The sequence below is a fragment of the Ranitomeya variabilis genome, chromosome 4 (genome assembly GCF_051348905.1).
Source record: "Ranitomeya variabilis isolate aRanVar5 chromosome 4, aRanVar5.hap1, whole genome shotgun sequence".
Taxonomy (NCBI): domain Eukaryota; kingdom Metazoa; phylum Chordata; class Amphibia; order Anura; family Dendrobatidae; genus Ranitomeya; species Ranitomeya variabilis.
In genome coordinates, this window is record NC_135235.1 from 172,456,994 (window position 1) to 172,517,941 (window position 60,948).

General features: G+C 46.3%; 1 protein-coding gene across 1 annotated transcript; it reads left to right on the forward strand.

Annotated features, from left to right (window-relative positions):
- Positions 1-38,420: 38,420 nt before the first annotated feature.
- TMEM254 (transmembrane protein 254) lies at positions 38,421-53,548 on the forward strand. The gene is made up of 4 exons (XM_077259380.1): positions 38,421-38,576; positions 42,503-42,606; positions 48,157-48,216; positions 53,094-53,548. The coding sequence occupies exons 1-4, from the start codon at positions 38,490-38,492 to the stop codon at positions 53,209-53,211; spliced, it is 369 nt and encodes a 122-aa protein (XP_077115495.1). The 5' UTR covers positions 38,421-38,489; the 3' UTR covers positions 53,212-53,548.
- The last annotated feature ends 7,400 nt before the right edge of the window (positions 53,549-60,948 follow it).

The following is a 60,948-nucleotide window of genomic DNA, read 5'->3' on the forward strand; positions in this document are numbered from 1 at the left end:
GTGTGTATATAGAGGGGGATCTGTGAGCGGATTTGTATAGTGTATATAGTGGGGGGATCTGTGAGGGGATTTGCAGTGCGTATATAGTGGGGGATCTGTGAGGGGATTTGCAGTGTATATAACGGGGGATCTGTGAGGGGATTAGTACAGTGTATATAGTGGGGGATCTGTGAGGGGATTTGCAGTGTGTATATAGTGGGGGGGATCTCTGAGGGGATTTGCAGTGTGTATATAGTGGGGGATCTGTGAGGGGATTTGCAGTGTATATAACGGGGGATCTGTGAGGGGATTAGTACAGTGTATATAGTGGGGGATCTGTGAGGGGATTTGCAGTGTGTATATAGTGGGGGGGATCTGAGGGGATTTGCAGTGTGTATATAGTGGGGGATCTGTGAGGGGATTTGCAGTGTATATAACGGGGGATCTGTGAGGGGATTAGTACAGTGTATATAGTGGGGGATCTGTGAAGGGATTTGCAGTGTGTATATAGTGGGGGATGTCATGGTTCCCAATGGCAAGGGAACGTCAGAGAACTTAAATAACAGACTAGCTCTTGGGTGATGGAATCTCGAGCTGACAGTGAGCTAAACCTACCACACAACTAACAGTGGCCGGGTGACGTACCTACGTATTATCCCTAGACGCCCAGCGCCAGCCGAAGAACTAACTAACCCTAATAGAGGAAAAAACAGACCTGGCTTACCTCTAGGGAAATTCCCCCAAAAAGGAGACAGAAGCCCCCCACATATATTGACGGTGAGTTCAGAGGAAAAGACATACGCAGTATGAAGGTAGGTTCAGCAAAGCGAGGTCCGCTTACTAGATAGTAAGAAGATACAATAGGGAACTTCACGGTCAGCTGAAAACCCTATTAAAATACCATCCAGAAATTACTTTAAGACTCATGTGTCAACTCATGACACCGGAGTGGTAATTTCGGCCCACAAGAGCTTCCAGCTACAGAAACATAACATAACTGTGAACTGGAACAAAAATGCAAACAAACTTAGGACTAAGAGTCCAACTTAGCTGATAGTAGTCTAGAAGCAGGAACATGCAACAGAAAGGCTCTGGTTACATTGATGGCCGGCACTAGAATAACTGAGCAGCAAGGCTAAATAGGATACTCCCATATCCTGATGGAAACAGGTGAACAGAGAAAGTGAAGCACACAAGTCCAGTACCACCAGTGACCACCGGGGGAGCCCAAAAACCAAATTCACAACAGTACCCCCCCCTCAAGGAGGGGGCACCGAACCCTCACAAGAACCACCAGGGCGATCAGGATGAGCCCTATGAAAGGCACGGACCAAATCAGAGGCATGAACATCAGAGGCTGTCACCCAAGAATTATCCTCCTGACCGTAGCCCTTCCACTTGACCAGATACTGAAGTTTCCGTCTGGAAACACGGGAGTCCAAGATCTTCTCCACAACGTACTCCAATTCACCCTCAACCAACACCGGAGCGGGAGGCTCAACGGAAGGCACAACCGGTACCTCATACCTGCGCAATAATGACCGATGGAAGACATTATGGATAGAAAAAGATGCCGGGAGGTCCAATCGAAAGGACACAGGGTTAAGAATCTCCAAAATCTTATACGGGCCGATGAACCGAGGCTTAAACTTAGGAGAAGAAACCCTCATAGGGACAAAACGAGAAGACAACCACACCAAGTCCCCAACACGAAGACGAGGACCAACACGACGACGGCGGTTAGCAAAATGCCAAGTCTTCTCCTGGGACAACTCCAAATTGTCCACCACCTGTCCCCAAATCCGATGCAACCTATCCACCACAGTATCCACTCCAGGACAATCCGAAGACTCCACCTGACCAGAAGAAAAGCGAGGATGAAACCCCGAATTGCAAAAGAAAGGAGAAACCAAAGTGGCAGAACTAGCCCGATTATTGAGGGCAAACTCCGCCAACGGCAAAAAGGCAACCCAGTCATCCTGATCCGCAGACACAAAACACCTCAAATAAGTCTCCAAGGTCTGATTAGTTCGCTCAGTCTGGCCATTAGTCTGAGGATGGAACGCAGACGAAAAAGACAAATCAATGCCTTGATTCCGAGCTTTCATTCACCCCCCCACATCCGATCACTGGCTCGCTCTTCTTATCTGCATCTCAAAAACATTTCCAGAATTCGCCCTTTTCTTACTTTCGACTCTGCAAAAACTCTTACTGTCTCACTTATTCATTCTCGTCTGGACTATTGTAACTCTCTACTAATTGGCCTACCTTTTACCAGACTCTCCCCGCTCCAATCTGTCCTGAATGCTGCTGCCAGGATCATATTCCTCGCCAACCGTTACACCGATGCCTCTACCTTGTGCCAGTCATTACACTGGCTACCCATCCAATCCAGAATCCAGTACAAAACTACTACCCTCATCCACAAAGCACTCCATGGCTCAGCACCACCCTACATCTCCTCTCTGGTCTCAGTCTACCAACCTACCCGTGCCCTCCGCTCTGCTAATGACCTCAGGTTAGCATCCTCAATAATCAGAACCTCCCACTCCCGTCTCCAAGACTTTACACGTGCGGCGCCGATTCTTTGGAATGCACTACCTAGGTTAATACAATTAATCCCCAATCCCCACAGTTTTAAGCGTGCACTAAAAACTCATTTGTTCAGATTGGCCTACCGCCTCAACGCATTAACCTAATTATCCCTGTGTGGCCTATTAATAAAAAACAACAACATAATCACGTTCCTCCATCATGTTCTCATACACTTTATGCAGTTAATAGCCTCTGTGTCTGTACTGTTACATACTTAGGCAGTTAACTGGTTCATGCAGCTTTACATGAACACCCGAGCCTTACACTATGGCTGGTCCAAATAACTAAAGCAATTGTTACCATCCACCTCTTGTGTCTCCCCTTTTCCTCATAGATTGTAAGCTTGCGAGCAGCAGGGCCCTCATTCCTCCTGGTATCTGTTTTGAACTGTGATTTCTGTTATGCTGTAATGTCTGTTGTCTGTATAAGTCCCCTCTATAAGTTGTAAAGCGCTGCGGAATATGTTGGCGCTATATAAATAAAATTATTATTATTATTAATGCCCATCCTAGCACAGAACGCCCGCCAAAATCTAGACACGAACTGGGTCCCCCTGTCAGAAACGATATTCTCCGGAATACCATGCAAGCGAACCACATTTTGAAAAAACAGAGGAACCAACTCGGAAGAGGACGGCAACTTAGGCAAGGGCACCAAATGAACCATCTTTGAAAAACGGTCACACACCACCCAGATGACAGACATTTTCTGAGAAACAGGGAGATCAGAAATAAAATCCATCGATATGTGAGTCCAAGGCCTCTTTGGAATAGGCAAAGATAACAACAATCCGCTAGCCCGAGAACAACAAGGTTTGGCCCGAGCACAAACATCACAAGACTGCACAAAAACTCGTACATCTCGAGACAGAGAAGGCCACCAGAAGGACCTAGCCACCAAATCCCTGGTACCAAAGATCCCGGGATGACCTGCCAACGCAGAAGAATGAACCTCCGAGATGACTCTACTGGTCCAATCATCAGGAACAAACAGTCTACCAGGCGGGCAACGATCAGGTCTATCCACCTGAAACTCCTGCAAAGCCCGTCGCAGGTCTGGGGAAACAGCAGATAATATCACCCCATCCTTAAGGATACCTGTAGGTTCAGAATCACCAGGGAAATCAGGCTCTAAACTCCTAGAAAGGGCATCCGCCTTCACATTTTTAGAACCTGGTAAGTATGAGACCACAAAATTAAACCGAGAGAAAAACAACGACCAGCGCTCCTGTCTAGGATTCAGGCGCCTGGCAGACTCAAGATAAATCAAATTCTTGTGATCGGTCAATACCACCACCTGATGTCTAGCCCCCTCAAGCCAATGACGCCACTCCTCAAAAGCCCACTTCATAGCCAAAAGCTCCCGATTACCAATATCATAATTTCGCTCGGCGGGCGAAAATTTTCGAGAAAAGAACGCACAAGGTCTCATCACGGAGCAATCGGAACTTTTCTGCGACAAGACCGCCCCAGCTCCGATCTCGGAAGCATCGACCTCAACCTGAAAAGGAAGAGTAACATCAGGCTGACGCAACACAGGGGCGGAAGAAAAGCGGCGCTTAAGCTCCCGAAAGGCCTCCACAGCAGCAGGGGACCAATCAGCAACATCAGCACCCTTTTTGGTCAAATCAGTCAAAGGTTTAGCAACATCAGAAAAACCAGTTATAAATCGACGATAAAAATTAGCAAAGCCCAAAAATTTCTGAAGGCTCTTAAGCGAAGAAGGTTGCGTCCAATCACAAATAGCCCGAACCTTGACAGGATCCATCTCAATGGAAGAGGGGGAAAAAATGTACCCCAAAAAAGAAATCTTTTGAACCCCAAAAATACACTTAGAACCCTTCACACACAAGGAATTAGCCCGCAAAACCTGAAAAACCCTCCTGACCTGTTGGACATGAGAATCCCAGTCATCCGAAAAAATCAAAATATCATCCAGATACACGATCATGAATTTATCCAAATATTCCCGGAAAATGTCATGCATAAAGGACTGAAAGACTGAAGGGGCATTTGAAAGACCAAAAGGCATTACTAAATACTCAAAATGGCCCTCGGGCGTATTAAATGCGGTTTTCCACTCATCCCCCTGCTTAATTCGCACCAAATTATACGCCCCACGGAGATCAATCTTAGAGAACCACTTAGCCCCTTTTATTCGAGCAAACAAATCAGTCAGCAGTGGCAGAGGATACTGATATCTGACTGTAATTTTATTCAAGAGTCGATAATCAATACACGGCCTCAAAGAGCCATCTTTTTTAGATACAAAGAAAAAAACGGCTCCTAAGGGAGATGAAGAAGGACGAATATGTCCCTTTTCCAGGGACTCCTTAATATATTCTCGCATAGCAGCATGTTCAGGTACAGATAGATTAAATAAACGACCCTTTGGAAATTTACTGCCCGGAATCAGATCTATGGTACAATCGCAATCTCTGTGAGGAGGTAGTGAACCAAGCTTAGGCTCCTCAAAAACATCACGATAATCAGATAAAAATTCCGGAATCTCAGAGGGAATAGATGACGAAATGGAAACCAAAGGTACGTCCCCATGAGCCCCCTGACATCCCCAGCTTAACACAGACATTGCTTTCCAGTCAAGAACTGGGTTATGAGATTGTAACCATGGCAATCCGAGCACCAAAACATCATGTAGATTGTACAACACAAGGAAGCGAATCGTCTCCTGATGGTCTGGATTCATACGCATAGTCACTTGTGTCCAGTATTGTGGTTTATTACTAGCCAATGGTGTAGAGTCAATACCCTTCAGAGGTATAGGAACTTCCAGAGGCTCTAGATCAAACCCACAGCGCCTGGCAAAGGACCAATCCATAAGACTCAAAGCGGCGCCAGAGTCGACATAGGCATCCGCGGTAATTGACGATAATGAACAAATCAAGGTCACAGACAGAATAAACTTAGACTGTAAAGTGCCAATTGAAATAGACTTATCAACCTTTTTTGTACGTTTAGAGCATGCTGATATAACATGAGTTGAATCACCACAATAGAAGCACAACCCATTTTTTCGCCTAAAATTCTGCCGTTCGCTTCTGGACAGAATTCTATCACATTGCATATTTTCTGGAGCCTTCTCAGAAGACACCGCCAAATGGTGCACAGGTTTGCGCTCCCGCAAACGCCGATCAATCTGAATAGCCATTGTCATGGACTCATTCAGACCTGTAGGTGCAGGGAACCCCACCATAACATCTTTAATGGCATCAGAGAGACCCTCTCTGAAATTCGCCGCCAGGGCGCACTCATTCCACTGAGTAAGCACAGACCATTTACGAAATTTTTGGCAGTATATTTCAGCTTCATCTTGCCCTTGAGATAGGGCCATCAAGGTTTTTTCAGCCTGAATCTCTAAATTAGGTTCCTCATAAAGCAACCCCAAAGCCAGAAAAAACGCATCCACATTGAGCAATGCAGGATCCCCGGGTACCAACGCAAATGCCCAATCCTGAGGGTCACCCCGCAGCAAGGAAATTACTATCCTAACCTGCTGTGCGGGATCTCCAGCGGAGCGAGATCTCAGGGAAAGAAATAATTTACAATTATATTTGAAATTCAGGAAACGAGATCTATCCCCGGAGAAAAATTCTGGTATAGGAATTCTAGGTTCAGATATAGGAGCATGAATAACAAAATCCTGTAAATTTTGAACCTTCGTAGCAAGATTATTCAAACCTGTAGCCAAACTCTGAGGATCCATTTTAATCAGGTGAGATCAGAGCCATTCAAGGATTAGAAGGAGAGAGAGAGGCAAAGGCTGCAATTAGAGCAGAAATGCAACAGAGTCAACTATAGAGCAAGCTCAGAAGAAGAAAAAAAAAAAAATCTGCAGACTTCTTTTTCTCTCCTTTCTTCTGCCAACGGTTTTAACCCTTGGCCGGCCATACTGTCATGGTTCCCAATGGCAAGGGAACGTCAGAGAACTTAAATAACAGACTAGCTCTTGGGTGATGGAATCTCGAGCTGACCGTGAGCTAAACCTACCACACAACTAACAGTGGCCGGGTGACTTACCTACGTATTATCCCTAGACGCCCAGCGCCAGCCGGAGAACTAACTAACCCTAATAGAGGAAAAAACAGACCTGGCTTACCTCTAGGGAAATTCCCCCAAAAAGGAGACAGAAGCCCCCCACATATATTGACGGTGAGTTCAGAGGAAAAGACATACGCAGTATGAAGGTAGGTTCAGCAAAGCGAGGTCCGCTTACTAGATAGTAAGAAGATACAATAGGGAACTTCACGGTCAGCTGAAAACCCTATTAAAATACCATCCAGAAATTACTTTAAGACTCATGTGTCAACTCATGACACCGGAGTGGTAATTTCGGCCCACAAGACCTTCCAGCTACAGAAACATAACATAACTGTGAACTGGAACAAAAATGCAAACAAACTTAGGACTAAGAGTCCAACTTAGCTGATAGTAGTCTAGAAGCAGGAACATGCAACAGAAAGGCTCTGGTTACATTGATGGCCGGCACTAGAATAACTGAGCAGCAAGGCTAAATAGGATACTCCCATATCCTGATGGAAACAGGTGAACAGAGAAAGTGAAGCACAAGTCCAGTACCACCAGTGACCACCGGGGGAGCCCAAAAACCAAATTCACAACAGGGGGATCTGTGAGGGGATTTGCAGTGTGTATATAGTGGGGGGATCTGAGGGAATTTGCAGTGTATATATAGTGGGGGATCTGTGAGGGGATTTGCAGTGTGTATATAATGGGGGATCTGTTAGGGGATTAGTACAGTGTATATAGTGGGGGGATTTGCAGTGTATATATATAGTGGGGGATCTGTGAGGGGATTTGCAGTGTATATAACGGGGGATCTGTGAGGGGATTAGTACAGTGTATATATAGTGGGGGATCTGTGAGGGGATTTGCAGTGTGTATATAGTGGGGGATCTGTGAGGGGATTTGCAGTGTATATAACGGGGGATCTGTGAGGGGATTAGTACAGTGTATATAGTGGGGGGATTTGCAGTGTATATATAGTGGGGGAGCTGTGAGGGGATTTGCAGTGTGTATATAACGGGGGATCTGTGAGGGGATTAGTACAGTGTATATAGTGGGGGGATCTGTGAGGGGATTTGCAGTGTGTATATAGTGGGGGATCTGTGAGGGGATTTGCAGTGTATACAGTACAGACCAAAAGTTTGAACACACCACATTTAAAGATTTTTCTGTATTTTCATGACTATGAAAATTGTACATTCACACTGAAGGCATCAAAACTATGAATTAACACATGTGGAATTATATACTTAACAAAAAAGTGTGAAACAACTGAAAATATTTATTATATTCTAGGTTCTTCAAAGTAGACACCTTTTGCTTTGATGACTGCTTTGCACACTCTTAGCATTCTCTTGATGAGCGTCAACAGGTAGTCCCCGGGAATGGTTTTCACTTTACAGGTGTGCCCTGTCAGGTTTAATAAGTGGGATTTCTTGCCTTAGAAATGGGGTTTGGACCATCAGTTGTGTTGTGCAGAAGTCTGGTGGATACACAGCTGATAGTCCTACTGAATAGACTGTTAGAATTTGTATTATGGCAAGAAAAAAGCAGCTAAGTAAAGAAAAACGAGTGGCCATCATTACTTTGAGAAATGAAGGTCAGGCAGTCCGAAAAATTGGGAAAACTTTGAAAGTGTCCCCAAGTGCAGTGGCAAAAACCATCAAGCGCTATAAAGAAACTGGCTCACATGAGGACCGCCCCAGGAGAGGAAGACCAAGAGTCGCCTCTGCTTCTGAGGATAAGTTTATCCGAGTCACCAGCCTCAGAAATCGCAGGTTAACAGCAGATCAGATTAGAGACCAGGTCAATGCCACACAGAGTTCTAGCAGCAGACACATCTCTACAACAACTGTTAAGAGGAGACTTTGTGCAGCAGGCCTTCATGGTAAAATAGCTGCTAGGAAACCACTGCTAAGGACAGGCAACAAGCAGAAGAGACTTGTTTGGGCTAAAGAACACAAGGAATGGACATTAGACCAGTGGAAATCTGTGCTTTGGTCTGGCGAGTCCAAATTTGAGATCTGTGGATCCAACCACCGTGTCTTTGTGAGACGCAGAAAAGGTGAACGGATGGACTCTACATGCCTGGTTCCCACCATGAAGCATGGAGGAGGAGGTGTGATGCTGTGGGGGTGCTTTGCTGGTGACACTCTTGGGGATTTATTCAAAATTGAAGGCATACTGAACCAGCATGGCTACCACAGCATCTTGTAGCGGCATGCTATTCCATCCGGTTTGCATTTAGTTGGACCATCATTTATTTTTCAACAGGACAATGACCTCAAACACACCTCCAGGCTGTGTAAGGGCTATTTGACCAAGAAGGAGAGTGATGGGGTGCTACGCCAGATGACCTGGCCTCCATAGTCACCAGACCTGAACCCAATCGAGATGGTTTGGGGTGAGCTGGACCGCAGAGTGAAGGCAAAAGGGCCACAAGTGCTAAGCATCTCTGAGAACTCCTTCAAGATTGTTGGAAGACCATTCCCAGTGATTACCTCTTGAAGCTCATCATGAGAATGCCAAGAGTGTGCAAAGCAGTCATCAAAGCAAAAGGTGGCTACTTTGAAGAACCTAGAATATAAGACATAATTTCAGTTGTTTCACACTTTTTTGTTAAGTATATAATTCCACATGTGTTAATTCATAGTTTTGATGCCTTCAGTATGAATATACAATTTTCATAGTTATGAAAATACTGAAAAATCTTTAAATGAGAAGGTGTGTCCAAACTTTTGGTCTGCACTGTTTATAGTGGGGGATCTGTGAGGGGATTTGCAGTGTGTATATAGTGGGGGGATCTGTGAGGGGATTAGTAGAGTGTATATAGTGGGGGATCTGTGAGGGGATTTGTACAGTGTGTATAGTGGGGGGATCTGCAGTGTGTATATAGAGGGGGATCTGTGAGCGGATTTGTACAGTGTATATAGTGGGGGGATCTGCAATGTGTATATAGAGGGGGATTTGTAGAGTGTATATAGTGGGGGACCTGTGAGGGGATTTGCAGTGTATATAGAGGGGGATCTGTGAGCGGATTTGTACAGTGTATATAGTGGGGGGATCTGCAATGTGTATATAGAGGGGGATTTGTAGAGTGTATATAGTGGGGGACCTGTGAGGGGATTTGCAGTGTATGTAGAGGGGGATCTGTGAGGGAATTTGCAGTGTGTATATAGCGGGGGGATCTGTGAGGGGATTTGTACAGTGTATATAGTGGGGGGATTTGCAGTGTGTATATAGTGGGGGGATCTGTGAGGGGATTTGCAGTGTGTATATAGTGGGGGGATCTGTGAGGGGATTTGCAGTGTATATAGAGGGGCATCTGTGAGGGGATTTGCATATTGTATATAGTGGGAGTCTGCAGTGTAAATAGTGGGTGTTCTGTGGTGGGCATCACTGGAGTTTAGGAGTTTATATAGTAGGAGGTCCATGTCACGATTTGCAGATTGTTTCTAGTGGAGAAGCCACTGGGATGATTTTTCTACTATAAAATGGCGCCTGACACCCCCACAGATGTGAACTGGCAGCCCAGTGCTCTCCTAATATCCTTTCACATGCATGAGAGTAGTTTCAAGCTCTGTTCAATTCCAGGAGTCATTTTTTTTATCTGATGAAGGGAATCCCCTAAGCGTGTAATCGTTTTTAGACAATAAAATATTTTGCTTTTATACATAAAGCGCTGGATTCTGTTTTTTATTCTATTTTTTTATCTACCGTATTTTTCGGACTATAAGACGCACCGGACTATAAGACGCACCCAGGTTTTAGAGGTGGAAAATAATATTTGAAGCAAAAAAATGTGGTAAAATATTTAATAACATAAATAACATACTATTATATGTGGTGTTATTATATATAATAGTATGTTATTATGTTGGAAGCTGCTTGACCAGTGTGGTGTCTGTGAAGTACTATATGAAGATGCTGGAGGGTGAGTATAAGAATGGGGGCACAGGGCTTATATTGAAAGCACCACTCCAGCACTGCAAAATAACACTGGAGTGCTGCTTTAAAATCCCATGGAAGAACTATAACTCCCAGCCTGTCCTGCAGATCCTATGACATGCTGGGAGTTATAGTTCACCAAAGGAGTGGCAGAGTGCTTTATTGTGTTTTGTAAAGACTAACCTCCTAAAGGGACTCTGTCACCTGAATTTGGAGGGAACAATTTTCAGCCATAGGGGCGGGGTTTTCGGGTGTTTGATTCACCCTTTCCTTTCCCGCTGGCTGCATGCTGGCTGCAATATTGGATTGAAGTTCATTCTCTGTCCTCCGTAGTACATGCCTGCACAAGGCAATCTTGCCTTATGCAGGCGTGTACTATGGAGGACAGAGAATGAACTTCAATCCAATATTGCAGCCAGCGGGTAAGGAAAGGGTGAATCAAACACCCGAAAACCCCGCCCCTATGGCTGAAAATTGTTCCCTCCAAATTCAGGTGACAGAATCCCTTTAATTGTGGCAGCCAGCCAGCCACTGTGATGAGGTGAAAAGCATCCCATGACTGCACACAGAGCCCTCTTGTTGCCTTTCCACAGCACAGGTTATAAGAGGAAGCTGCAGATTCTAGTGGGGAGTCTGAAGGACCTGTGATGATGTCAAGAAGAGGGAGGGCTCTGAGCTGCCATGTGATGCTCCAGCCCGCCCACTTCTGACATCACACAGGTCCTCCTTGTGCACAGCACTCAGCGTCCAGCCCAGGCAGGTATGCAGCGATCTCCTCTCCCCTGGCCCCTGCTGCCTCCTCCTCCCCCGGACACACAGATCTCCCCAGCTGCTGCAGGAATCCAGCGCTGAGGAAACCATGTGTGTCCCTGCTTAAGTGGAGTATTCATTTGCTGCTCCCAGCTCACTGCTCAGCTGATAGGTGGGTGGGGAAGCAGCTAATGAATATTCACTGCACTTAATCATCGGGACCATGTGGTTTCCCCAGCCCTGATTCAGGCAGCAGGGACATTTTTCTGCCTCCTGAAGTGGGATAACAGTGCGATCCCACTCGCTGCTGCCCCCCTCTCCACATGCTACATCCCTACCATAAGACGCACCCACACTTTCCTCCCAAATTTGGAGGAAAAAAAGTGCGTCTTATGGTCGGAAAAATACAGTATATGATTAACACTATTCGCTCACTACAGTCCAGACAACTGGTATGTAAATGTCAAAAATGTTTGCACAAAACGCACGTAGTTGCACAAAAATTATTTCTATATTTTGTCATTTCACTCAAACCTTGTCACTTTTCTGAAAAGAGAAGCCATGGCCTAGCACATGTCGACAGATTAATAATAATTTATGCATTGAAAGGGCAGAAATCTCCAGGTCATGACTCTCGCACACAGCCAAAATGATGCGCCAATTCATTAAGACTTGTGCTTCGTAATAAATTTGGTGCATCTTACTCTGGTGGATGTTTTATCTTGGATGGTGTATAAAATCCAAGTCTTCATGAATTCCTCCAGTCAACAATAAAGGATGTTCTTTTAGGGTTTCCAAAATATGAAGTTATCACCGATTTATACCCCAAACTATTATGAGAACCCGTGTCTTGGAAGGATTGCCAATGCGCATGCTCAACTTCCTCTCCATTCACTGTCATTAGGATTGCCAGACAAACAGTGCAGAACGCAGCTACTGATAACCTGGTGCCCCTGTGCAAGAAATGTGTCTAGGACACCCTCTATTTATATTAATATAGCCACACACATATATATTCAGTCTTTTTGGATCCTACTTCGGCACCTGTTTCCCCAGAAGTGCTGTGTTTATTAGCAAATGTGAGAATGCGGCCTAAGGCTACTTTCACACTAGCGTCGGGCCGACGTTCCCGACGCTAGCGTTGTCTCCGCCGCACAACGGGGGCAGCGGATGCATTTTTCCAGCGCATCCGCTGCCCCATTGTGAAGTGCGGGGAGGTGGGGGCGGAGTTCCGGCCGCGCATGCGCGGTCGGAAAAAGCGGACCATCGTGAGCAAAAAACATTACATGTAGCGTTTTTTGCTCCCGACGGTCCGCCACTGCACGACGCATCCGTCGCACGACGGGTGTGACGTGTGGCAATCCGTCACAATGCGTCGCTTCATGTTAATCAATGGTGAAAAAACGCATCCTGCAAACACTTTTGCAGGATGCGTTTTTTCGGCAAAACGACGCATTGTGACGGAATGCAGTTAACGCAAGTGTGAAAATAACCTAAGGGATTTTGCAAATAACATTATCACTCCAAATTACAGTAAAGATGCAGAAATAATATTTACATCCAGGTACTTATCGCTGACGTCTCGTCAGAGTCGTTTTCTGCTGTTTCTTCTCCATCTGGTCAAACCTTTATGTCAACATCTCCCAGCCACGACTCGTCACGATGATCACCGCAGTCCTAAAAATAACAAGTTTACGTATATTGTATACATACATCTCTCCAGCACAGCGCCCCTGAACACAGAGACGTACCCCACCATTAATATGTTATTAGCCACGCACCAATCAAAATATACAGTGATAAGTAGTGTTGAGCGATACCTTCCGATATCGGGAAATATCGGATTGAATTGGATCGGACCGATACCCAAAAAATATCGGGTATCGCCGATACCGGAAACCAATGCAAGTCAATGGGACACAAATATCGGAATGAAAATAAGCCCTTTCTTTCCTTTGCACATCCAGTTCCGGAGGGGGGGAAGAGTGGGCGGTGCGTGGGTGGAGACTGCGTGTCTGTGTGTGCGGGCAGGGTCTGTGCGGGCCTGCCGGGAGTCTGTGCGGGCCTGCCGGGAGTCTGCGGGCTGCCGGGGGTCTGTGCGGGCTGCCAGGGGTTGTGTGAGTGTGCAGGCATCGTCCGATGGGTCTACAAGTCCCATCGGGCTATGCCTGCTACAATGACAGTGATTGACACATTAGCCAATGATGGGACAGTAGTAGTCCCATCATCCGGCTAATGTGTTGAATGTAAAAAAACACAAACATACATACTACATACAAACATACATACATACAAACAACATACTACATACATACAACATGCATACTACATGCATACTACATACATACTACATACATACAGACATACAGTACATATAACATAGAGTACATACTCACCATCACTTGTCACTTTGTTCCCCGAAGCCAGTGTCATCTGTAAAAAAAATATGAAAATAACAAACAATATACTCTCTGATCCGCAGAAATCCACGAGTGTCCCACGACGATCTCCCGTGGAGAACGGCAGCATCAGCTGATGTGACCGCTCTCTAGGGGCTCCAGGAATACAATGACGGGAGGAAGATATCCTTCCGCACTGTATTCCTCCGCCGCTGTAAACAAAATAGTCCCTAGTCTCACTTTTGGCATTGCTGTGTGAGAAATTTCCCACGCAGCAAATGCCATAAAGTGAGACTCTGAACTATAGTAACCTCTCAGTGATGCACTGCAGGAGCCATTGTCTCCTGTCAGTGTGTCACTGAAGGTCCTATAGAGCAGTGACATCACCCGATGTCACTGTTCTATAGGGGAGATCGTCGTGGGACACTCGTTATTAATTGGACTACGGTGGACAGGTAGTATACGGTTTATTATTTTACGTTTTTTGCAGGCGCTGAAGTATGGTAAGTATGGTTAAATGAAGAATATTAAAATCCTTTTTTCTGGCTGTGTCTTTTTTTTTGTTTTTTAAACTCCCTACACTAGGATTAATAATGGATAGGCATCTTATTGACGCCTCTCCATTATTAACCCGGCTTAATGTCACCTTACAATAGCAAGGTGACATTAACCCCTTATTACCCCATATCCCACCGGTTTTTTTTTGTTTGTTTTTTTTTTAATTAAACGCTCATTAAGGCCTCTTTCACACTTGCGTCAGTACGGGTCAGTCGCTATACGTCCTTCAAGAGGCACCACAGACATATCCAGGAAAAGGGCTACAAGTGCCGCATTCCTTGTGTCAAGCCACTCATGACCAATAGACAACGCCAGAAGCGCCTTACCTGGGCCAAGGAGAAAAAGAACTGGACTGTTGCTCAATGGTCCGAGGTGTTGTTTTCAGATGAAAGTAAGTTTTGCATTTTATTTGGAAATCAAGGTCTCAGAGTCTGGAGGAAGAGTGGAGAGGCACAAAATCCAAGCTGCTTGAGGTCTAGTGTGACGTTTCCTGTTGTGAATTAGACTTTTTTGGCTCCCTCTTGTGGTCACTGGTGATATGACTCTGGGATATTCTTTCTCAGTTTGGCACCCACCTGGGTCGTTAGTCCAGGGGTGTTGCTATATAAGCTTCCTGGATTCTCAGTCCAGTGCCTGGCATCGTTGTAATCAGATCCTTTCTGTTTGCTCCTGTCTGCTGGTCCTGGTTCTTGCAAAACTAAGCTAAGTCGTGCTTCCTTGTTTTTTGGTTATTTGTATGGCTCTTATTTTCTGTCCAGCTTGTACTAAATGTGATTCCTGATTTTGCTGGAAGCTCTAGGGGGCTGGTATTCTCCCCCCGGGCCGTTAGACGGTTCGGGGGTTCTTGAATATCCAGTGTGGAAATTTTGATAGGGTTTTTGCTGACCGTATAAGTCATCTTACTATATTCTGCTATTAGTCAGTGGGCCTCTCTTTGCTAAATATCTAGTTCATTCTTACGTTTGTCTTTTCTCCTTACCTCACCGTTATTATTTGTGGGGGGCTTGTATCCAACTTTTGGGGTCTTTTCTCTGGAGGCAAGAAAGGTCTATCTTTTCCCTTCTAGGGTTGGTTAGTTCTCCGGCTGGCGCGAGACGTCTAGAACCAACGTAGGCACGTTCCCCGGCTGCTGCTATTTGTGGTGCTAGGATTAGATATACGGTTAGCCCAGTTACCACTGCCCTATGAGCTGGTTTTTTATGTTTGCAGACTTGGTATGTACTTTTGAGACCCTCTGCCATTGGGGTCATAACAGTATGCCAGGCCAAAGTTGAATGTTTAATGCATTGCAGAAGTGGGATAATAAGAAAGGAAATTCTGAGTTGTTTTTTTTTTTTTCCTCTCTTTGTTCCTCCCCTTTACCTCTGAGTGGCTTGTGCTTGCTGCAGACATGAATGTCCAGACCTTGATTTCAAGTGTGGATCAGCTTGCTGCTCGTGTGCAGGGCATACAAGATTTTGTTACCAGTAGTCCAATGTCTGAACCTAAAATACCTATTCCTGAACTATTCTCTGGAGACCGATTCAAGTTTAGGAATTTCAGGAATAATTGTAAATTGTTTCTATCTCTGAGACCCCGTTCATCTGGAGACTCAGCTCAGCAAGTTAAAATTGTTATCTCTTTTTTACGGGGCGACCCTCAGGATTGGGCCTTCTCGCTAGCGCCAGGAGATCCGGCATTGGCAAATATTGATGCGTTTTTTCTGGCGCTCGGATTGCTTTACGAGGAACCCAATCTCGAAATTCAGGCAGAAAAAGCCTTGCTGGCTATTTCTCAGGGCCAGGATGAAGCTGAAGTGTATTGCCAAAAATTTCGGAAATGGTCCGTGCTTACTCAGTGGAATGAGTGTGCTCTGGCCGCAAATTTCAGAAATGGCCTTTCTGAAGCCATTAAGAATGTGATGGTGGGTTTCTCCATTCCTTCAAGTCTGAATGATTCCATGGCGCTGGCTATTCAAATTGACCGGCGTTTGCGGGAGCGCAAAACTGCTAATCCTCTGGTGGTGTTGTCTGAACAAACACCTGATTTAATGCAATGTGATAGAATTCAGACTAGAAATGAACGGAAAAATCATAGACGTCAGAATGGGTTGTGTTTTTACTGTGGTGATTCTACACATGTTATATCAGCATGCTCTAAACGCCTAACAAGGGTTATTAGCCCTGTCGCCATTGGTAATTTGCAACCTAAATTTATTTTGTCTGTGACTTTAATTTGCTCATTGTCTTCCTACCCTGTTATGGCGTTTGTGGATTCAGGTGCTGCCCTGAGTCTTATGGATCTGTCATTTGCCAAGCGCTGTGGTTTTGTTCTTGAGCTTTTGGTAAATCCTACCCCTCTTAGAGGTATTGATGCTACGCCATTGGCGGAAAATAAACCGCAGTTTTGAACACAGGTAACCATGTGCATGACTCCTGAACATCGGGAGGTGATTTGTTTTCTTGTTCTGCATAAAATGCATGATTTGGTCGTTTTGGGTCTGCCATGGTTACAGACCCATAATCCAGTCTTGGATTGGAAGGCAATGTCTGTGTCAAGTTGGGGCTGTCAGGGAATTCATGGTGATTCCCCGCCGGTGTCTATTGCTTCCTCTACTCCTTCGGAAGTTCCTGAGTATTTGTCTGATTATCAGGATGTATTCAGCGAGTCTAGGTCCAGTGCTCTGCCTCCTCATAGGGACTGTGACTGCGCCATAGATTTGATTCCAGGTAGTAAATTTCCTAAGGGAAGACTATTTAATCTGTCTGTACCTGAGCATACCGCTATGCGTTCGTATATCAAGGAGTCTCTGGAGAAGGGGCATATCCGTCCATCCTCTTCCCCTCTTGGTGCGGGATTCTTTTTTGTGGCCAAGAAGGACGGATCTTTGAGACCTTGTATTGGCTATCAGCTTCTGAATAAAATCACTGTTAAATTTCAGTATCCTTTGCCTCTGTTGTCGGACTTGTTTGCCCGGATTAAAGGTGCCAAGTGGTTCACCAAGATAGATCTTCGTGGTGCGTACAACCTTGTGCGCATTAAGCAGGGAGATGAATGGAAAACTGCATTTAATACGCCCGAAGGTCATTTTGAGTACTTGGTGATGCCTTTTGGGCTCTCTAATGCTCCTTCAGTGTTTCAGTCCTTTATGCATGATATTTTCCGGAAGTATCTGGATAAATTTATGATTGTTTATCTGGATGATATTCTGTTTTTTTCTGATGATTGGGACTCGCATGTAGAGCATGCTTTGTTTGTTAAGGGCTCAAAGTGTCTCTTTGGAGTACAGAAGGTTCCCTTTTTGGGGTTTATTTTTTCCCCTTCTGCGGTGGAGATGGACCCAGTCAAGGTCCGAGCTATTCATGATTGGACTCAGCCCACGTCAGTTAAAAGTCTTCAGAAGTTCTTGGGTTTTGCTAACTTCTACCGTCGTTTTATCGCTAATTTTTCTAGCGTTGTTAAACCTTTGACGGATATGACCAAGAAAGGTTCTGATGTTGCTAACTGGGCTCCTGCAGCCGTGGAAGCTTTCCAAGAGTTGAAGCGCCGGTTTACTTCGGCGCCTGTTTTGTGCCAGCCTGATGTCTCACTGCCCTTTCAGGTTGAAGTGGATGCTTCTGAGATTGGGGCAGGGGCCGTTTTGTCGCAGAGAGGCCCTGGTTGCTCTGTAATGAGACCATGTGCCTTTTTCTCTAGGAAGTTTTTACCTGCTGAGCGGAATTATGATGTTGGCAATCGGGAGTTGTTGGCCATGAAGTGGGCATTTGAGGAGTGGCGTCATTGGCTCGAGGGTGCTAAGCATCGTGTGGTGGTCTTGACTGATCACAAAAATCTGATGTATCTCGAGTCTGCTAAACGCCTGAATCCTAGACAGGCCCGCTGGTCATTGTTTTTCTCCCGTTTTGACTTTGTGGTCTCGTATTTACCAGGTTCAAAGAATGTGAAGGCTGATGCTCTTTCAAGGAGCTTTGTGCCTGACTCTCCTGGAGTCGTAGAACCAGTTGGTATTCTTAAAGAGGGAGTTATCTTGTCAGCTATTTCTCCGGATTTGCGACGTGTGTTGCAGAGATTTCAGGCTGGTAGACCTGACTCTTGTCCACCTGACAGACTGTTTGTTCCTGATAAGTGGACCAGCAGAGTAATTTCCGAGGTTCATTCCTCGGTGTTGGCAGGGCATCCGGGAATTTTTGGCACCAGAGATCTGGTGGCTAGGTCCTTTTGGTGGCCTTCCTTGTCACGGGATGTGCGGTCATTTGTGCAGTCCTGTGGGACTTGTGCTCGAGCTAAGCCTTGCTGTTCTCGTGCCAGCGGGTTGCTCTTGCCCTTGCCTGTCCCGAAGAGGCCTTGGACACACATTTCCATGGATTTCATTCAGATCTTCCGGTGTCTCAGGGCATGTCTGTCATCTGGGTGGTATGTGATCGCTTTTCCAAGATGGTCCATTTGGTATCTTTGCCTAAGCTGCCTTCCTCTTCCGATCTGGTTCCTTTGTTCTTTCAGAATGTGGTTCGTTTACACGGCATTCCTGAGAATATTGTGTCTGACAGAGGATCCCAGTTTGTTTCCAGGTTCTGGCGATCCTTTTTTGCTAAGATGGGCATTGATTTGTCGTTTTCGTCTGCCTTTCATCCTCAGACTAATGGACAAACGGAGCGAACTAATCAGACTCTGGAGGCTTATTTGAGGTGTTTTGTTTCTGCAGATCAGGATGATTGGGTGACCTTCTTGCCGTTGGCTGAGTTTGCCCTTAATAATCGGGCTAGTTCCGCTACTTTGGTTTCGCCTTTTTTTTGCAACTCTGGTTTCCATCCCCGTTTTTCCTCGGGACATGTGGAGCCTTCTGACTGTCCTGGGGTAGATTCCGTGGTGGATAGGTTGCAGCAGATCTGGAATCATGTGGTGGACAACTTGAAGTTGTCACAGGAGAAGGCTCAGCGTTTTGCCAACCGCCGCCGCGGTGTGGGTCCCCGACTTCGTGTTGGGGATTTGGTATGGCTGTCTTCTCGATTTGTTCCTATGAAGGTCTCCTCTCCTAAATTTAAGCCTCGCTTCATCGGTCCTTACAAGATATTGGAAATCCTTAATCCTGTGTCCTTTCGCTTGGATCTTCCGGTGTCGTTTGCCATTCACAACGTGTTCCATAGGTCTTTGTTGCGGCGGTACGTTGTACCTGTGGTTCCTTCTGTTGAGCCTCCTGCTCCGGTCTTGGTTGAGGGCGAGTTGGAGTACGTGGTGGAGAAGATCTTGGATTCTCGTCTCTCCAGGCGGAGGCTTCAGTATCTGGTCAAGTGGAAGGGCTATGGTCAGGAGGATAATTCCTGGGTGGTTGCCTCTGATGTGCATGCGGCCGACTTAGTTCGTGCCTTTCACGCTGCTCATCCTGATCGCCCTGGTGGTCTTGGTGAGGGTTCGGTGACCCCTCCTTAAAGGGGGGGTACTGTTGTGAATTAGACTTTTTTGGCTCCCTCTTGTGGTCACTGGTGATATGACTCTGGGATATTCTTTCTCAGTTTGGCACCCACCTGGGTCGTTAGTCCAGGGGTGTTGCTATATAAGCTTCCTGGATTCTCAGTCCAGTGCCTGGCATCGTTGTAATCAGATCCTTTCTGTTTGCTCCTGTCTGCTGGTCCTGGTTCTTGCAAAACTAAGCTAAGTCGTGCTTCCTTGTTTTTTGGTTATTTGTATGGCTCTTATTTTCTGTCCAGCTTGTACTAAATGTGATTCCTGATTTTGCTGGAAGCTCTAGGGGGCTGGTATTCTCCCCCCGGGCCGTTAGACGGTTCGGGGGTTCTTGAATATCCAGCGTGGAAATTTTGATAGGGTTTTTGCTGACAGTATAGGTCATCTTACTATATTCTGCTATTAGTCAGTGGGCCTCTCTTTGCTAAATATCTAGTTCATTCTTACGTTTGTCTTTTCTCCTTACCTCACCGTTATTATTTGTGGGGGGCTTGTATCCAACTTTTGGGGTCTTTTCTCTGGAGGCAAGAAAGGTCTATCTTTTCCCTTCTAGGGTTAGTTAGTTCTCCGGCTGGCGCGAGACGTCTAGAACCAACGTAGGCACGTTCCCCGGCTGCTGCTATTTGTGGTGCTAGGATTAGATATACGGTTAGCCCAGTTACCACTGCCCTATGAGCTGGTTTTTTATGTTTGCAGACTTGGTATGTACTTTTGAGACCCTCTGCCATTGGGGTCATAACAGTTTCCACAATCAGAGATGGTTTGGGGAGCCATGTCATCTGCTGGTGTAGGTCCACTGTGTTTTATAAAGACCAAAGTCAGCGCAGCCGTCTACCAGGAAATTTTAGAACACCTCATGCTTCCCTCTGCTGACAAGCTTTTTGGAGATCAAAATTTAATTCTCCCTCAGGACTTGGTACCCGTCCACACTGCCAAAAGTAACATTACCTGGTTTAAAGACAACATTATCACTGTGCTTGATTGGCCAGCAAACTCATCTGACCTTAACCCCCATAGAGAATCTATGGGACATTGTCAAGAGGATGATGAGAGACACCAGACTCCACAATGTAGACGAGCCGAAGGCTGCTATGAAGGCAACCTGGGCTTCCATAACTCCTCAGCAGTGCCACAGGCTGATCGCCTCCATGCCACGCTGCATTGATGCAGTAATTGATGCAAAAGGAGCCCCGACCACGTATTGAGTGCAATTACTGAACATACATTTCAGTAGGCCAACATTTCGGATCTTAAAATCATTTTTCAAGCTGGTGTTATAAAGTATTCTAATTTACTAAGATAATGGCTTTTGGGTTTTCATTGGCTGTAAGCCATAATCCTCAACATTAACAGAAACAAACACTTGAAATAGATCACTCTGTTTGTAATGACTCTATATAATGTATGAGTTTCACTTTTTGTATTGAAAAACTGAAATAAATTAACTTTTTGATGATATTCTATGTCAGGAACATGAGGTATTTGTGTATTATCGTGCACACTGAGCTCTGGTACATCCAAGAGTGGAGAACAGACACCCACTGCAGATTCGCCCCCCCCCCCCTTCTTTTCTCTGCCCGTGTGTGTAACCCTAAGCCCCTCATTTCCCCCTTTCCTGAAGAATTTATATGGCTTCAAAGTGAAAGTACAAGTGGAAGCACATGGGGAAAAAAAACCCAGGTTTCTTTGTTCTTACAAATGTAAATATCATAGCACCAATAAATGATAGAAGTTTGACAAATACATTTTTGACATGGGCTTCGGTAGAACTATCAGCCAGTGAGTTTTCCAGGTTCCAGAACCAGCACAATGGGGAAACGGATTACTACGGAATTGGGTCACCCAGCTACCCCATGTCTATACTTAAACGAATCCCTATGGCACTCTGAGCATAACGACACAGGTGTCGTCTTTCTACGAGGTTCCTACGCCAAGATATGTAGGATGATGAGTTTTCATAATGCTAAGACGGGAGTATCCAGCCTCTAAGTGAGGTGGGGAGGGCTTTGGTTTTAGGCTAGGAACTAAGTGAGAGAAGCTGCAGTCTTCACGTGTCTTTGTCTGGGGTCCTGCTGAGAGATGGATGATGCATCTGGATATATGCTCGTCCTTCTCCCCCACAGCACACGGTCAACCATCAGATGATATGACATAACGAAATGTAAGTGTTTTTCAACCTTAATCCCATTTTATTTGTAATTGTATTGCACATACGATAATTGTCTTCTTTATAATATCTTTTATACCTCTGTAAGCACTGCCTGCCTTTTTTGGAGTAAAATATAAAATTTACTAGCTTGTCGCTCCTTGCTCTATAACGTATAGTCACGTCCTCTGAAGTGAATTACGCTACTAATCTGGGTTGGCTCCGGACCCATTAATAAGTAAGAAATCGGAGCTGGTGGCAGCAGAATTTGTCATCTGCAATTGGGTGGCTTTGTAGCGACTGGCGGCATCGATAATTATTGTTCCCGCCTGAGTGGGAGTAGTTATATCGCCCTCTCTGCAGTGTGCCCATTAGCCAGTACAAAGTAAGGCAGTCTTTCTGGCGACTAATTATCCTAGGTGCAGTACCCGGTCTGACCTGAGGGTAAGGGGGTGCCAGAGAGCTGCAAGTTCCAAACGGGAAGTGGGATATAGATAAATCCCCTTCAGAAAGAACCAGGGGCAACCAAACAACCCCGGTTCATGACAAATTGGTGTGAGTGGTGGGGATGATAAAGGTATCCTCCCCGTGAACCGTGACATTCTAATTTTGTGAGAAGCACCTGTAGACATAGTATTAAATGAAAAAGATTGTGCGGTCAGGATATTAAATATGGGAGGACAATGAGAACATATATGGATATTCTATACATCTTATACTTCAAAATATGTTGTCACTGTGCAGTAACTGGTCACTGGTGATGAGTAAACAGTGTGAGTCCCGTCAATTCCTAAGAAGTCTTGTAGTCTGATGGTCAGTAAACAGCAAGGGTTCCATAGGCTCCTCAGAATTCTTTTTAATCGTAAGAAGAGAGAATATGGGTGCTGAGATGCCTATTTGGGGTAGTCTGCGGAGCTCTTCATAGTCCAGAAAAAACATTGCCCCAGTTGGTGGTGCTCGGTGAGGCAATTACTGATGGTTGAACTCGTAGCTCATGCGCAAAACACGTAAAAAAAATGCAATTTAAAAAACGCAAGGAACCTAACTTAAAAGGACAGAAATTCTGCAACATTAAAAACGCACCAAAACTTCATCGTGGGAACGTAGCCTTAGGGTTTAGGAATTACAGCTCTAATATGCAGCTGCCTCCTTTTTAAGGAGCCAAAAGTAAGTAGACAATTATCTCAACAGCGCTTTCATGGGCTATTTCCTCATTTAACCCCTTCATGACCTTGGGATTTTTCGTTTTTCCGTGTTCGTTTTTCACTCCCCTCCTTCCCAGAGCCATAACTTTTTTATTTTTCCGTCAATTTGGCCATGTGAGGGCTTATTTTTTGCGGGATGAGTTGTACTTTTGAACGACATCATTGGTTTTAGCATGTCGTGTACTAGAAAACGGGAAACAAATTCCAAGTGCAGTGAAATTGCAAAAAAAAGTGCAGTCCCACACTTGTTTTTTGTTTGGCTTTTTTGCCAGGTTCACTAAATGCTAAAACTGACCTGACACTATGATTCTCCAGGTCAGTACGAGTTCATAGACACCTAACATGACTAGGTTATTTTTTACCTAAGTGGTGAAAAAAAATTCCAAACTTTGCTAAAAAAGAAAAAAAAAAATTGCGCCATTTTCCGATACTCATAGCGTCTCCATTTTTCATGATCTGGGGTCAGTTGAGGGCTTATTTTTTGCATGCCGAGCTGGCGTTTTTAATGATAGCATTTTGGTGCAGATACGTTCTTTTGATCGCCCGTTATTGCATCTTAATGCAATGTCGCAGCGACCAAAAAAACGTAATTCTGGCGTTTCAAATTTTTTCTCGCTATGCTGTTTAGCGATCAGGTTAATGCTTTTTTTATTGATGGATCGGGCGATTCTGAATGCGGCGATACCAAATATGTGTAGGTTTGATTTTTTTTTTATTGATTTATTTTGATTGGGGCGAAAGGGGGGTTATTTAAACTTTTATATTTTTTTTATTTTTTTCACTTTTTTTTTTACTTTTGCCATGCTTCAATAGCCTCCATGGGAGGCTAGAAGCAGGCACAGCACGATCGGCTCTGCTACATAGCAGCAATCTGCTGTTCGCTGCTATGTAGCAGAAAATCAGGTGTGCTGTGAGCGCCGACCACAGGGTGGCGCTCACAGCTACCGGCGATCAGTAACCATGTCTCAAGGACCTCTATGGTTACAATACTGAAGCATCGCCGACCTCCGATCATGTGACGGGGGTCGGCGATGCCGTCATTTCCGGCCGCCCAGCCGGATGCGGTAGTTAAATGCTGCTGTCTGCATTTGACAGCGGCATTTAACTAGTTAATAGGCGCAGGCAGATCGCGATTCTGCCCGGGCCTATTACGGGCACATGTCAGCTGTTCAAAACAGCTGACATGTCCCGGCTTTGATGCGGGCTCACCGCCGGAGCCCGCATCAAAGAGGGGCTTCTGACCTCGGACGTACTATCCCGTCCGAGGTCAGAAAGGGGTTAAACAATCACAAGTAATCAGGCTGATTACAGGTGTGGCATTTGCAATTGGAAGCTGTTGCTATGAACCCACAACATGCGGACAAAGGAACTCTCAATGGAAGATAAACCAACCATCATGAGGTTGAAAAAAGAATCCATCCATCAGAGAGATAGCAGAAATTTTAGGAGTGGCAAGATCAACAATTTGGTACAATCTGCAACAAAAAGAGAACACTGGTGAGCTTGGGAACTCAAAAAGTCCTGGATGTCCATGGAAGACGACAGTGGAGGATGATCGCAAAATCCCTTCCATGGTGAAAAACACCCTTACAAAATCCACCCAAGTGATGGACACTCTCCAGAAAATAGGTATCTAAGTCTACCATAAAGAGAGAAGACTTCAATGCCTGCAAATAATTCTCTACAAAGTATTAAAAATTAACATTTTATATATGGCAAAGTTAATTTGACCAATTACTTTTGAGCACCTGAAATGAGGAGACTTTGTAAAAAAATTATTGCAATTCTAAACGTTTCACAGGATGTTTTTGTTCAACTCTTTTAAGGGTATGTTTCCACGTTCAGGATTGCTTCAGGATTTGCTCAGGATTTGACGCAGGTAAAATCTGCACCTGAGGTCACTCAGGTTTTTTTTACGCGTTTTTCATGCGTTTTTTTTTTCATGCGGATTTGTGTGTTTTTGTAAGCTCAATAAAAATATAAAAAAAAAAAAAGAATGGTGATGTCATTTCTTGTCCAACCTATTCCTTTACATACTCCACTGAAGAATAATGTTTACACACACAGGCAGATAGATGATAGATAACAGATAGATGATAGATATGGGATAGATAATAGATAGATCTATCATATTTATCTATCATATCTATTATCTATCAATAAATATATCTATCGATAGATATATCTATAGATATAAACCACAAAAGCAGGCAGCACTCCATATTCTTAAAGTTGATATGCAGGTGTTTATTGAGCCCACATCTCCATGCAACGTTTCGGCTCTGACTGAGCCTTTCTCAAGCCTTGAGGGCTGTAACATCTGGATGCTGCGTGTTTGACGCTGCGGCTCTACGCAGCGTCAAACACGCAGCGTTTCCTGACCGTAGAAACATACCCTAGCCCGTTCACCATCAATCCTGTTTTCACCTTCCTGACCAGGCCAAATTTTACAATTCTGACCAGTGTCACTTTATGAGGTCATAACTCTGGAACACTTCAACGGATCGCACTGATTCTGAGACTGTTTTTTCAGGACATATTGTACTTCATCATTGTGGTAAAAATTGGACGATATGACTCGTGTTTATTTGTGAAAAAATGGGAAATTTGGCAAAAATTTGGAAAATGATGTATTATCAATCTTCTAATTTTTATGCCCTTAACCCCTTTAATCCCGAAGGTGGTTTGTTAGTTAATGACCAGGCCAATTTTTATAATTCTGACGACTGTCACTTTATGAGGTAATAACTTTGGAACGCTTCAACATACAGTGGAGGAAATAATTATTTGATCCCTTGCTGATTTTGAAAGTTTGCCCACTAAGGCTACTTTCACACTGGCGTTAACTGCATTACGTCGCAATGCGTCATTTTGCCGAAAAAACGCATCCTGCAAAAGTGCTTGCAGGATGCGTTTTTTCTGCATTGACTAACATTAGCGACGCAATGACACACGTCGCAACCGTCGTGCGACGGTTGCGCCGTGCTGTGGCGGACCGTCGGGAGCAAAAAACGTTACATGTAATGTTTTTTGCTCCCGACGGTCCGCTTTTTTCGACCGCGCATGCGCGGCCGGAACTCCGCCCCCACCTCCCCGCACTTCCCCGCACGTCACAATGGGGCAGTGGATGCGCTGGAAAAATGCATCCGCTGCCCCCGTTGTGGGGCGGAGACAACGCTAGCGTCGGGAACCTCGGCCCGACGCACCGCAACGGGCCGAGCCCGACGCTAGTGTGAAAGTAGCCTAACAAAGACATGAATAGTCTATAATTTTAAGGGTAGGTTAATTTTAACATTGAGAGAATATTAAAAATAAAATCCAGAAAATCACAATGTATAAATTATATTACTTTATTTGCATTATCTGTTTCCCGGTGATTCTGAGATAGTTTTTTGTGACATATTGTACTTCATGATAGTGGTAAAAAAAATTTTGGTATGCCGTGTGTTTATTTGTAAAAAAAATGGAAATTTGGCAAAAATGTTGAAAATTTTGCAATTTTCAAACTTTGTATTTTCATGCCCTAAAATCATAGCAATATGTCACACAAAATAGTTAATAAATAACATTTCCCAAGATCGGTGTGTAAAAATCGGACAGCAATCGCATGGTCCGAGTGCTGTGCAATTTTTTTCCTCTCACACCCATTGACTTCTATTGCGGGATGCGATCCGATTTCCGATTACAATCAGACAATCACAGCATGCTGTGAGTTTTTTCCAGTCCGATCGTGACCCGATCACACAATGATAGAATAACAATGGTCCAAATGCAATCCAATTTTTAGTCGGATCTAATGATTATCTATGGGTAATTTACGGTGCATTGTAAACAGACATGCTGCGTTCTGAAAAGACGTGCCGCATGTCCGTTTACGCGGGCCTGCCGCCTGCGTGTTTTACCACATAGTGGAGACGGGATTTCAGGAAATCCCCTCCACTATGCTGTAACATCTGGATGCTGCGTGTTTGATGCTGCGGCTCTACGCAGCGTCAAACACGCAGCGTTTCCTGACCGTAGAAACATACCCTAGCCCGTTCACCATCAATCCTGTTTTCCCCTTCCTGACCAGGCCAAATTTTACAATTCTGCTGTGAGTTTTTTCCAGTCCGATCGTGACCCGATCACACAATGATAGAATAACAATGGTCCAAATGCAATCCAATTTTTAGTCGGATTGCATTCGTCCGATTTCATCACATGTGGGAATGAGCCCTTACTCTGGACTCCGTCTGGCCTCTATTCAGTGGTGCCCTTTTCATAAGTACACAAAACTGTGGCAGACGGCACTTTTATGCAAACCTAAAAAGAAGGACACCGCCGGATCACAGGTCAGACGGTGTCCACAGTGCCTCCATCTATCTCATTATTCTTTGGGTGGATGCTATTACAGCGATACCAGATTTATATCAGGTTTTATGTTTGGCTGCTGTCACACACTAAAAACGCTTTTCATTGCAAAAAAATTAGTTTTTGCATCACCATATTTTGAGAGCTTCAATTTTTCAATACTTCGGCCATCAGAGTCATGTGAGGTCTTGTTTTTTGCGGGACGAGTTGACGTTTTTATTGGTACCATTTTCAGGCACATGACATTTTTTGATCACATACTATTCTGATTTTTGAGAGGAAAAATGAACAAGAACCAGCATTTGCTTTTTTTTTTTCGTTCCGCATGTGGTAAAATTGGTAAGACAGCTTTATTCTTTGGGAAAGTACAGTTACAGTGATACACAATTTATATTTTTTTATGTTTTGGAGCTTTTACACAATAAAAACTATTTTATAGAAAAAATTATTATTTTTGCATCTTGCATTATTCTGACAGCTATAACTGTTTATTTTTTTGCTGGCGAAGTTATAGGGTGTTTTTTTGTGGAACAAGATGTTTTATACAACTATACAGTTTTTATTTACCGTATATACTCGAGTATAAGCCGAGATTTTCAGCCCAAATTTTTGGGCTGAAAGTGCCCCTCTCGGCTTATACTCGAGTCATGATCGGTGGTGGGGTCGGCGGGTGAGCACTGTCATATACTCACCTAGTCCCGGCGATCCTGATGCTCCCCCTGCCTGTCACACTGTCTCCGGGTGCCGCAGCCTCTTCCCCTGAGCGGTCACGTGGGACCGCTCATTAGAGAAATGAATAGGCTGCTCCACCTCCCATAGGGGCGGAGCCGCATAATTCATTTCTCTAATCAGCGGTGCCGGTGACCGCTGATAGAGAAAGAGGCTGCGGCACCGAAGAGCAGCTGTCCGGGGTAAGGAGCGGGACGCCGGGAGCAGGTAAGTATTACATATTCACCTGTCCTCGTTCCACACGCCGGGCGTCGCGCCATCTTCCCGGCGTCTCTCCGCACTAACTGTTCAGGCAGAGGGCGCGATGACGCATATAGTGTGCGCCGCCCTCTGCCTGATCAGTCAGTGCGGAGAGACGCCGGGAAGATGGCGCCGAGGAGCTGCAAGCAAGACAGGTGAGTATGTTTTTTTTTTTTTTTATTGCAGCAGCAGCAGCTATGGGGCAATAATGGACGGTGCAGAGCACTATATGGCACAGCTATGGGGCAATGGTGCAGAGCACTGTATGGCACAGCTATGGGGCAATGGTGCAGAGCACTATATGGCACAGCTATGGGGCAATGGTGCAGAGCACTATATGGCACAGCTATGGGGCAATAATGGTGCAGAGCACTATATGGCACAGCTATGGGGGAAAGGTGCAGAGCACTATATGGCACAGCTATGGGGGAAAGGTGCAGAGCACTATATGGCACAGCTATGGGGGAAAGGTGCAGAGCACTATATGGCACAACTATGGGGCAACGGTGCAGAGCACTATATGGAACAGCTATGGGGCAACGGTGCAGAGCACTATATGGCACAGCTATGGGGCAATGGTGCAGAGCACTGTATGGCACAGCTATGGGGCAATGGTGCAGAGCACTATATATATGGCACAGCTATGGGGCAATGGTGCAGAGCATTATATGGCAGAGCTATGGGGCAACGGTGCAGAGCATTATATATATGGCACAGCTATGGGGCAACGGTGCAGAGCACTATATGGCACAGCTATGGGGCAACGGTGCAGAGCATTATATATATGGCACAGCTATGGGGCAACGGTGCAGAGCATTATATATATGGCACAGCTATGGGGCAACGGTGCAGAGCACTATATCGCACAGCTATGGGGCAACGGTGCAGAGCATTATATATATGGCACAGCTATGGGGCAACGGTGCAGAGCACTATATGGCACAGCTATGGGGCAACGGTGCAGAGCATTATATATATGGCACAGCTATGGGGCAACGGTGCAGAGCATTGTATATATGGCACAGCTTTATGTGGAGTATCTATGGGGCAATGGTGCAGAGCATTGTATATATGGCACAGCTTTATGTGGAGCATTTATGGAGCCATAATGAACGGTGCAGAGCATTATATGTGGCACAGCTTTATGTGGAGCATCTATGGGGCCATAATGAACGGTATGGAGTATCTATTTTTAATTTTGAAATTCACCGGTACCTGCTGCATTTTCCACCCTAGGCTTATACTCGAGTCAATAAGTTTTCCCAGTTTTTTGTGGCAAAATTAGGGGGGTCGGCTTATACTCGGGTCGGCTTATACTCGAGTATATACGGGTACATTAGTCTTTTTGATCGAGTTTTATTCCACTTTTTATTCAGTGGTATGAAGAAAAAGCTTTGGTTTTTTTGCCTTGTTTTTATTTGCTTTTTTTTTTACATGGTTCACTGAAAGGGTTAACTAGTGGGACAGTTTTATAGGTTGGGTAGTTCTGTATGCGGCAATACCAAATATGTGTACTTTCTTAGTTTTTTTCATAAAAAAAATATGTATTTATTGGTACAATATACACTGCTAAAAAAATAAATAAAGGGAACACTTAAACTACAGAATATAACTCCAAGTAAATCAATCTTCAGTGAAATCAAGCTGTCAACTTAGGAAGCAACACTGTTTGACAATCAATTTCACATGCTGTTGTGCAAATGGAATAGACAACAGATGGAAATTATTGGCAATTATCAAGACACACTCAATAAAGGAGTGGTTCTGTAGGTGGGGACCACATCTCAGTACAAATGCTTTCTGGCTGATGTTTTGATCACTTTTAATGTTGGTTGTGCTTTCACACTTGTGGCAGCATGTAGCATGCATCTCATCCAGGATGGCATATCAATGCGACCTGTGGCAAGAATGTTTGCTGTGTCTGTCAGCGTAGTGTCCAGAGGCTGGAGGCGCTACCAGGAGACAGGCCAGTACACCAGGAGACGTGGAGGGGGCAGTAGGAGGGCAACAACCCAACAGCAGGACCGCTACCTCAGCCTTTGTGTAAGGAGGAACAGGAGGAGCACTGCCAGAGCCCTGCAAAATGACCTCCAGCAGACCACAAATGTGCATTTGTCTGCACAAACGGTTAGAAACCGACTCCATGAGGATGGTCGGGGTGCCCGACGTCCACAGATGGGGGTTGTGCCCACAGCGCAACACCGTGCAGGACGCTTGCCATTTGCCACAGAACACCAGGATTGGCAAATTCGCCACAGGCTCCCTGTGCTCTTCACAGATGAAAGCAGGTTCACACTGAGCACATGTGACAGACGTGACAGAGTCTGGAGACGCCGTGGAGAGCGATCTGCTGCCTGCAACATCCTTCGGCATGACCGGTTTGGCAGTGGGTCAGTAATGGTGTGGGGTGGCATTTCTTTGGAGGGCCGCACAGCCCTCCATGTGCTCACCAGAGGTAGCCTGACTGCCATTAGGTACCAAGATGAGATCCTCAGACCCCTTGTGAGACCATTATGCTGGTGGGGTTGGCCCTGGGTTCCTCCTAATGCAGAACAATGCCAGACCTCATGTGGCTGGAGTGTGTCAGCAGTTCCTGCAAGATGAAGGCATTGAAGCTATGGACTGGCCAGCCCGTTACCCAGACCTGAATCCGATTTCACACATCTGGGACATCATGTCTCGCACCATCGACCAACGTCACGTTGCACCACAGACTGTCCAGGAGTTGGCAGATGCTTTAGTCCAGGTCTGGGAGAAGACCATCCGCCGCCTCATCAGGAGCATGCCCAGGCATTGTAGGGAGGTCATACAGGCACGTGGAGGCCACACACTACTAAGCATCATTTCCTTGTCGTGAAGCATTTCCACTGAAGTTGGATCAGCCTGTAACTTCATTTTCCACTTGGATTTTGAGCATCCTTCCAACTCCAGACCTCCGTGGGATATTAGTTGTGATTTACATTGATCATTTTTAGGTTTCATTGTTCTCAACACATTCACATCTATATATATAATTGTCTAAGGGGTACTTCCGTCTTTCTGTCTGTCCTTCTGTCTGTCTGTCGGCAACTTCCGTCACGGTTATTCATTCGCTGATTGGTCTCGCCAGCTGCCTGTCATGGCTGCTGCGACCAATCAGCGACGGGCACAGTCCAATTAGTCCCTCCCTACTCCCCTCCAGTCACTGCCCGGAGCCCGCTCCATACTCCCCGCAGTCACGGCTCACACAGGGTTAATGCCAGCGGTAACGGACCGCGTTATGCCACGGGTAACTCACTCCGTTACCGCCGCTATTAACCCTGTGTGACCAAGTTTTTACTATTGAGGCTGCCTATGCAGCTTCAATAGTAAAAACATGTAATGTGAAAAATAATAATAAAAAAAAAATAACAAATCATTATATACTCACCTTCCGCCGCCTTTCCGACGCTCCGGTGACCGGTCCATGCAAGCGGCAGGTTCCAGTGCTAAGTTTGGTGTGCGACAAGGATGTGACCGCGACATCATCACAGGCCCTGCGCGCCTGCGCGAGCAGGACCTGCCATGACGTCACGGTTATGTGACCGCGACGTCACCACAGGCCCTGCGCGAAGAAGCTGCGGTACCATGGGACAGGCAGGGACAGCGTCAGGAGCGCCAGGAGCAGGTGAGTATTTCATATTCACCTGTCCGCGTTCCATCCGCCGGGCGCCGCTCCGTCTTCCCGTCCTCTTGCTGTGACTGTGCAGGTCAGAGGGCGCAATGACGTATTAGTGTGCACGCCGCCCTCTGCCTGAACAGTCAGTGCGGAGAGACGGAACGCTGAGGAACAGCGACGAGAGGTGAGTATGTGATTTTTTTTTTTTATTGCAGCAGCAGCAGCATTACATCTGGTACAATGCTGTATGGAGCGTCTATGGGGCCATAAACAACTGCATGGAGCATTATATGGGGCATCTATGGGGCCATAACTGCATGGAGCATTATATGGGGCATCTATGGGGCCATAACTGCATGGAGCATTATATGGGGCATCTTATGGGGCCATAAACAAATGCATGGAGCATTATATGGAGCATCTATGGGGCCATAACTGCATGGAGCATTATATGGGGCATCTATGGGGCCATAACTGCATGGAGCATTATACTACGTGACTGGGCAAAATACTACGTGACTGGGCAAAATACTACGTGGACATGCATATTCTAGAATACCCGATGCGATAGAATCGGGCCACCATCTAGTGTAATGAATAAAGATTTACAACTGGAATATTTCATTCAGTGATATCTAGGATGTGGGATTTTAGTGTTCCCTTTATTTTTTTGAGCAATGTATTGTTTATTATTTTTTTTTAATTATTTTGTGATTTGTAATTTTTTTTTTTTAACTTAGCCCCACTATGGGACTTTCACTTTTTGCAGTCTGATAGAAGTTATAAAGCATCACAATGAAAGAGCATTGTTATACCTTATAGCCTCAGTGCTGCACTGACACAAGCTGTCAGACCATGCACTGCGTTAGATCTAACTTGCTAAAGCCTGCTGACCATGATGACATCAGGACACCATTGTAAAAATTGTTCTCTCATAATGATGTTGCAGGGACGCTGATTGGCGGTGAGAGGAAGCCCCATCCCTCTGCCTACCTTCTAAATTCTGCAATCGATATTGATCGCAGCATTTAGAGGGTTAAAATGCTGGGAATGGTGCTGACACCACTCCTGACAGGGCCAGGTGTCAGCTGTCATGCCAGGCGGTCATTGAGCGTGCATAGCCTCTGTGTGTGCAAAATCGCTTGGACGTGTCCATACTTCTAAGGTCGTGAAATTCTGTCCAATCTGGATGTATGGATATGTCTAAGGTCGGGAAGGAGATGTATTCCTACCTGTAGTCTAGGGGTAAAATAAAAGTCAGATTTGTTCCTTAGTATAAAATTACTGACAATGAGTGATAATGACATTTTAATGCACTTTTAAAAGAAACACAAATCAGCAAATATCACCCATATTTGGTATGGTAACATAAAAGCTGCATTTTTTTCTGCAGTGTTTATACAACCTTACGCAATAACAATTTTCTCTGATTGTTGCGTTTTGGCTTTGGTGCTTTATGCTTTTCCCCCCTTATTTTATGCATTTTTGGATCGCAATGTGTAAACACAGCCTGACACAAAAAACCAAGATCTCCTATAGCGAAGTTTCTGTAAAAAGGAGACAGTTCTGGCTGTTATAACTATGAATGAATGGACAAAGAATAAATCCATAAGTCCAAACCGTTCCGGATTCATTGTGTCAGTCCCTGATTTGGATCTACGCCCTGCAGTCTCAGACATCTGCTGAATGTCCCTCACTGCCAGAACTCCTCCGACAACTCCTCATGCCAGGGGAGAAAGAACTTGGAATTGGAAGCATTGCTGCAGCGCTCTATAGCTTGCCCTCTTTCTATTGTGTAACAGTTGGGAGCTTTGCCATTATGCAGTGTGTGGTGACTTCCTGATGTTTCTCTGTACTGCTCCCAGTGTGTACAGGTGTGTGTATTTACAGGTGTGTGTGTGTCTGTACAGGTATGTGTACGTACAGGTGTAAGTACAGGTGAGTGTGTGTGCAGGTGTGTGTGAGTATGTACAGGTGTAAGTACAGGTGTGTGTGTACAGGTGTGTTTGTGTACAGGTGTGTATGTACAGGTGTGTGTACAGGTGTGTGTATGTACAGGTGTGTGTACAGGTGTGTGTATGTACAGGTAGGTGTGTTTGTGTGTACAGGTGTGTGTATGTGCAGGTGTGTGCATGTGCAGATGTGTGTCTGTATAGGTGTGTGTATAAGTGTGTGGATGTACAGTGTACATGTGTATGTGTTTACAGGCGTTTGTGTGTACAGGTGTGTGTGTATAGATGTGTGTTTGTGTACAGGTGTGTATATAGGTGTGTGTGTGTGTGTGTATAGGTGTGTATACAGGTGTATAGCTGTGTGAATACAAGTGTTTGTGTATATGTGTGTGTACAGTTGCGTGTGTATACAGGTGTGTGAATACAAGTGTGTGCATGTGTATGTGTGTGTACAGGTGTGTGTGTATAGGTGTGTATACAGATGTGTACAGGTGTGTGAATACAAGTGTGTGTATGTGTGTATACAGATGTGTACAGACCACGGTCGGACTGGCCCACCAGAGAACCGGAGGATTCTACGGTGGGCCCAGGCAGACACCTGTTGGCATACTGGCCAGCAGCTGCCTAGGACCCTCCACTGCCCCAGGGGCCCCCAGCCAGTGGGCAGCTGCTATGGGGGCCCCCGATGCCAGCAGAGCAGAAGCCCCTGTCCCAGCTGCTAAAGGGAAATGAATATTCACTGCTTCCCACGCCCCCATGGGTGTGGAGAAGGGTGAATTAATTCCACTTTAGCAGCGGGCAGTGTTTGCCACAGTCTGCACATGAGCACTGTGTTACTTACAAATCCTGAGCCGAAGGCTGCAGCAGCTGAACATGTCAGCTGTTATCAGTGAGGCCCACACTTCTCTCTGACTAACTGTGGGAGGAGCCGCGAGCAGGACGTCCTCCCAGCGTGACATCACCGCTACTCCCAGCTCCGGCGCTCAGAGCTAGTCACTGTGTCCCCTCCCCCTGTATCACCCGTGACTGCGCCACCTCCCCCTGTATCACCGACTGCACCACCTCCCCCTGTATCACCCTGACTGCGCCACCTCCCCCTGTATCACCGACTGCACCACCTCCCCCTGTATCACCCTGACTGCGCCACCTCCCCCTGTATCACCGACTGCACCACCTCCCCCTGTATTACCCTGACTGCGCCACCTCCCTCTGTATCACCGACTGCGCCACCTCCCTCTGTATCACCGACTGCGCCATCTCCCCCTGTATCACCCACTGCACCACCTCCCCCTGTATCACCCACTGCACCACCTCCCCCTGTATCACCCACTGCACCACCTCCCCCTGTATCACCCCTGATTGACTGTGTCACCTCCCCCTGTATCACCCCTGGCAGTGCCACCTCTCCCTGTATCACCCCTGGCAGTGCCACCTCCCCCTGTATCACCCCTGATTGACTGTGTCCCCACCCCCTGTATCACCCCGTGCAGTGCCACCTCTCTCTGTATCACCTCTGACTGTGTTCGTCTCCCCCTTTATCACCCGACTGACTGCACCACCTCCCCCTGTATCACCCCTGATTGACTGTGCCACCTCTCCCTGTATCACTCCTGGCAGTGCCACCTCCCCCTGTATCACCCCTGACTGACTGCATCCCCCCTGGCAGTGCCACCTCTCTCTGTATCACCCCTGACTGTGCCCCTCTCCCCCTTTATCACCCCTGACTGACTGCATCCCCTCCCCTGTATCACCCCTGACTGACTGTGTCCCCTCACCCTGTATCACCCCTGGCAGTGCCACCTCCCCCTGTATCACCCCTGGCAGTGCCACCTCTCTCTCTGTATCACCCCAGACTGAGCCCCTCTCCCTCTGTATCACTGCATCCCCTCCCCCTGTATCACCCCGATTGACTGTGTCCCCTCCCCCTGTATCACCCCTGGCAGTGTCACCTCTCTCTGTATCACCCCAGTCTGAGCCCCTCTCCCCCTGTATCACCCCTGACTGACTGCATCCCCTCCCCCTGTATCACCCCTGATTGACTGTGTCCCCTCCCCCAGTATCACCCCTGGCAGTGCCACCTCTCTCTATCACCTCTGACTGAGCCCCTCTCCCCCTGTATCACCCCTGAGGCCGGCGTCACACTAGCGAGTTTTACGGACATATGAGCGCAGAAAATACGTCCAGAAAATACGCATTGTACACGGCCCAATGATTCTCTATGGAGCAGCTCCTATCTGCCGTATATTACGTATCTGTATTATACGGTTTTGTACGGCCTTAGAAAATCGCAGCATGCTGCGTTTGTCAGCGTATTGCGCAAAAAATCCGCCAATGAAAGTCTATGGGGACGAGAAAATTACGGATTACACACGGACGGACCATGTGTGTGACATGCGAGAAATACGCACCGGTGTTCTATAGAAAAGCCGGCAATTGAATTGCCGGCTTTTCTTATCTGCTTCACAAACCCGACAGGATATGAGACATGGATTACATACAGTAAACCATCTCATATCCCTTCTTTTATTACATATTCCTCTTTACTAATGTAACAAGTGTCTCTGTGTAAAATTTGGGGGCTCTAGCTATTAAATTAAAGGGTTAAATCCCGGAAAAAATTGGAGTGAGCTCCCGCGCAATTTTCTCCGCCAGAGTGGGAAAGCCAGTGACTGAGGGCAGATATTAATAGCCTAGAGAGGGACCATGGATATATGACCCCCCCTGGCTAAAAACATCTGCCCCCAGCCACCCCAGAAAAGGCACATCTGTAAGATGCGCCTATTCTGGCACTTAGCCTCTCTCTTCCCACTCCGGTGTAGCGGTGGGATATGGGGTAATGAAGGGTTAATGTCACCTTGCTATTGTAAGGTGACATTAAGCCAGGTTAATAATGGAGAGGCGTCAATTATGACACCTATCCATTATTAATCCAATAGTACGAAATGGTTAATAAAACATACACATTATTAAAAAGTATTTTAATGAAATAAAGACACATGGTGTTTTAATATTTTATTATTCTCTTAATCCACCGGAAGACCCTTGTCACCTGAAACAAAGTTAAAAAAACCAAACAACAATATTCCATACCTTCCGTCGTTCAGTCTTGTCCCACGCTGTAAATCCATCTGAAGGGGTTAAATCATTTTACACCCAGGAGCTCTGCTAATGCAGCTGTGCTCCTGTCTGTAAAACTTGGTGAATGAATGGAATGCAGGGGAATGTACTGTAGTTACCTCGAGTCGCGGTGATGCGCCCCCTGCTGGATGTCCTCATATGAACTCGAGTGTGAGAAAATATTCTGAAAAGTTCCCAGGCTCGAGTTCAAACGGACCGTATTTCCATACGCTGAGTGTGACGCCGGCCTGACTGACTGCATCCCCTCCCCCTGTATCCCCCCTGACTTAAAACTTTTCTTTCCCTGCTACTAACAAAAGTAGACCCTTCATAAAACGTTATGGCCTTTTAGGTGGCAGAGAGATTCTGTAAAAAGTGTATACAAATATGCGCCGTACATTTGTGTGATCCTGATGAAGGAGTCCGAGTGCTCCGAAACACGATGAAGCCACATATTCATTTGATTTTCTTTTTTTGGACTTCTATCCTTCAGCGGCGCGGAGATAATCCACTTTTTTTACTTTGGATATTACCCCAATGTCCTACATAAGTGATCTAGGACCCCTAGAAGAGGGGCATTCACATAATTTGCTGCAAAAATCAAACAGCAAATTAGCAGCGGAAATATCCACACAGACATTGTAGATATTGCTGCGTTTACTACTCCCAGAGTACAGACGAGATGTCATAAAATCCCCTCCACTACACTGGCGCTATAACACATTGGCCTAGTGGTTAATAAACACCGGGGAGCAGTGATCATTGAGCTTGAACCAAAATGTGTCGCCAACCCCGCTACATCATTAGGACGTGTACTGCCTTATGTTATACCCTGATATTAGCGTGTTATACCGCACAACTGGTGGTCTTGGATCTATTCCTATGTAGCTACATAGTGGGCCCCAAGAACGATTTTCTCTGGTGGGCCCCGGGTGCTCCAGTCCGACGCTGTGTACAGGTGTGTGTGTGTATGGGTGTGAGCACTGCCCAGCAGCACCCTGCATGTCCCTATCATATGCAAACAGCCCGAGGCATGAAGTCCCAACCTCCCACAGAAAGCCACTCCGTGTGCAAACATTCCTACGTGACTAGCTACACCTAATACACAGATGAAATAGTCCTCATGCGGCACAATACTAGCTATTAATCTGAGGCCACCACTATACAACGTTAATCAAACCTGTCATATTCTAGCACAGCACCCCGCACAGTGCACGGCCACAGATCACTACGCGGGGACGAGCGGCGAGCTGCTGTGATACAATCTGATTGGCCGAACGTCCAGACCTTTGCCTCTATTGGTTGCTGGTATCAAAGGAGGCAAAAGGTGACCAATGCGTTCTTCACGTCACTTGACTACTACGCCGTGCTGCTGCTCAGTGTGTGCCGGCTTCCCTGTGGCATCATGGCATCAGCTGGCAGTGTCTCCTACTTTAAGAGAGCCAGTATCCTGTGGATGGCCGTCATCACCCTGGCCATGGGCTACTTCACAGTAAGCGGATCACTCAGCCCGGGCTCTGTAGTGTGTGATGGGTCTTGCGGCTGCGCTGCCTGTACTGCCGTGCCGCAGCCGGGAGGACGGTACCACATGTCCCCACTTGTGGGGGTGTTCCGTCAGTGCTGGAGGAACCTGTGCACAGTGTGGCCTCTAGCTGCGGCTGTCCGCACTGTACGGCAGACTGTCTTGTTGCCTCTTTGGGGCAGCTGTGGATAGAGTTATACTGTGGGGGATACGTATAATAATAATACATTAATGGTGCTGTGTGTTAACCCCGTGAGGACGCAGCCAATTTTCCCTACTTGCTATTTTATCCTAAATGTGTAATTTTCTCACAATTTTTAACTGATGGCAAAGGGATTTTTATTTTTTGCTTTCGCTGTGACACTCCCTTTAAGGGACTTGACCCTGTGATCATGTGATTGCACTATATACAGAAGGGGTGGGCAAATCATTTTTCTGAATGGCCGCATGTGAGACCGTGACTGTTGTGGAGGCCGAACCAATAGGCTGAAATTAATTCTGCTCAATATTAACATATTACAATTGATATAACAGAATTATATCACTTAATATTTAGCAGATTTAAGTATACTAACTTCCAACTATATACCACAAAAGCCCACCCACAGACCCCTATATACAGTATGAGCCCCCACAAAGCCCCTATATATAGCATGAGCCTCAACAAAGTCTCCTACATATTATCCTCCTATATAGTGTGAGCCCCCACATACCCTTTTATATACAGTATGGACCCCCTTAGCCTCCTATATACAGTATGAGCCCCCACATAGCCCCTGTATGCAATATCAGCCACCACATAGCACCCTATATAGAGTATGAGCCACAACATAGTCCCTATATACAGTATGATCCCCCATATAGCCTTTTATATACAGTATGAGCCCCTGTATATCCTGTTTGAGCCCCCACATACCTCCTGTATTTACAGTTTTTAGTCCCCACTATATGCAGCCCCCCCTATATACAGTATGAGCCTTTTATATACAGTACTAGATGGAGGGCGGGAATGTCATGATGGGGGCAGGTTTTGCAGTGTTGAGGATCTCTCCCCCCATGTGCTCACCCACCTATCCACTCTCTCTTTCCCCATGTGCTGACTTCTCCTGTATGTGCTCTCTTCTTTGACCTGTCTACCCCATGTGCTATCCCCCTTGTCTGCTGTCTCTCTCCTTCCTGTGCTGTGTTCTTCCCTCATGTGCTGTCCCATTTGAGCTGTCTCCCCCTGTGCTCTGTCTCTGTCCCCCATCTGCTGTCTTCTCTCATGTCATCTCTTCTTTGACCAGTGTACCCCATGTGATATCCCCCTTGTCTGCTCTCTTTTTCTCCACCACTGTGCAAGGGGTTTTCTCACGAACAAAAGTTAATTTTAAAAATTGTGTCTGATCGTGTGCAGAACATACCACATCTCCTGGGCAGGGGAGGAAGCAAAAGACAATATTAACATTACAGCAGGAGATCGTAGAGGATACATTTTGTGAGGTAAAATATTGTTTAAAAACAGGCAGTGAAATATTTTACCTGACAAAATGAATCCCCTGTGATCACCTGCTGTAATGTCAGTATTGTCTTTTGCTTCCTCCCCTGCCCAGGAGATGTGGTATGATCCATACAGGGTCAGACACAGACAATTTTTAAAATGAACTCTCTTTCGTGGGAAGACCCCTTTAATGTGACCGGCTTCCTCTGCCGGTAGACACGTCACGCATCTGCCACCGGGATCAGCCGAATGATTCACTGCACCTGCGTGTAATCAGGGCAGGCGCAGTAAATCAGACCGCCGCCATCTTTGTGCAGACAGATAGTGGCGGTCACATTAAAACTTTGCATGCGCTCCTCCTGTACAAAGATGGCGGCGGTCAGTGAATCATTCGGCTGATCCCGACGGCGGCGTGTTCACGACGGTTTCGGCTGATCTCAACGGCGGCGTATTTGCGACAGTGTTCCACTGGTGGTACCGCGCAAGAGGCTGCATATGGCGTATACAGTGTGTGTGTGTTGCGTACGGCATATACAGTGTGTGTGTGTGGTGCGTACGGCATATACAGTGTGTGTGTGGTGCGTACGGCATATACAATGTGTGTGTGTGTGTGTGTGTGGTGCAACGGTGTTCCGCTGGTGGTACCGTGCCAGAGGCTGGTAACACCAGCAGTTTCCATATTGAGACACCCATCACTTGGGTGTCCCAATATGGCGGTCGCTGAACTTCCGCCCCTTGGAATTCTGGGATTCAGACACATCTGGACGGAACAGGATGTGAAGACATTACAAGTTAAGTATATATTTAGATGAGCCCCCATATAACCCCTATACAGTTTGAGCCCTGCTATATGCAGTATGAGTGCCTGCTATATATAGTATGAGCCCCTACCTAGCCTCCTATATACAGTATGAGCCCCCACATAGCCCCTGTATACAATATCAGCCACCACATAGCACCCTATATAGTGTACAAGCCCCAACATAGCCCCTATATACAGTATGAGCCCCCACATAGCCCTTTATATAGAGTATGAGCCCCACATAACCCCTATATACAGTATGAGTAACTCCTATATACATTGTGATCCCCACATAGCCTCTATATACATTGTGAGCCCTCACAAAGCCTCCTATATACAATATCAGCAATCACATAGCCCCTATATATTGTATGAGCCCCCACATAGCCTCCTATATATTATGAGCCCCACATTGCCTCCTATATACAGTATAAGTAGCCCCTTATACAGTATGAACCCCCATATAGCTTCACTATATACAGTGTAAGCTCCCACATAGCCTCCTATATACAGTATAAGTAGCCCCTTAGATACAGTATGAACCCCCTTATAGCTTCTCTATATACAGTGTGAGCTCCCACATAGCCTCCTATATACAGTATAAGTAGCCCCTTATATACAGTATGAACCCCCATATAGCTTCACTATATACAGTGTGAGCTCCCACATAGCCTCCTATATACAGTATAAGTAGCCCCTTAGATACAGTATGAACCCCCATATAGCTTCTCTATATACAGTGTGAGCTCCCACATAGCCTCCTATATACAGTGTGAGCAGTCTCAGTCTGCGGGCCGGACTGGGACAGCCAGAGGGCCTGCAGGAAGCGCCTTGCCCAGCTCTGATATACAGTTTGCTTAAATATTGCTAGATATTGTAAAAATCATTGTCTCTAGGTAAAGGTAATTGCCAGGATCTGCCCTGGGTAAGGCAGGCTCTGCTCGTGAGCCTGCTCCAAACACCCTGACGCTCTAAGGCTCCTATCACACATCAGTTTTTTTGCCGTCAGGCACAATCCATTGAATGTTGAAAAAACGGATCTGTCGCAGATTGTGAAAAATTGATGTGACGGATCCATTTTTTCGACGGATCCGACTAGCTGATACAGCTAAGTGGATCAAAAAAAAATTGGAGCATGCTCAGTTAAAAAAAACAGATCCGGTGGCAACTTTTGCTGGATTCGTTTTTTTCAAAATTCGCTGGATTGTGCCTGACGGCAAAAAACTGATGTGTGAAAGCAACCTAAGTGGTTAATAATGTAGCCGTAGCTATTATGGTTTATTTTGGGTTTTTTTAAACTAATTTTTCCATTTGTATTAGGGGTATGTATCCTGAGACGATACACCAGAATGCTTTTGTAGTGTGGCGTTATTATAGTAATTTTTAAGCCATGGGAGTACTAAGATGGCCGCCTAATGACAGCCATCAGCCGCTATTACAGCCCACCTGTCCCACAGTTATGCTGGAGGAGGGGGGGTCAGTGGATTAAACCTCCACAACCTGAGCTGGTTCAGACTGGTTACCCCTCGGCTCCATCCGGGACACGCCATGAAGGGCTTGGACACGCACCTCATTTACCGCAATGGTGATTTTCACATTCTCCCTTCTTTGCAGTGGACAGTTTTTTGGCCGGCAGACGTCCCTTATGAACAGCTGGGGCCGGTAGGATCCTTCACGCAGTACGTGGTGAAGAACCACTACAGTGTCTTGTATTACGGGTATGTATTCTTCTAATTCATGGTTCTCCTGCTGGGGAAAGAGATCCAATTCCTAGAGGAAACAGCGTTCATTCATCCAAACTCCAGCATCACACCACCTACAGTCAGATGGGCGCCCTCTGATCACCGCTTCTATCTGGATGGAAGCGGAGGATGACTGCTGCCTGCGCAGTGAAATCAGAGACATCACCAACTCTCTGGCTGTTCAATATTCCTTCCCATAAAAAATTAGTAAATGTTTGTTATATACACCCCAAAATGTACCCACTGACAAACACAACCCAATCCCGAAAAAATCTAATCATCTCCATAAGACTGTCATCAAAAGAAAAAAAAGTTATAGTCCACGGAATGTGAGAAAAAAAAAGGATCATCAAAAAGGCTAAAACTTGCAGCAACGCCAAGGGGGGCTAAGAGGTTGTCCCTGATCACAAGAATGGGTCTGCAATCTTCCAAGCAGAAGTTCATGGGCGTTGGGCTGCAGGACCAGACTCAGGCAGTCCGAGGTTCATCCAGAAAACTTGGCTGGTTTTCATCCATGTTGCAGCCCTGGACCCTTTTCTTACATCCACATGGCATATATACATTTTCAAAATGTACAAGATCACATACGGTTTTGTATGTGAATAATGGGGATGTATCTAAGAATCGGATGCTACATAGACGATCTATATGGGATCCGGTCTATAGACTTGAATAGGTAAATCTCATCGGACGTATGCTGCGATTTATCTTTTATGCGCAGATTCGGTCTGTGAAAAAACCAACACTCATCTCAGCAGCCTGAGTCACCTTGGTCTGCATGCTGTCCGCGCCATGTCATCTTGTTCCAGCTCTCAGAATGAAAATCGTCATATGAATGTGGCCTATAGGGTGGCGCTTTTCCTGGAATAAAGAAGTTAAGTCTTTCTAATCCCGTACTACCACTTCTAGGCTGGAATCACACATGCAAACCGCTCCCCAGCCTCTGGCATCTTGCTTGGCCGCCGGTCTGTGATCTCCTTGATTGACAGCTTACACCAGTGGTATGAACGCTCTGCTGGCTGGGACTTTGTGGTTTCTGTTGCTGCTCCAAGACAGTTTTGCTGCTGCAGCATCAGAGGAGCACAGCGACACTGGATCTGGCAGGAAACGGGAGATAATAGTGTGCTCGAGCGATTCCTGCAAGCCCCAGGGTAGTGCTTACAGGCTCTATGGAGAAGCGCGTACAGGCTCTATGGGAAAGCGCGTACAGGCTCTATGGGAAAGCGCGTACAGGCTCTATGGGAAAGCGCGTACAGGCTCTATGGGAAAGCGCATACAGGCTCTATGGGAAAGCGCATACAGGCTCTATGGGGAAGCGCTTACAGGCTATATTGGAAAGTGCTTACAGGCTCTATGGGGAAGCGCTTACAGGCTCTATGGGGAAGCATGTACAGGCTATATTGGAAAGTGTTTACAGGCTTTATGGGGAAACGCTTACAGGCTCTATGGGGAAGCGCTTACAGGCTCTATGGGATAGCGCTTACAGGCTCTATGGGAAAGTGCGTACAGGCTCTATGGGAAAGCGCGTACAGGCTCTATGGGAAAGCGCGTACAGGCTCTATGGGGAAGCACTTACAGGCTATATTGAAAAGTGCTTACAGGCTCTATGGGGAAGCGCATACAGGCTCTATGGGGAAGCATGTACAGGCTATATTGGAAAGTGTTTACAGGCTCTATGGGGAAGCGCTTACATGCTCTATGGGATAGCGCTTACATGCTCTATGGGATAGTGCTTACAGGCTCTATGGAGAAGCGCGTACAGGCTCTATGGGAAAGCGCGTACAGGCTCTATGGGGAAGCACTTACAGGCTATATTGGAAAGTGCTTACAGGCTCTATGGGGAAGCGCGTACAGGCTCTATGGAGAAGCATGTACAGGCTATATTGGAAAGTGTTTACAGGCTCTATGGGGAAGCGCTTACAGGCTCTATGGGGAAGCGCTTACATGCTCTATGGGATAGCGCTTACAGGCTCTATGGGATAGCGCTTACAGGCTCTATGGGAAAGCGCTTACAGGCTCTTTGGGAAAGGGCTTACAGGCTCTATGGGGAAGCGCTCACAGGCTCTATGGTGAAGCGCTCACAGGCTCTATGGTGAAGCGCTCACAGGCTCTATGGTGAAGCGCTCACAGGCTCTATGGTGAAGCGCTCACAGGCTCTATGGTGAAGCGCTCACAGGCTCTATGGTGAAGCGCTCACAGGCTCTATGGTGAAGCGCTCACAGGCTCTATGGTGAAGCGCTCACAGGCTCTATGGTGAAGCGCTCACAGGCTCTATGGTGAAGCGCTCACAGGCTCTATGGTGAGGCGCTCACAGGCTCTATGGTGAAGCGCTCACAGGCTCTATGGTGAAGCGCTCATAGGCTCTATGGTGAAGCGCTCACAGGCTCTATGGTGAAGCACTCACAGGCTCTATGGTGAAGCGCTCACAGGCTCTATGGTGAAGCGCTCACAGGCTCTATGGTGAAGCGCTCACAGGCTCTATGGTGAAGAGCTCACAGGCTCTATGGTGAAGCGCTCACAGGCTCTATGGTGAAGAGCTCACAGGCTCTATGGTGAAGCGCTCACAGGCTCTATGGTGAAGCGCTCACAGGCTCTATGGTGAGGCGCTCACAGGCTCTATGGTGAAGCGCTCACAGGCTCTATGGTGAAGCGCTCATAGGCTCTATGGTGAAGCGCTCACAGGCTCTATGGTGAAGCCCTCATAGGCTCTATGGTGAAGCGCTCACAGGCTCTATGGTGAAGCGCTCATAGGCTCTATGGTGAAGCGCTTACAGGCTCTTTGGGAAAGCGCTTATAGGCTCTATGGAGAAGCGCGTACAGGCTCTATGGGAAAGTGCTTATAAAAACTGGTGCCAATCCATCATGAATGAGGCGTGTGCTGGAGTCAGACGCTCCTGATTTAGAGGATCAAGCCCCTTCATGAATCTGGAGCATCTGACGAGCGGCGTGTGCCTCCTTGCGCTTGCCTGAAATCTCCCTCGGATACTGGAGCGAGATGTCTGGGAAATACCGCAGCTTATCTTGAATTAGACAGATTGTGGCGTTACTGCCCTGCTGTGCCCCATCTCTCCCCAGTTGCACCTGTTTTGGCAGAGCTAGGAGAAACTGGTGTGAAGACACCAAAAGACACAAAATGTAGGCACACACCAGAGGTTTTTTGTGACTTTTCAAAGCTTTTACGCCAGAATTCTGGCATGAAAGCATTGACGAGTCAAGCCCTAGGTGTTTGGCCACTGCTGCTAATTTGCAGCGGCGGCCGGTAATCTATGCAACACGTTGTAAGCAATAGAATAATAAATCCCTGTGTTCTTGAGAACTGAGAGTATTTATAATAACAAGTAAGTTGCAAAGTTGTAATTTTGACCATTAAAAAAATGACCTGTTAGGGGGATTCTTGATGGACTATTTTGAGCCAAGAACAGAAGTACTGTATAAAGGAATAGAGAACATAACGGAAGGACTTCTAACTTCTTCAAGCTAAATTTACTTTTGGCTTTGGGTGAAAAAAGAAACCAAATCTTGATGTGTGTTTCTGTTCCCACCATCATTGTACATGGCCACAGGGACCTCACTTCTTCCCAGTGACGTGTGATTCACATACTAGGATCTGATGCTAGTCTTGGCACTAAATATTCTGCTCCTGGTGCAGCCTCAATGCAGCCTTTGTCCTGAAACCCCCTGAAATGGTGGCGGGCACAGCGGGTGGTGGGTCTATTCTTGTCCTACTGAGCCGGCTGGTTAATATTGAACTTAGAATTCTAAAATGAGTTCCCAACATCATGGACCACAGAATCCGCCCAAGGTAAAGGAAAAGTCACACCACTGTGGATAGATTTATACTGTAAATTAGAAAAATGTGTTTGTTGTTTGTTTAGTATTTATTTTATTCACTTACACAGCACCATTGATGCCACAGCACTTCACAGACATCATCACTGTCCCCATTGAGGCTCACAACCTGAATTCCCTATTAGACTTAGAAGTGTAGGAGGAAACTCACACAAACACGTGGAGAACATACAAACTCCTTGTAGATGTTGTCTTTGGTGGGATTTGCACACAATACCACTGCTGCAAAACTATTGTGCTAACCACTGAGCCACTGTGCTTCGCTAAACATTGTACAGTTCTAATCACTGAGCCACCATACTGCTCTAAATATAATACACCTCAAACTACTGTGCCACCATGCTTTCCTAGATATAGTACAGTGCTATCCACTGAGCCACCATTTGTCGTATATATATATATATAATACAGTGCTAACCATTGAGCCACAGTATTGCTCTATATATAATACTAGATGGTGGCCCGATTCAAAGACGGAAGTGACCCTTAGACAATTATATAGTAGATTCTGTCCCTTTTCTAATTAGTGGAGGATATCCTCTCTGCCCTGGTATTCTGTGTATAGCGGATTCAGAGGTGGAGGGTACAGGAATATCTGCAGGGCTCCGCTCACATCGGTGCCTAACACCTACTTAGTATCCTTAGTTGTAGATAATGTAATTTTTTCCTTGGAAAAACAATAGCGTTTAATACAGAGCTGTATCTCCCTTTAAAATGGTGACTAGCATGGCAAAATCTGATTACCCCACAATAAGTCCGTGTGGTCCATGAGGTATGGATCCTTCAGAGCCATGTGACATCCTTGATAAGCAGACGCCATGACAGAGATGTGACCACAGCCCCTGCTGCGGCTCTCCAGCCTGTGGAAACAGATTTGCTCTTTGGCCTCTTGTAACAACCTCCAATATGGACACAAAAATGAAAGATAGCTGATTGATAAACTTTGGGAGCATAGTCCACATTCCTGGAGGCCCCGGCACAATCTTAGTTACTGTAGTCCGGCTAGTTAACCCTTTCCTACATGACGACACACTATAAGGTCTGAATTACGGTCATTAACCACAGTACGTCAAGATAATATATCCTGATGATTTTGCAGGAACAGAATGGCGGGGTGGGTGAGCAATCGTTGGAGGTCTCAGGACCCAAACATTTGCCTGACTGCCCTGTGGTCTTTTTGCACCACAGCTGTGAGGGTCTGTGCACACGTTGCGGATTTGGCTGCGGATCCGCAGCAGTTTTCCATGCGGTGTACAGTACCATGTAATCCTATGGAAAACCAAATCCGCAGTGCACATGCTGCGGAAAAGTCCGCACAGAAACGCAACGGTTTATTTTTCACAGCATGTCAATTCTTTGTGCGGGTTCCGCAGCGTTTTACATCTATTCCATAATAGGAATCCGCAGGTGTGAAAACGCAGACAAAATCCGCAGAAAACCCACAGGGAATCTGCAGGTAAAACGCAGGTCGTTTTACCTGCGGATTCTGCAAAATCCTCTCGGAAAAATGCGCAATGGAATCCGCAACGTGTGCACATACCCTGATAATGGGGCAATTGGCTATTGCTGGTCATGCAGTGTCCTGGTATTGTGTGCACAGCGCCTCACACAGTAGTGCCTGTACGTGTCAGTATTACTATTATTCTGCCATCCTTACAGCTTTCTCTCTTGTTTCAGATACGGGGTAGCGTGGGCCATTCACAGTGCTGAAGCTCTATATAGCTTACGCCTCTGCAGGTCAGTATAGAGCTGGAAAGCGGTGTGTGGTTGTTCGCTGTGTTTGGGGGCTTTACACTCTATCTTAGGATTCTAACTAAGGGCTCATTCAGACATCAGTTTTTCACGTCCGAGCACTCGCCGTGTTTTTCACAGATAGTACTCATGCCTAAGATACTGAATGGGGCCGTACACATGTCCCTGATATTTCCCAGGATGAAAAAAAATTGTGGCAACATGCCTGATCTGTGTGCAAAATAAAAATTGGCAACGCAAGTCTGTGGGTCTGAGGAAAAATCCGACCCATCCATATGCTGTCCATGTTTTACGGACGATAGAAAAAGAGAGAGAAACTTTCTTTTTGTTTTTTTCTTACTAGTGATGAGCGAATATAGTCGTTAGGCCAGTCTCACACGTCCAGATAATTCCGGTACCGGAAAAATCGGTACCGGAGTTATCCGTGTCCGTGTGCTCACGTGGCACATCAGTGTGGCACACGTGTGGCAGCCGTGTGCCGACTGGGTACCACACGGACCGTACGGGAGACAGCGCTACAGTAAGCGCTGTCCCCCCAGCTTGTGGTGCTGAAGCCGCCATTCATTTCTTCTCTTCAGCAGCGTTCGCTTGACAGAAGGAATGAAAAATCATCCGCATATTCATCACTGTAATGAGCAGTACCATGTGACCGCTCATACAGGACAAGCTGAGGCGCTGAGAGGAAGCATCGAGGGAGCTGGGTGAGTATTTTATTTCCAGCGGGCGGGCGCACAGGGGGTGGGAGGGGGGAGGTTGCCGGGAAGTTTATTTCAACCGCAAAAAAAATAAAAAAACAATGATTTTTCATTCCTTCTCTCCAGCGAACGCTGCTGGAGAGAAGAAATGAATGGCGGATTCAGCACCACAAGCTGGGTGGACAGCGCTTACTGTAGCGCTGTTTCGTGCACGGCACACGGACAGCATCCATGTGCGGTACGTGTTTTACACGGACCCATTGACTTGAATGGGTCCGTGTGATCCGTGCGCTCCCACGAACACTGACATGTCTCCTTGTTTTTCAAACGGACACACGGTCCGTGAAAACATGCTGATATGTGCAGAGACACATTGATTTTAATGTGTCTATGTGAGTCAGTGTCTCTGGTACGTGAGAAAACTGTCACCACACGTACCGGAGCCACTGACGTGTGAAACAGGCCTTACTCGAAATTTCTCTAGCACGCTCGGGGGTCCTCCGAATAATTTTTAGTGCTCGGAGATTTAGTTTTTCTTGCCGCAGCTGAATAATTTACATCTGTTAGCCAGCATGTACTTATGCTGGCTAACAGATGTAAATCATTCAGCTGCGGCAAGAAATCTCGAGTAACGAGTATATTTGCTCATCACTATTTCTTACCCGAGAGAAACGGATGAAGCTCTGACAGTAAAAAGTGACGCCGCCCATACTCTGCTGTTAAAAAGTGACGCCGCAGAAACTCTGCTGGTAAAAACTGATTCTGCCCAAACTCTGCTGGTAAAAACTGACGCCGCCCAAACTCTGCTGGTAAAAACTGACTCCTCCCAAACTCTGCTGGTAAAAACTGATTCTGCCCAAACTCTGCTGGTAAAAACTGACGCCGCCCAAACTCTGCTGGTAAAAACTGACTCCTCCCAAACTCTGATGGTAAAAACTGATTCTGCCCAAACTCTGCTGGTAAAAACTGACGCCGCCCAAACTCTGCTGGTAAAAACTGACTTCGCAGAAACTCTGCTGGTAAAAACTGACGCCGCCCAAACTCTGCTGGTAAAGACTGACTCCTCCTAGACTCTGATGCTAAAAACTGATTCTGCCCAAACTCTGCTGGTAAAAAGTGTCGCCGCCCAAAACTCTGCTGGTAAATAGTGACGTCACCCAAACTCTGCTGGTAAAAACTGACGCCTCCCAAACTACTGGTAAAAACTGACGCCGCAGAAACTCTGCTGGTAAAAATTGACGCCGCCTAAACTCTGCTGGTAAAAACCGACTCCTCCCAGACTCTGATGTTAAAAACTGATTCTGCCCAAACTCTGCTGGTAAAAACTGACACCGCCCAAACTCTGCTGGTAAAAACTGACTCCTCTCAAACTCTGATGGTAAAAACTGATTCTGCCCAAACCCTGCTGGTAAAAAGTGTCGCCGCCCAAAACTCTGCTGGCAAATAGTGACGCCACCCAAACTCTGCTGGTAAAAACTGACGCCGCCCAAACTCTGCTGGTAAAAAGTGATGCCGCCCAAACTCTGCTGGTAAAAACTGACTTTGCAGAAGCTCTGCTGGTAAAAACTGACACAGCCCAAACTCTGCTGGTAAAAACTGACTCGTCTCAAACTCTGATGGTAAAAACTGATTCTGCCCAAACTTTGCTGGTAAAAAGTGTCGCCGCCCAAAACTCTGCTGGCAAATAGTGACGCCACCCAAACTCTGCTGGTAAAAACTGACGCCGCCCAAACTCTGCTGGTAAAAAGTGATGCCGCCCAAACTCTGCTGGTAAAAACTGACTTTGCAGAAGCTCTGCTGGTAAAAACTGACGCAGCCCAAACTCTGCTGGTAAATAGTGACGTCGCCCAAACTCTGCTGGTAAAAACTGACGCCTCCCAAACTACTGGTAAAAACTGACGCCGCAGAAACTCTGCTGGTAAAAATTGACGCCGCCTAAACTCTGCTGGTAAAAACCGACTCCTCCCAGACTCTGATGTTAAAAACTGATTCTGCCCAAACTCTGCTGGTAAAAACTGACACCGCCCAAACTCTGCTGGTAAAAACTGACTCCTCTCAAACTCTGATGGTAAAAACTGATTCTGCCCAAACTCTGCTGGTAAATAGTGACGTCGCCCAAACTCTGCTGGTAAAAACTGACGCCTCCCAAACTACTGGTAAAAACTGACGCCGCAGAAACTCTGCTGGTAAAAATTGACGCCGCCTAAACTCTGCTGGTAAAAACCGACTCCTCTCAAACTCTGATGGTAAAAACTGACGCCGCACAAACTCTGATGGTAAAAACTGACTCCTCCAAAACTCTGCTAGTAAAAACTGACGCCGCCGAAACTCTGATGGTAAAAACTGACGCCGCTCAAACTCTGCTGGTAAAAACTGACACCGCCCAAACTCTGATGGTAAAAACTGACGCCGCCCCAACTCTGCTGGTAAAAACTGACTCCTCCCAAACTCTGCTGGTAAAAATTGCCGCCGCCCAAACTCTGCTGGTAAAAACTGATCTCTGAGGGTAAGGCTATGTGCACACGTTGCGGATTGGTGTATGAATTTTCCCGCACTGTTTTTGCAAAATCGTCAGGTAAACCGCACTGCGAATTACCTGCGGATTTGCTGCGGTTTTTGTGCGGATTCCTATTGAGCAGGTTTAAACCGCTGCGGAATCCGCACAAAGAATTGACATGCTGAGGAAAAAACACCGCTGCATTTCCGCACGTTTTTTCCGCAGCATGTGCACTGCAGATTTTGTTTTCCATACGTTTACATGGTACTGTACAATGCATGGAAAACTGCTGCAGATCCGCAGCGGCCAATCCGCTGCGGATCTGCAGCAAAATCCGCAACGTGTGCGCATAGCCTAAAAACTGACGCCGCCCAAACTCTGATGGTAAAAACTGCCGCCGCCTAAACTCTGATATGCAAAAATCACTAATGACCTTCAGACTGATTTTCCCATACAGGAAAAGCAGTGACGTGTGAGTGAACCTTCCTCTGCACAGGGAACCTGATGTGCGGGGACGTTCCCCACTGCCACTATTCCATCCTATTATGGCCCCAGCTCTAGGCCAGACTAATGCACCTTCGGTTTTTGTTCACATATTGTAGAAAATGTTGCACCTGCCAATTCTTCTAAAGTAATCACACAATTTCTGCATCCAAACAGGACATACTTACACTGATAGCATTGCCTGAGACATTCCTTTACACCTTTCCTCCGTTTCCTTAGAAAACACAAGACAGTCATGTGGTGCGGTGTGATCTAGCAGAGTACACAGTGTGATTACATAGGGATATTTGGTAACTGTACTTAACCACAAATGACATGTCTGCTACACAGACAATATATTACCCTGGTGCTCGAGTCACAACATTTTTATTGGAAGTCCATTCTTATTTTTAGATTTCCTCTTGAATCCCAACTATTTTTTTACAAATGGGAAACATCGTTTGAGCCATTACAAAACGTGCACACTAGATGGCAGCATGTTCCAGTAAAACATCTCATTGATTCAGCAACACAATTCTTATCACTAGAGATGATGGAATCTGTTCTCCGGACCCTGGTCCAGAGGCCACGCAGCATTCTGTGGCCCCAGATGGGAGCCATGCAAATCACCTACCTGCCGGCATCCCCGGTGCCCATTCCGATTAGTAGGTCTGGCACAATGGCGTGTGTGTCACACGGGAATGATGACGTCGTGCCAGGTTCACATTACAAGAGGTGCCAAACATTCTGGCAGGTAGGTGGTTCCCAGGGGTCCCATCTGGAGGCCACGGATACTGACAAGGCCAATGGTCCAGAGTCCTGCTAATTTATTTTGCTTATCTGTACATAGCATGCCTCTGTAGGGTCTGCAGACTGGGTGCGTATGGGTAAAAAAAGAATATGAAAGTGATATATGTACTTGTGTTACCTTTACAGAGGATTTTATATCTGCAATACAATAGGAACAACTTTCAGCAGGATAAAGCTTGCTGCTGCCTTGTTTCCCCATTCACATGCTGGCCTCTCTTACTGAGCCAAAACGCCATGCAACAGACTTTTTTTCTTTTATACAGAATAAAACACAGAATTAGTGAAATCAAACAGTAAATATAATGGATCCATTTTATTTTACATTTGGTCCATATTATTTATAGATGGAACTTTACTTGAAATCTTTCTTTTTCCAGTTCTAAAGGGATCACCGACTCTGGAACCAGGGTGCTGTGGTTTGTACAAACCTTCCTTTTCGGAATTGCTTCTCTCTCTCTCCTCCTCTCATACAAGCCAGGAAAGAAACGGAGATAAACTGGAAAAAAAGACTGTACCGTGAACGAACACCAATGTGCTTTCTGGGTTAATACAAAGTTAACCCTTTATTGATTTCAGGGACCAATCATGTAAAATCCGACTGAAATTCTTCATTTCCAAGTCATTCAGCATAATAACCCAGTTACGGTCCAATGTCACCCCAGACAAGTTCCCGAAATGCCATGAGAATTGTGACCGTGTGATGTAGCTATAAAGACGTACCAGTGTAACTGTGTGGGATGAATGTGGGTGCTTTTCTTCCCAACAGTAACCGCATGTCATGTATCAGCTGATTCTGGAACCTAAAGAATAAACTGTGATTTTTGTAGTTTGATTAATATAAATGTTTTGTCTATCCTGATGTCCAACCAGTGAACTTGTTTTTCTGCATCAAAAACTCCAGAAAAGATTGAGCACATTGTCATATGATGCGCCATTTACCGAATAAGGCTGGGGAATCTAGGCATAAAGGAAGAACTTACATTGAGGACTTCCAGTCTGTTTACTGGTATAACTTCAATGTCCTTGATGCCAAACTGTCAAGTTGTTCATACTGAACATGTCATAGGATATGCTGCCCAACTGGATCTCAACACTGTATACTTAAAGGGGATGTCCAGCCACTAAGCATATAGGAAAATGCTTGTTCATAATGAACAGGAAGTACAGAGACTGTTGGGATACCTGGGCAGAGTAGAGGTTATGGAAGCATCCATTTGTTTGTTATTTTAAAGCTATTTTATGAGGGTTTTTTAAATTTAAAGGCTAGACAAGCCTTTTTTAAAAGGAATCTGTCAGCATGTTTTTGCTATGGAATCTGATAGCAGCATAATATAGAGACAGAGATCCTGATTCCAGGGATGTATCACTTACTGAACTGCTTGGGGCAGTTCTTTTAGGATCCCTGGTTTGTCTGACGTAGATGTAGCAGATGTCACGATCTCCACTCTGTTCCTGTCTTAGGGTATGTGTCCACGGTCAGTAGACGCTGCGTGTTTGACGCTGCAGCGTCAAACACGCAGCGTCCAGATGTTCCAGCATAGTGGAGGGGATTTTTGGAAATCCCGTGTCCACTATGCGTGGAAACCCGCACGCGGCGGGCCTGCGACTCCGGACATGCTGCGCGTCTTTTCAGATCGCAGCATGTCCGTGCTACCTGCGGCGACGCTGTGTCGCCGCAAGTAATATCACAGGACCCTATGGCGAGGGGTGCGATGATCCCGGATGCAGTACACATCCGGCATCATCGCGTCCCAGAAAGGGGGCGGGGCTTAGCGCCGAGCGGCTTTGCCGCTGCGGCGATACCGCCGGCCATCCTGATCGTGGACACGCAGCCTTAGGCTACTTTCACACTAGCGTTAACTGCATTACGTCGCAAATGCGTCGTTTTGCCGAAAAAACGCATCCTGCAAAAGTGCTTGCAGGATGCGTTATTTCTGCATTGACTAACATTAGCAACGCATTTGCGACGCAATGACACACGTCGCAACCGTCCTGCGACGGACCGTCGGGAGCAAAAAACGTTACATGTAACGTTTTTTGCTCCCGACGGTCCGCTTTTTCCGACCGCGCATGCGCGGCCGGAACTCCGCCCCCACCTCCTCGCACTTCCCCGCACCTCACAATGGGGCAGCGGATGCGCTGGAAAAATGCATCCGCTGCCCCCGTTGTGCGGCGGGGACAACGCTAGCGTCGGGGACCTCGGCCCGACGCACGGCGACGGGCCGAGCCCGACGCTAGTGTGAAAGTAGCCTTATATGTTACTTTGTGTAGAGGCTGTCAGTCTGTTTTGGTTGTGCTGGATCTGTGCTGCAGTCATCTGTATTCACTTTCCTTGATTAGTCTTCTACTTAACCCCTTACTGCCATCGGACATACTATTACACCAACAGCAGTATTCCCCGCTTTGATGTGGGCTCCGGCAGGTGAGCCCACCTCAAAGCCAGGACATGTCAGCTGTTTTGTGACCTGACGCCCTGTCGTCGGCGCGCATAGCAAGTCAGCAATTCTACTACATAGAGGCCTCTATGTTGCAGAGCCGATCAAGTTGTGGCAGCTTCTAGCCTCCCATGGAGGCTACTGAAGTATGCCAAAACTAAACATTTAAAAAAGATAGAAAAAAATAGAAAAGTTCAAATCACCCCCCCCCCCCCTTTCGCCCCATTCAAAATATAACAATAAAAAAAAATTAAACCTACACCTCTTTGGTATCGCCGCGTTCAGATTCGCCCGATCTATCAATAAAAAAAAAGGATTAACCTGATCGCTAAACGGCGTAGTGATAAAAAAAAAGTAAAAACTCCAGAATTAATTATTTTTTTTTTTTTTTTAGCAAAGTTTGGATCTTGTTTCAGTAAAAACGCCAGAATTAATTATTTTATTTTTATTTTTTTAGCAAAGTTTGGATTTTTTTTCACCACTTCGTTAAAAAAAGAAGCTAGACATGTTTGGTGTCGATGAACTCGTAATGACCTGGAGAATCATAATGGCAGGTCAGTTTTAGCACTTAGCGAACCTAGCAAAAAAAAAAAAACAAGTGTGGGATTTCACATTTTTTGCAATTTCTCTGCACTTGGAATTTTTTTCCCATTTTCTAGTACACGACATGGTAAAACCAATGGTGTCGTTCAAAAGTACAACTTGTCCCACAAAAAATAAGCCCTCACATGGCCATATGGACGGAAAAATAAAAAAGTTATAGCTCTGGGAAGGAGAGGAGAGAAAAATGAAAATGCAAAACCGAAAAAAGCTCCGGGGATAAAGGGGGGCATGCTAGCTCCTCCATCCATTGTCAATCGTACACTTGCTGCTGCCTGTGTAAGACTGATCCCTCTGTGCCTGGCCCAGTCTGACTTTATTCCCTTCCTGGACTTAGACTATTTGCTTGTGACCTGACTTCTCTTGTGCCTGCTCCCTGTAAACTGTCTTGTCTTTCTGCTTTTCCTGACCTCGGCCCCTGAATTGTCTCTGACTTCCCCTTGTTGTACTGCGCAATTTCCTGGACCTGACCTCGGATTGTCTGACCTCCCTTTACTTATTCTGTAAGTAGTACATACTTTTGCTATGTGTTATTGGGCCGGGATCACACATGCGAGAAATACGGCCGAGTCTCGCATGTTAATACCCCGCATTGCCGCTGTCACTCAGGAGCGTAGCGTGCGGCCGCAAAGCAATACATGCAGCCGCACGCTTCGCTCCTGAGTGACCTTGTAGTCCTTCTCTCCACTTCTGGGACTAATATTTACTATAGTGACTCGCGACACAGCAGAGCTATGTCTTCTAGACTGTGTATAACCCCGCCCACACCCCTGACTTAGACTTTCCTGTGTGCATTTTCAGCAAGCTGCCAATCAGTGATGGGGGCGAGGTTACAAAGAATAGCCTGACTGATCTGCACATGAGATGTAGTCCTCTAGTAGTCTTCTGCTGATAACATACTGATTGTAGTGAAAATACCACACACAGCCTAATAAGTGAAAGCTCTATGGAATCAGGCTCTATACTCTGATATTATGCTACTCCCAGATTAAATAGCAGAAACCTGCTGAAGATTCCCTTTAATTTCTTAGTCTCCATTGAATGGAAATGTAGCTTCACTTTGGTACTCTGCCTGAATGATGAGTTTGCTAGATCCACACAATGTGACCACAGGACTGATGTGTATGCTGTGTTGCCAAGAACCACAAAGCATGCGTTATTTAGAGTGGACCACATGGTTCTTATGTGTATCACCTGTTCTTGCGATGAAACCATAGCAGATTGCAGAATCACATGGTACTTGTCTTTGATGGAAATCCTATAGTCCCATTTTTGAACAAAGCAGCTGATTTAAAATCACACTTTTTGCCCAGGATGGCCTTGCCCTAGTTTTATTTACCGGTGTCATTGCCTGGAGATCAGTAGGGATTATGAGCTGAACAATCGTCTTCTGTAGTTGCTGGCGCGCTTAGGTCCTGGACAGTAGTTGTGACCAACTCTGGATTTTAACATGCTAGTAAACTGCTGTAGTAAACTGAAAGAGGAATTCGGGGATCTCTGGCAGGCGGAGTGTAAAACTTTGGATATTTGGTGAGATTGTCTCTTTAAAGGTAATCCAGCAATACCCTTACAAGGCCAGTCAATTAGTGAGAAACCGTTTGAATTGATATGCAAATGAGACTGAAGATCTATAGAATATATGAAGCTTTTGTCACTCCAGTTGTATTCCTCACCCAGCACCACCGCCTCCTCCTGCTGACTGACGGCTCATTTTTCTGAAATTACACAGCACAGAGGCTGTCAGTCCAACAGGTGGAGACAGCACTGGGCAATGTAGATAGACTCACTCGGCTGCTAAAAGAGGTAGTCACTGGAACACTTTCCATTTAAGTTTTCAACTGGTTTATTAAATCTGTACTGCATAAACCTGTCCAAAATTGGGTAAATCAACACGGCCCTGGCATAACGGGAAAACAAAATAACATACATTACAGTCTGTGTCTGCGGAGATCGCCTGCTCAAGGGAACAATAAGAAGGTTCAGTTCTCTTTAACAAGAGCACAGCTCTGGAGTTCTCTGAAGTATCCCAGAAACGCCCTAACCTGTTTCTTCTAAATCGATTGCGGCCAATTTTGGATAGCCTACTTTGTTCACTTGCGGCCTTATTTTGCCCTTCTAACGATATAGCCTAAGTATTTGGCCTCCTCTTTCCTCATGGTGCACTTCTTTGGATTCATGGTAACCCCACCTTTCTCAGCGCATCCAGTACCGCCTGCACCTTCTGCAGATGACTTCCCCAATCTGGGCTGAAGATCACAATATCATCGAGGTAAGTTGCAGCGTACTTTTTGTGGGGGCTGGGACCGGTCCATTGCCCTCTGGAAGGTGACTTGGGCTCCCTGCACCCCGAAAGGCATTCTGGTGTATTAGAAGCCATCGTCACATGTAGAGAAGGCCATCTTCTTCTTGGCACTGTGGGAGAAGAATTTGCCAGTACCCTTTCGTTAGGTCAAGGGTGGTGATTTATTTTGCTGACCCTAGCCTCTCCATGAGTTCATCAGATACTTATCGAACTTGATCACCTCATTCAGCTTTCTATAATCGTAACAAAAGCGCCATCCGGCTTTGGCACAAGGACAGTGGGGTTGAACCAGCCGCTCTTTGACTCCTCAATGATGCCCAGGCTCAACATTCTCCCCACCTTCTTCTAAATGACCTCTCGGCAGGCTTCGGGAATTTCATATGGCTTCAGGTTTACCCACACATGCGGTTCAGACAGAATTTTATGCTGCACGACCTGCATACATCCTGGCAACTCAACAGGTCTCGGTTCCACTCCAGAGTTCTTAGCACTGTTGTTACTGGGCTGGTGACAGTGTCTCTGCCACATTGACATCCTCGGTTTTGGGATTGGCCCTTATACACGTAGTTTCCACTGGTTCCCTGTTTCGCCACAGCTTAAACAGGTTGACATGGTACACCTCGTACGGTTTTCTTCTCCCTTTCTGATGGACCTTGTGGTTGACGTTGTCCAGCTTTTCAACCACTTCGTATGGCCACTGCCACATGGCCAGAAATGTACTTTCGACAGTGGGAATCGGCACTAACACCCGATCTCCAGGGTTAAACTGTCTCGGCCTCGCCGACCAATTGTAGACTCTTATCAGCGCCTCTTGTGCCTGAAGGAGGCTCTCTCACAATCGGCATCACCTTCGCAATCCACATCACCTTCGCAATCCTTTTCTGCCTCTGGGCCACATGCTCTGATGCTCCGGAGGGGTGCTGTCTGTCTGCGGATGTAGGACTGATGTTTTGAGTTGCTTAATCTGTAGGGCCTTACACCACTAAGAGTATGGGCATTATTAATAGGCTGTAAACCAGACACTGTGCATTACCTGTGTTTGACCAGCGCCCTATACAAGCCTCATTTGTGTAATCAGATACTAAGCAATCGCCCCCTCCATGAGTTGGTAGATTGTGAGTGATTGCCTCATCAGTATTTTGCACCTGTATTACCACCATCACTTTATATCACATGGGCTCGCTGCATCCTGTGAGTGCACTAGTTCAGATACCTGGACAGGTAAGCAATCCCATTGTGCTGTTTTAATTTTTGGAGGATTTTTAGTCCTCTTCTTGCGGTTTTTCCTTACACCACTCCGTCATCAGTTTAGACATGAAAGAGTTCCTTGGTCCGTCAAGATCTCCATTGGCAGGCACGTCCAGGAAAAAATATTGACTAGCTCTCGGGCTATACTCCGGACGGAGAAGTTTCTCAGTGGTACCGCCTCAAGGTACTGTGTTGCATAGTCTATGACCACCAGGATATATTGGTGAACACCGGTAGACTTATCGGACTCCTAGTTAAGATTCATAGCATTGCAGGCGAAATGGGACTTTTATAATGGGAAATAGCCCTAGGAAACTTCGGAAATGAGAGACTGGGATAGACAAGTGGGACAGGACGGCAAAAGTTAACAATCTCTCTGTGACATCCAAGCCAGTAGAACTTCTGAAGGACCTGCTTTTGAGTTTTATCTACTCCCATATGCTCACCCAAGACATGAGAGTACTAACACCCAGTACTAACCGTTGCTCAGTTACCTCCCCCCTCAGTTTAGTAACTCGATATAGCAAGTCTCATTTACTGCAAAGTATGGAAACCTGGTGTCAGCCCCTGGCTCTTGAGAGACCCCATTTAGAACACTAACATTATTAAATGCCCCTTTTAATGTAAGGTCCTTCATTTGAGCAGTCCCAAAATTTTCACCGGTCACCCCTAACTCAGGAATATCGGCCTCAGGGGACACTACCTCCTCATCCCCTACAAGGACACAAAAAGGAAACCCGTCAGACTCTGTGGGTGGTGACACTTCTTCAGGGGCGAACTGTTTCTTCTCCGAGTAACCGAACCCTGTCCCCTTCTACCACAAGTCCCAAAACAAACAAAAATCCTGGCCTATGATAATGGGGTGCAATAAGTCCTGGACCACGCCAACCTTATGTAACTCAGTATCTTTTGCCATTTCAGCTTCCATTCTGGCCACTGGACAGTCTTTAGCATCCTCGTGGATGCATCGGATGCCAACCTTCTTCCCAGGGATCAGTAGAGGAAGTGTAGGCCTCACTAGGGTCACCAAACTCCCTTAGTTTAGCAGTCTCGTTTCTTTCAGACCATTTACCTTTACGTGACAAGCTTGTCGCCCCTCGCTGGGTGAACCGTTCACACTGCAGGCTGGATACGCATGAACAGCGGCATCCCAGGTTACAGGCCATCTGCTTGGAGGTCAGGAGGCAACGGGCAGCTATATGGCCTGGGTCGTGACCTTTCCAGAATATAATATATAATATCGTAAGCAGGGACCTTTGTCACTATTTCCCCAGCCCATTTGGACCTTGGACGCCTCACCACCTTTTGGGCCTCCGCCCTCTGTTGGAACCCCAGGTATGGAGTGGCTTGCCTCCCCACGGAACCCTCAACCCCCTGATACCTTTTGACCTGGTCATTGGCATTCCAGAGATCACCCTGGGCAACCCAAGTCTGCATTGACCTCGGAAGGGAGTGCATGGACCTGTCCATCACCACAAGCTCTGTCATCTGCGCAGGGGCAGAGAATTCTGGCTGCAACCATTTTTGGACCAGGTGTAGCTGATCATACATTTGGGAGTGAGGGGGTTTGTCACAATGATATGCCCAGCAGTGGACCCGTTGTGCCCTGACAGTCATTGTCACCTCCAAGAGTGCCAAAATTTCAGT

What these genes read in the sequence shown, in the direction of transcription:
- TMEM254 (XM_077259380.1), top strand. Translation starts at nt 38,490, where the DNA reads ATGGCATCAGCTGGCAGTGTCTCCTACTTTAAGAGAGCCAGTATCCTG. An exon ending in TACAGTGTCTTGTATTACGG is followed by an intron (nt 42,607 to 48,156) that starts GTATGTATTCTT and finishes CTCTTGTTTCAG; the next exon opens with ATACGGGGTAGCGTGGGCCA. An exon ending in TATAGCTTACGCCTCTGCAG is followed by an intron (nt 48,217 to 53,093) that starts GTCAGTATAGAG and finishes TTCTTTTTCCAG; the next exon opens with TTCTAAAGGGATCACCGACT.